The following is a 66,383-nucleotide window of genomic DNA, read 5'->3' as shown; positions in this document are numbered from 1 at the left end:
GAAGGGAGGGGTTGGGGGAAGATGTTTTAAAATTTACGAAGGGAGGGGTTGGGGGAAGATGTTTTAAAATTTACTTTTTATTTCTCATTACCCTACTCTGATTTGATTGGTAATAAATTAAACTGATTTCCCCAAGTCAAGTCTGTTTTGCCTGTGACAGTAATTGCTGAGTGATCTCTCCCTGCCCTTATCTCGACCCAGGAGCCTTTCGTTGTATTTTCTCTCCCCTGTCCCGCTGAGGAGGGCAGTGACAGAGCGGCTTTGGGGGGCACCTGGCCTCCAGCCAGGGTCACCCCACCACACTGCTAAACTTAGCCTGAGCTGTAAATCCTTGCTCTCCCACTACACCTTCTGATCTTTTTTCTTTCCCTTGATGTCCATGAAGAGAAATGGGCATGCAGTGAATGCCACAGGAATGGTTGGAGCAGATAGAGTACAGAAGCACATGCGGTCTTTTACAGCCAGATTCTGATCAGTTCAGGTGTAGATAAACAGCTCACTTTAAGCAAGTTTGCGGAGATGTTGCTGCCTTGCAGGAAGGCACATCTTTGAAGAAGAGGAAGGAAGTGTTTTAGAACTGTTCATACAAATAATGCTTAGAATTTATGTCTGTCAGCATAGTCTCTGGGCAATTTAGTAATAAATATATGCCAGGCAGATTATCAGAAATAAGAGCAAGGCAGATTGATTTCCTATGGCACCCAGAATAACAGAATGACGTTCCATCTCACAATTTACACTGAATATTCATGACAATGTGTTCTAGAGAGTCTTCTCCTGAGGGGTGCTCAGGGCATATTCTGAAGTCTGTGACAGATCAAAGGTAATCTGCTTTTGTTCATCCCAACAGCAAAAATACCCCAATCTTACACTCTTTGTAGCTTCACTATTGTGTTTAATCTTTAGCACCCAGATGTGTGTAGTATACAGTGTTCTTTGACAAAGAAGTAACCTAGCTGCAGTGGCAAAGCAGGGCACGGGGAAGCAGGGAATGTCTTGAACAGAGTTTCACAAGTAATTGCTGCTGATCTATCAAGTCAAAGTCAATGTTCAAGTTTTTAATGGAATAGAACATGAAGTTGATGTTTGCTGCTGAAACATTCCAGTCAAAAATGCCACAGATAATGAAGAAAAATAGGGTATTTTGTGTTAAGACAGTTTTCAAAATTCAGTAATACAAAATGCATTACTTGCATTGTAGGCCTAACTGTCACTCCTTGTGTGACGAGTTAATGTATTCTTTCAAAGAGGAGAGAGAATTTCAGAAAAAATATCAGGTAAAGACTATAAGCCCTCATGATGTACATTCACTTCTGGAGGCATATTAAATGGCCTGCATGGCAAATGCAAATTACAAGTGTTCTTGAGCTATAGACCTCTTTATGACAAATACATCTAGAAGTGAAAATAATCTCAAGATCTTATCCTGTCATGCTGATGAAGTGAAAAGAAAGCTTACTATATTAAGCAATGGGCATTGGAAGGAGCTCATTTGATGAGGCTGAAAGCTAAAGGCTGAAATGTATGGGATCTGAGGTAGGCAGCACCCCTTGCACATTGTTGGAAAGTGTCTGCAGGATTTTTAAATGCACAAAGTATTCTGTCACCTGTTTGCCTACTACAGGAGTAAGTACTGATGCTCTTAAAATATCAGATAAGATCTAGGAATATCTCTTAAAAACATATTTTTAAATACTGTAGCATGACTATAACCCATCCTGTTGCAATTAACAAGCAGTATCAAAGCAATAGTCATCATGATGTTTAAATGGCAGCTTACATCACCAAAGCTTTACACAAACACCAATTAACCTTCTCAACAATGCTGCAAAGTGTCATTATGTCTGTTTCAGAGATGAAGCAACAGAGAGGGAGAAAGATTTGCCCAAGATTGCACAGCAAGAGAAGAAAAAAGTTCAAGGGTTTAAGGGTTTCAAGTTGGTATTTCTTGGTCCATGTTGTGGCAGACTATACCCTTGTCTGTAGGTGGAGTTTCGAATTTATTGCCATTGCTTTTGCGGTTTTGGTGCATAGGGAAAATTGAGGGAAAATTGAATATCTTCTTGTTGCATTTGTTTTTCATTTTGGTTGGGACTTTTTTTTTTTTACTGTGCTAGAGGCTGAACAAAATCTCCTTGGCAAGCAGGGACCCTCCAGCAAACAGGACGTGGACTTTGAACAAACGGTTGTGAGGAGTTTGTAGACTTCAACCTTTATTTGGGTTTTATATAGTCCTGATGGGTAAATTCAGTAAGAAAACATCACTAGGCCAGTTTAGCTCCTTTTGGTTACAGACCATTCCTGGTCCAGCTTTTGGGGGTTACTTGGGGACTTCTGTGGAGGGTTTCTGTTAGTGTTGAAGAGATAGGTCAGACCGGGAATATTTGTGCTGTTCAGGTAGACTATTCACTCCTCATTACTCATGGTGAGGTACACGTTGTGGAAGTCACATGGCAGCATTTCTACCCTTTGACTGGCTAATAAAGCTTTCCTGGGCATGAAGAATATGAAAACCAAGTGATTAATAGCAAATCTTAGGGCTTACCAGCTAAGTACGGTGCTTTCTATGTAAATAAGCACATCCCAAACATCAGAGCAAACAGACCCAGGGCACAGGGACATTCATGGGTCTCCTGGATAATCTTCTGCAAGTTTGAATGAATCAAAAATCAGTTGTTGATGCAATCCTTACATTGGCCTAGCATTTTGGATCTCCTTTGGTATCATTTAAAGGTTACCAAACTATCTCTTTTTTAAAGCCAGGTCTTCTCTTCAGCCACAACACTTCCCTGAGGGTTTACCTGCATTCAGATGATTACCACTATGCTTTTTTAAGTTTTCAGCGCTGGTAACCTGTATAGAGCTGTTAGTGTGTTTGCCGTTGGGGCATCGGGACTATTACTTTGCAATTACCAACTCAGGCACGGATAGAGCTGTTCTACGAGAAGGTGAAGGAATCCTTTAGAGGATGCTGATGGAAAATATAGTATTGCACCTGAATTTAACCCAAAAAGCATCCATCTCAAGAGGCATGACAGCTGACACAGCCATTTATGTAATAGCTAGTTTCAGTTACTGATTTGCTAATGACTGTTTTGCCCTTGCGCAGTTTGTTCCCGGTTTCTTCATTCCCCTCCTTCCTAGTTGCCATACTGTAGTACCTCTTCCTCTTGTTGACATCTGTTCTAGTTCCCAATAGGAAAGCCTCAGGTTATTGGATTGATTAACCCCAGTGAATTACTACCAAGCATTGCATTGCAATCGCTCATTGCCAAAACCAGCACAGCTGGGTACCAAGAAGAGTGGGGATCACTGGGGGAGATCTGCTTGCCTATTGCCAGAAGACAGGAGCCAGAAGTACTATCTACTACTTTCTCCAGGAGCTTGGACAACTGCTTGAGGAGATTTGGGCTTCATTTATGATGGAGTTATGGTATCTGTGATTCCAGGATGGTTGCATCTTGCATGTCCACACAACAAGAAGCTTTTACTGATGTTCTCCAACCTCTGCCAGTCCTAATTGCATCAGCATTCCTACAGATACTGTGTCTGAGCTGGAATAGGATTAAAAAAAAAATAAATCCACTAGCAAGCAGGATTTCACCAGCCTGTGAATCTTTGAAATTGGCTGAGGAGTTGACAGGTCTGAACAGGTAGAACAGCATCTATGAAGGCCTGTGACTAAAGAGACAAGAACAGAGAACAGGAAGAGAAACAAAAAAAAGCAGGTGTTATCCCAGAGGGATGACAGGAGCAGCTACAGACGTCTTACTCAGAAAGGTGAGTGGAAATGAATGCTTGGTCATGCTGGGAGCAAGGAGGATTTTGCTACTGAGGTTGCATTTTTAACCCTATGCGCCTCTGGTGGAGCCTTAATGAAAAGCAGGGGTGACGTGGGGCCTCTTCATACCAAGGGGTGTAATTAAGGATTATTTAAATGGCTGGTGACTAGCAGAATATGCATGTGCTCATTGCTGTGATTTCTGGGTTTTGTAAGGATGTGCCAGCTAACTCTAGCCTTGCTAACTCAGGCACTGCTGATGATAAAACCAGAGCACCAGGGAGCTCAGCACAAGTTATAGAGTGTTTATCTACTTCCTTGAGCAGGTTTGGCAGCATTCGAAGCTGCTTTGGCTAGATGTAAACCAGTGCAAAAGGGATGCCAAGGTACACCGATGCTATCCTATTTCTGCAGGCATAGCTCACTGTGGTTTCAAGATATAGATCGCCTCAGATGGCTCAAAGCATCACACAAGCAATGAATGTTGGCATTCCCAGAAGAAATTTTGGTGGACAGAGCTTCAACATAGGGATTCCAGGAGATGACAAAAACGGTTGAAAACCAGAGTCAGTTCAGGAACATTTGGGGCAGGATCAAAAGGAGACGTTAAGCAATCTTTGGAGGCTCTCCAGGGCAGGGACTGCCTTTGTTCTGCCTTTTGCATAGGACTGAACAAGCTGTCAGCACTTCCATAATACCTCTGGGTACTGCTCCTTTCTCCAGTAGAACAGCAGAGAAACAATTTTGTGTTCTGCTTTGAAAAGACAACAAAGTGGAGCTGACTAGTAAGAGCTGGGAAAAAAAAATCCAGGAGGCAGAGCCTGATTCATGCCAGTTCAAGTCCATACGCAGCACAGCCAACCAACAAATGCAAAGAGGAAACACTGGGAGTTTCCTTTTTTCTATAGTTGCCCACAGAAGTTTGTCTGCCTTTGAGTGGGAGGAGGAATAGACTGGCTCATCCAGTGGCCATGAAGAAAGCCCTGCGAGAGAGTTTCCACAAAACCAAAGGAGACAAGTCACCCTGATTTCAGAGAGAGGAAAACTGGGGTGGTATGCTGTATCCTGGGTAATGAGAGAAAATGTTGGAAGATGGTTTGACAGAGTAACCTAGAGCATTCCAGGAGAATAAACGCCATTCATGCAGGAACAAGTGACGTGAGTAAAGCAAGATTTGCTAAAAATCAAGGTTAAACTGTAGATCTACAAAGCCTGCTGAAGCAGGAGGGTAGCAAACCTGTTCCATATCCCTTCCACTGCTAGAGGAAGTGGATGCCAAAAGCTGCTTTTCTCAGCTCACAGAATGAAGAACAACAGAGAAATAAGTGGGGAATCTCTGCAGGACACAGGCAAGTTGAGGAATAATAGAAAGTAATGAAACAAGCGTGAGAAAGCGTGATAATATGAAACAAATGCAACCGGGGAGAAAGTTAATAACTGAAAGACAGTTTTTGTGGTTAGTGGACAGCAAATTACAATGAAGTTTACAGTGTGGCATGGCAGCAGGGAAAGCTGCTGGAAGTGGGGGGATTTTGATGTTTTCAGTTTGCTAATTTGTTTTAGGCCTCTCAGCATGAGCAATTTTCAACCAACTGGGAAAGTCTTCAGGAATGAGTAGCTAAAGTGTCCTCTCTTGTTCCTGTGTAAGCCAAAAAGAGAGTGGTTTACAAGATTAGAATAAGCACTCTTATCTCTCTGGTCAGAATCACGTCACTGCAATTCAGCATTCTCAGAAGATGACCAGACACTGTGGCACCTCTTGTTTTGGACATTTAAAATTATATTGGACAAAATACTAATATTTCAGCTCTAGAGGACTAGCCAGTCACAGCAAGAGGGACTAGCTGGACATCGTCACTGAGCTTCTCCAATTCAATCTCTCTTTCACTCAAGCCTGTAACAACAGCAAATGTAATAAGGGGCAGGCACACCGAATGCTCTACACGCTGAACATTGTCTGTGCTGTTCATCTGCTTAATGCCTAATAATAGCCAAAGTCAGTGTTACGAGAGAGGTTTGCTCTGTAGAGAGTAAAACCTTTTGCACGTGCACCAGCTGTAAGGAAATATTCACGGATAAAAAAAAAAGATTGTCTGGTAGTAGATTTCCCTAAGCGCCTGAGTCCATTCGACAAGGAACATTAATTCATTGAGTAACTCTTTTGCCCATGTGAAGGAGCTAAAGTCTCTTCTCTCTGCATGCAGGATACTCTTTGTGCCTCTCTTCTGTTACTCTGAGCTGGCGCTGATACTAAGACAGGCACATATTCAAAGGCAGGTTTGTACAGTCGGATTTTCATTTCTGTTTCAGCAGTCTATCAAATAGGTGAGAATTGTGTCATCGTCCAAGCTGAATATGCACGATAATCAAGGCTAGCGTAGAGCCAAGGGTCAAAGAGTCGAGCTCGGACAGTTCCTTTAATATGTCACAGCAATGTAAGAGCTTAAAGGCAAAATGACATAATTCCTTTACTTTGTTTACCTGTACTGTCTTCATCAACTAAATGGGATGTGATTCCATTAATCTCAACTGGGGAACAAATTGCAGCTCAGGGAAAGGGGTTTGAAAAGTTCCAGTGTGGGAGGCAGCCTGTGTAAAGCATAACATGCCCAGAGGGTGTATTCAACTATTGATATTTGCTGCTGCTGTATGGGGCATGCAATATACTTACTCCTTCCCTCCATTACGATACTACAAGCACTAATAAACGTTTTCTGCCCGACTGAAACTAATTATAGCATAGCCTTTTTGCAACCCTAAAGGACTTTCTCATGAACGTTATCTCCATAATCTGTTTCTGTATTTTGAAAGAAACACCAACTTACTCTTTAACCGGCGAAAGAGTTCTCTCCTCTCCTCTCCTCCCAGTTCGGGATACAGGATGACAAATGAGCAAGTGCAAACAGAAATGGTATCTTGCTTGAGGGACGGTGTTGTCTGCATATCCAGTTCTTCTCCATTTCCTGCAGGAAAAATTCATGGCTGCCTCAGAAGGTATTGTTCTGATGTGTTGCCAGAGAATCTCTACACTGAGGCCTGCAGCCATAATGAAGCAACAGAATTTGTCTTGTGTATGTTCATTGTGCAATAATTCCATTGTCAAGGATTTATTGTTGCCATTTTCTATTGCACAATATAAAATGAAGAGAGAAAGAAGGGTGGGGGACAAATAAATGGACGTGACAGAATTAGGTTTTCAGTGTTCTAAGTTTCTTAATGAGAAGTTAACTATTTAGCTCTTCATCAGCCAGTGACGAGTCGCTCTGCTGTAGCTGTTCTTTCAAGAGCCGATTGGATATTTTTTTTTTAAATCAAAAGTTTAACTTTTACACCCCGAAATACCGGCTTTTTTAAAATTTAAAACATTTTCCAGATGTTTTTATGGCATTTCCTTTTAATACCAAAGAGGGGTAAAACACATTAATAGCAGCTGTGGAATAGGATTCGCATCTTTTAGAGTAATTGTTTTAAAATTTGATATGAACCTTCTACATGTTTTGTTTTTCTAAAAAAAAATTAAATCCAGCACAAAACAACTGTTAAAAATGTAAACAGGATTGAAATCAGTCAAAATCAGAAGACTATGTTTCCCCTGATCTTTGTCCTTTCTCCTTTCTTTTTGAATTCAATTTCACAAGAAATTTCCATTGTCTTTGCAAATGACAGTATTTCACAACTTCCAGTGTAATAGAAAATCCGGTTCCAGCCAATTTTAAAAGGCAGGAGCTCTGCTGGTCTGATTTGGAGCTCTAAACATTATCCATATCCAGAGTATTAATATTTTCGTGTAACAAGCTTCTTGCAAAGCCATTGCAGAGCTGTTTTCCAACTGGGCAGATGTCAGTACTAGTTATGCAAGTGATCTGAGGTGCTTGTGTTTTAGCAGGCTCAGAATTCTGAATCTACTTCTGCATCACTTCTGCAGACTTTTACAAGTCTTAACTAAGCAGTATGACAAAACCAGGGTGTTCTGATTTAAATAATCATTGTCGATTCAAGTCTCGACATCTGAAGAGTTAAATTCTTAATGGGTATGGAATAGCCCACTACGGATGAGCAATATTCTTGGGGAAGCAGGAGGAAATCCACTGCCACGTGTGCCTTAGACGGTGTAGTTGATCATTTCAGATTACACCGAGGTATGTAATTCCTCAAGCACACCTGTGGAAACCTTAATGGCTTCAATTACTAGTGATCATGTAAGCCTCTGGAAACCAGGGAAAGAAAGCAGAAAGCTAGTTCCTTGATGAGAAAGAGCAGAAGGAACCTTACAGGATCCCTGGTTACTTCCCTAGGATTTTGTGGAAATTATGGCTGAAAAGCTATTCTAGACATTGGGGGAAAAAAAAAAAAAAAGAAGACACCACCACTCAAACCAAATTTAACTCAAGCGTAACCTTAGTGTTAACTTGTTTGTCCAGTTCATTCACTTCCTATTATTCTCTGGATCATGCTTTGAATAATTTCCATGATCTGTTTCTTAAGTCCCGCCCCTTTTGATGTCATCAATTTGATCCATATAGGCTGGACAGCTCCCAAAGTGTCTTCAGTTAGAAAAGGAAATCTGAAAGCTTTGGACCAAGACTTGTCTTCTGCTCGGGATAAAGCCAAAGGCTGAGTTTAGTGGCTACTCCAAACGCTCAAAGATAGAGCCAAGGTACAGTGGGGTCTTTTGCAATTTGGTCTTAGTTGCTTTACTGTGTATTTCTGTATGTAGGTATCATGGATATGTAGATATAGACGCCTATACACATGGTTAAATACCTGACTACATGGTGTTCATGTGTAAGTGTTTAGTATGTGTTGAGCGTTGAGTTGCGAATACGTGAACATATACTTGTTTGTCACTGCTGTCTAACTTCCACTGACTTTCTTATAATCTGCAGCCTCTCTCCAGGCACTTACCACAGACAAGACAGGCAACTGGTCACCGTTGCAGTTACGTGTTTTCTCAAGTCCCTGACTGCAATTGCTATGTTAAGTAAATTAATGGTAGGCTGATCTGGGAAACCAGCGGAGAGAGGATGTTCTGTTGCCTGTACACGTGTGTGTTTTGAAAGATTCCCTCTGGGTTGTTTTTTTTTTTGCATTATCATATGCTTTTTTCATTCTAGTTCTTTTAAGAATGCGAATTCAAACGGTATGAGCTAACTAGCCAGGGCCTTAAAAGCTCAGTCAGAATGTCTGAAACCTGTGGATTGTCTCTGAAAGCTATGGTTTGAATGTTTACAGGTGGGTTTTTAAGATTCAAATTTATACATAGAAAAAGTGTGTTTAATAGAGTTGATTTAGCATTCATTTCTAGTAACTATTACCTTTTATTCTACTGATCATTAGAGCAAGGCTGACTAGTGAGGTTAATACAACAGTAACAAATTAAATTTTCCTGTTTTAGTCTGACAAAATTTTCATTTCTATCTTAAAATACCATAAATATTTAAGGATTCATTCAATATATTTCTTAACATACAGTGCAGGCTTATTTTAATTTATTCATATATATATAAAAAACGAGAAAGAAAGAACTGAATAGGATGAAGGTTGAACACACAATTTAGCATAAGAGTTTAATCTGAAAAATGTGTAACAGTGTGAGTAGCAAAACTACTGTGGATTCGTTTCTGGAGTTTGCCACAGAATGGTCCTTTTTGACTGAAGAAGCCCTCAGCGATAAGGTTGGCTGATAAAACGAGTAACCAGTGGTTCAGCGTGCTAGGGTTCCAGGTAGTCTCTGTGGGAGTAACAGTTTTACTAAATATGCACTGCAGAAAAACAGTGTTTCCTTGTAGCAAAAGTGGAATTGCCACTTCAAATCTTTATCACACGTGTTTTCTTGGAATTGTTCATGCCCTTTTTTTAATATTTCACTTTGCTTGGGCTTCCTGTACTTGTTCAATGATGAGTATATCCAAGAAATTCGAAAAATCATTTGTCATGTTTAATTATAAAAGTAAAAAGGAGGTATATATGCCTTTGAGTTAATTTCGTGTTATTGTTAAACAACATCTTAGAAAATACAAACGTGGGACGTGTTACGGTCTTTGGGGGAAAAAAACTTGCAACAAACTGGGTTTCCTTGTCAGATGATACGCTTTTGTGGGCTATTTTAAAGCTAACCTTTTATACAGCTTCTGGAGTGCCCTTCACTGTTTAAAGATTACTCCTAGTCTTTCTGACATGATTAGGTACACTTGTAACTCTAAGCTATCATGTCATACAAAGCGTCCTATTCCAAGGGCCTTTGAAATAAAGCTGTGTTTTAGAATGGAGAAGTCTTGGCGAGGATAAAGGCATTGCAGGTCAGGGCAGTCGTGTGTATCGGTTGAGCTGCCGTAACCGCGCTGGCACCACCGACTGAGCCACCACCAAACACTTCAAGGCCCATAACTCGGTAAAGGGCCTGAGCTTTCATTTTGTTATCATGTAGCCCCCTCTGCAACAATTCTTTAGTTGTTTGTGTGCACCTTGTCTTGTCTTCAAAATCTGTTCCTGTATTTATAGCTTTCATTTTGTTATCATGTAGCCCCCTCTGCAACAATTCTTTAGTTGTTTGTGTGCACCTTGTCTTCAAAATCTGTTCCCGTATTTATAAGATTTTTATTTGGAGTTAAGGTTGGACCAAAGTGGTGCACTCAGTAAACTTCTCTTAATAGCATAATAGGTTGGGTGATTCACCGAGTGCTGTAATGGTGGAAACTCACATATTACAGGACTTGATGTCATGTTCAGTACATGGAAGTATGTCAACATTAGTCCAATCTCCCAAACTGGTACTAAAACCTAGGAAGATGTCCTTGGTCTGAGCTGGCTAAAACATACGAGCGTAAATAACGTTCACACTTCCATCAGCTTAAAGTCTGAAATCATCTAGAGTAGCATAGCAGATGTTTTACTTACTGTGACAAAGGAGATATGGATTTTGATTTCCAGTTATGCCACTCTTCTTGGGTGATTTTCAGTTTCTGTACTTCCTTTTCACTTCTGTAAAATAGAGAAAAGGAGAAGATTTTTAGATTCCTGGAAGAAACTATTTATGTAAGAGATAGGTGGCAAAATTCCTGTTAATAGCAGTAATTAGTATTTCTGTGGTCTTCAGAAACAACCCAAAAGCATTTTATTTTGTGTCTGCAATGCTTTATCCACATCCTAATTTGGTTAATCCCCTCTGTGGTTTCAATTGAGGTGGTGTTTTTCTCCTTTTCCTTTCCTAAATACCTGATTCTGCTCGTCTGAACTATGAAATACCTACTATATGTCATCTTTGGAAATGGCTGTATTTCACAGATGCTAGAAATTAATCCAGTTTACCTCCATTCTGCAGAATGAGAGATCATACAGCAAAAATTAATCAAATGATCCTAATTTGTCCCTTTCATTTACTTGAAAGTGGGATTTATCCTGATTCCTTGACATAAGGATGAAGCCATATTTCTAGCTTTGAGACAGTTTTGTTTCAGGCCTATAGGCCAGCATGTTTCACTAGCAATATACTCATAATAACGAATTAGTTACAGATCTGTATTAATGCACAGCAACACAATATTTCAGAATTAAGTGTTGGTCCTTAGTGTTCTTAGAAAGAAGAAAACTACTCACCCCTTTGGCTGTAGGTTTCTCAGCAGCTTGTGTATTAGTCACTTTAACTTTGCGTATCCATACTAACGGAGAAGTCATAGCGTACGCGTGATAGAATGCCGCAAGTTACTTTGACAGCAGCACGCGGAACATTTGACCTCTTTGCTACTTCCTGATGTCCAAACTCTGGAAAGACAGACGAGTCTCCGCTCATGGTTATTTTCAGCTTCTGCCAATAACAAACTCACTGGCACCCTGTTTGAAAGAGTCTGTAGACTGGCCGCAGTCTTTCTAACACGCTAATAAGATTATTTTTTTTTCTTTTTTTTATTGAACAGAAACAGACTTAGAGGATGGAGCAGGAAGTGGCAAGAGAAGAAGAAAAGAAAGAAGGCTTGATTGAGTTTTATGATTCCTTTAAGGATATGTTTGAGTTCTTCTGCAAGAACACAACAATCCATGGCACCATCCGCCTTGTATGCTCAGACAGCAATCGGATGAAAACAGCTTTTTGGACTCTGCTTTTGCTTGCCAGCTTTGGCATGTTATACTGGCAATTTGCGCTTATGTTCAGCCAGTACTGGGCCTACCCTGTTGTCTTGACCATGTCAATGCATTCAGAGCCCAAGATGTTTCCAGCAATTACCATCTGCAATCTGGACCCATACAGGTAACCTGTGCTTTTGCCTTGGCTGTTATCATGTCTGTACAGTCACAAGGGTTCAGGAAGGGTCAGCAACCTTATGACTGCATCCTGGAGGAGGCTGAAGGCGGAGGAAGGCCAGTAGAAGGAGGTGCCAAGGAACCGTTGTTATTTCCAAACTGGGTTTAAGATAAGATCTTGTTGGGAGTTGTGCAACAGCGTGTAGCCGTTTATTTCATGCACTGAGTCAGGATAGAGGGAATTCTGCCTTGTGACTTGGTTCAAGCTGCTAACTGATTTTTGTGCTCTGATAAAAACAGTCTGACCCCTGAAAAACATGGCTATTGTGTGTATTCGTTCCTAACTAAACTACCAGTCTCTGGACTGATGCACGCTAGAGCTGATTCTGCTTGGTTTTTTGTACCACAGAATGGCTTTAAGGAAACAATAGAACTTCTGTGGAAGTCCGCGTGGCTCTGCTTGTCAAACAAGGCTCGCACAGTAGTGGCAAGTTATCGAGATGTTTCAAATTACATAGTAAAGGAATTGTGTAATTTCCTCGGAATAAATATCTAACTGGCTGACAGGAAGGCCAGTTTGTGCAGCTGATGCTGCATAGCTACAAGTTCTGAGTTTTTCAGTGGAGGATCCAGCAAATGGAAATTCAGCTACTGGAGCACCTAATAAATTAATATATTGAAGTTAGGTATGCTAAGCATAGTAATTAAGCATGCATAATTGCTGGCTTTTCTGACACAGACATCAAGGTCTGCAGAGACCAGAAGAGTAGCCTTTCCTTAGATACTGTGAAGGTAAATAAAGTGCTTTTGTCTAATAGAAATGTGGATAGTCACAAATAGCTAATATTTCTGTTCCTTGCAGATTTGAACTGGTTAGTGAACATTTGGTTCGATTGGATCGCATGGCAGAAGAATCAATCGCTTTTTTGTATGGCATCAACACATCAGCCAGCTTATTCCACGTGAACGAGAAAAACATCCACGTAAAAGACTTGTCAAGTGTAGGCAATATCAGCAGATCTAGCTTCAAGCTAAGCCAAAACTTCTCACTCTTGAGAATGCCTGACCACAATAACAGGTCAGGGAAGAAGCATTCCAGCGTTGGCTTCAGGCTGGTAAGTGCATGTGCTCTTTGAGATTTTAAACTGCCTGCAGACAGGAGCAGCAAGGACTGGCTGCTCCCTAAGGGAGAGGGGACCGAGGGGGATGGCAGGGCAGGATGGGGCCCATCGCACAGTACCTGAGCAAGTGAGCAGGGAAAGCTCACAGATGGTGGCCAGGTCCAACCAAGAGTCCAGATCATCAGGCAAGTTTGTGGTGATGAGGCAGGTTTAAGTTCAGGTCATGAAGTTAGCCCAGGGCATCAACAGGGTCCATGGTGAGGCAGGAGCACAGCAGCAGCCTAGCTGGGAAGGAGCAGATCTACACCTCAGCCCAAAGAGGGGCTGGAGGCCCTAGGCTGAGCTTAAATGACCTCCTGGGTCCACAATCAGAGGGTGTGAGTGGAGGCCCAGGTGAGGCTGTTTAGGGCCGTTAACTGCACTCAGGGCCCTGACAAAGATCTCACAATGAACGTTCAAAAAAATGAGTGAAAAAATAGATAGTTTCAGTGCTGTGTAATGACAGCTTGGACGGTGTTTCAGGAGAGTCCATCCCTGCGTCTTAACAGTTTATGCTGATTGCTAGGATTCTTGTGAAGTGAAACAACAGCAACATCAATGATCTTACACGGCTGACCCACTTGTGAAGTCCTTCTGGCAGTGACAAATTCAGTAGAGAATGATAGCAGCAGGCTATGGGATTCATTGTACCCCTGCCTAAAAATATACAAGACAGCTAGACTCAGCAGGGGAGCCTAGAAATAACAGAGAAACAACACGCAAGGATTCCCTAGTGTCTAAATGCTATGGTACTGGGGGCACTAAAAATGTTGCAGATAAACCAAAAAAGGGCAATAACAAATCAAGAGGATGAATACAATAAATCTGTATCTGTGACTTTGGAGAAGAATGCAGATGCTTCAGATTCTTCATATCAAAACCAGGGTTAGCGTAGATCTAAGAGCAGAAGCTATGAGAGAGAGATTGACGTGGCTTGAAAGGCCAGCAATTTTTGCCTGATTGTTATCATCCTGCCCTATCCTGAAGTCTTTCACCAGGCACACTTTCACCAGAATCTGTGGGTGTTCACCTGTCTAAGGCCTGAGTAAGAACAAAGAAAGCTTCTCAGGACTTGGTTCATGATTCATGGGTTGTAGAGAATTCCCACCAGCCCTGTCCTTCCTTCTCCCAAGGTACTTGAGTTTGCTTGTCTGCTCTCTTCTCCTGCCTCTTCTCCCTGCACTTATTCCCCTGAGATGAAGTAGCACACCTAATTCAGCTTCAAGGAGAGAAAGTGCTTAGCACATAACGAGATGACCTCCAGAGGTCCCTTCCAACCTCATCCAGTCTGTGATTCTATGATAATTAAAATGGTCAGAGACTTCACTTTCTGAAAAAATAGAGGTTCCCCTTGTCCCTGTATCCAGCATTGCCTTTACCTGCTGATCTCTGTTACCCTTAGGCTGTCATGTCCTGGCTGTGCTGAATGGCTTCCACTCTTCTTTTCTTCCAGTGCAATGCCACGGGTGGGAATTGCTTCTACAAGACCTATTCCTCTGGGATGGATGCAATTCTCGAATGGTACAGGTTTCACTACATGAATATCATGTCCCAGCTACCAGTTATAATCAACATTTCTGATCATGAGGAGCAAATAGAAGATATGGTCTACTCCTGTCAGTATGATGGGGAGCCCTGCAGACCCAGGTATGTTACTTCTTGAGGTGCTAATGGTGATTTTAGCAGAACTCAAGGACTTGGGAGACTGAAACCGAGCCTACAATTTCAGGCAGTGGAGGCACTGCACCTGATGGCATACTGCCAGGCTTAGCCCTTCTTGGAGATCTGATACTGAAAGAAAGAACAGCCTTTCATGATCAGAGCATGGGGATAGGAACCTAGAAATTAGCGTTCTGCCATGGCTTACCGCTATGACTGTGAGCTAGTGTCTTAGGGTGTCAAAGAAGCCTAAAAGATTTTATTAAACTTTTGCTGATAGAAAGATGCATTGACTGTACTGAATGGTAAATGATGAATGTCTATCTGCATGGGAGGAAAGGAGCAGGAATCCTCAGGTATCCAATGGATAATACTGGGATTTCTTTTTGCTGTAAGAATGAAAAGGGGGGAGAGAAGCGGAAGAAGGTTCTCACGACTCTTCTGTAGCACTTGGCCCCTGAGCACAAGGATTGCTCTCAACTATTATGCCAGGAGAACTTAGTTAATACCAAAAGGGTCAGATGGTCTTTTTGCATCCTTTTGTCCCTAGAGGCAAAAAAGTGAGCCTGCCGCACATGCCAAAGGCAAAGGTGTACCTTCTTTTTCTTGCTTGCCTGCGGTCTCCACTGTTGGAAGCTGTTCCAAATACAGTGGACATACAACCCAAGACAATGCTCTGCCTCAGGCACACATGAGCCATTTGCTGGCCTGCTTGTTTTCAGCTGATGACTTGAGCAATGCACTCATCTATGACACAAAATAAGCAGAAGGCAAATTTAAGTGTTTTTCTGAGAACTTTCAGCAAAGAGGAGAGGGGTCTACAAAGTTTGTTGTAGATTGTTTTATGAGATAAGGTCCTGATTTATCTTTCCTGGAGGCAATTGACTCTTGCATTCTTCTGCACTTAGTGTTTCTGATGCTTTCATGTAATATATCTCTGTCTGTGCACTTGGCGGTGAGCGTCGTCATTTTGTATGTGTGTTCACCCAGCTGTTATAACAAATTCCTAAAAACTGGTGGAATGTGAAGGCTGACTTGGCCAGAGAAGTTCAGCATGATTATAATAAGTGGTATAATTTTTAAGAAATAAGGAAAGAGAGACTCTATTTCTCCTGTTGATGAGAGCACAGAACTTCAACCTGCCTGGTTGTTGGAAAAAGCAGGGAAAAATTTAGTCTACTCAGTGGAAGGAAAAGCAAGTCAGAACTCTGAATTTGACTCCTGTGTTTGCCACTCTGGTCGTAACCTTGGGTGAGCAGTGGATCCCTGTACACCTGATTTGTTTGCCTTGTCTCCAGTCAGTTAACTTTTCCATAGGCACTCCTGTACATACACACACACACATATACACAAAACTCATCCTACATAGAAGTAAAGGTATTACTACACTGGTAATTAAAACCCATCAAAATCTCTCTGATTTCAGTGACTATGTGCACTTTCACCACCCAGTCTTTGGAAGCTGCTATACTTTTAACAGCAAGGGAACAGACTCTTTTTGGACAGCTACAAAACCAGGAATTCCTTACGGTATGTTATTTGGCAAAGGGTGGGAAGAAGAGCTAAAGTTAATATAATTTGGCTATGGATTAAATATGTCTTCTGTGCATGACTTACTGATACTGCCCTCTCTTCTAGTCTGGTGGCCCAAATTATATACTGTATTTGCTTGCTTCACTAGCCACATGTATATGCTGGCCATATCAGCCATATCTTAACTTATAGCAAGCAGAATATTATTTCAGTTTTGGAACAGGGTGGTGTAATTCCTACCTGACCACTCACCAGGTCTCTAAGGAAAGAGAATGGCTCTTCTGTGAGCTAAAGCAGCAATTTGATGAATGCTGAGCACTGAAGACATAGAGGTGTTCCTATTTTGGCCCAAAATAAGTTGTTACACGCTTCCCTTTTCTTTGGTTTACAGGACTTTCCCTTATCCTAAGAGCAGAGCAGAAGGATCACATTCCACTCTTGTCTACAGTAGCAGGTGTGAAAGTGATGATACACAACCACAATCAGACACCATTCCTCGAGCATGAAGGCTTTGACATCAGACCAGGCATTGCAACTACCATAGGCATTCAGCAGGTTAGCCACTTGCTCAAGAGCATTGTTTCTTTTCCTTCTGATTGCGGAAGGTTGTAAGGAGCTGAACACTGCGACTGACTCATACAATGGACTTGTGGGACTCTTGTGTTCACTTCTTGACTGTGCGTGTGTAATTATGCAAACTCCTTTTCTCTCTTCACCGTGCTCAGGTTTCCATGAGTAAACCAAAATTATTCCAAATGTGCAAGTGGCCTTTTGGTCCTCAGTACATTGGGGCCTGATTTGTTTTACACTGAGGCCCTTACACCTCTTACATCTCGTTCCAGCTCTATAGAGAGGGCTGCATGTGTAATTTTGGATGAGAACAAACATTCAGAAGTGATTTAGTTATTTTGACATGATGAGTTACTGCTTTGTCAGCTGAACCATAGTGATTGACCACATGCACTCTCCTACCTTTTGCCCTGTTACGGTGTATGTTTTATTAGCGTGGGATAGCTCACCTGCAAACATATATTACTACATTTCCTGTCCTTTGTATGATGCTCCATCCAGTTAAGTTTAAACGGTGATGTCTAGGTCCAATTAAAGCTCCTAATCACTCAGGCCTCTTTTCTGTGTCCACAGGATGAGGTGAATCGCCTGGGTGGCAATTACGGGAAATGCACGACTAATGGCAATGATGTGAATGTTAAACTCCTGTACAACAACTCCTACACCCTGCAGGTATTGTCAGAGTGACTGGCTGAGGCCTCAGCTTATTCAGAGTGGATGGATAGCAAACAAGTCGTGCCTTACTCGTCAGAGAGCTTTTACAAATCAGCAGGTTCATTGCTGGAGATAACAGAGAGGTTCATACCCCTCTGAAAAGAAGCTCACAGACAGGGTGCTATAACTTGGAATGTGTTTTACTGAGTGGGGGATACTCAGTCCCAGACTCTGGGGCTCTTCCCTCCTTGTAACACAAGAGAGATCAGACAGTGAGCCAGTCAAAGCAGCTGGACTGTTCTACTAGGACACTCTTGGGCCATCAGGTCTTTCTTTGCCTAAGTAGTTGCTCGTGGCTCTAGATGTTCAGGCTGTTTAACTGAAATGTTACCGGGCATAATGAAGAAGGGAGCTGGGGAAAGTTCTGTCTCACTGGGTTCAATACTGGTTTCAGAGGTAAAGACAAAGAATGAAAAGTGAAAACCTTTCGCATCATCATGCTCTAGTAATGGCTGGTGTCTTTTTGCAGTAACAAAATCTGTCTCCTAGCAGCTGCGTGCTACAGATTGAAGATTTGAGAACTTGAGAACTCCTGACTTATCTGATTTTTTATACCTTCTTTATTTTCCAGGCTTTTTCAGCACATCATGGTTCGAAAATGTGGCTGTGGCTATTACTACTACCCACTGCCTTCTGGTGCTGAATACTGTGACTACAATAAGCAGCCTGCCTGGGGTAAGAGCCAAAGACTGCTCCCTTGCCCTTGTCGGACGGGAACACCTTCCTACAATAGTCACTGCTTACACGACTCCTTAGATTACTGTCCTTCTACTTTGTGCCTATTTCCCGCGTAGACTATTTCCTCAGAGCCGTGAATCCAGACGGATGGCAGACACCTTTCTATGTATTTGCATGGATATCGAGTTAGTACATAAAAAATCTCAATACTATCAAGCATCCCTTTATTAAGGACGTTAATATAGGGTCGAGCTCTTTCATGTTACCCATATTGGTGGCTGTGCTGGTGCAAGACAAAGCTTTGAGTAACTTCTCTTGGTTTTCTGGTTGGCCTATCCTCAGCAGATCATTACAGGGAAGGCACCTGCGTTGCACATAGGCAATTAGCTCAGCCATCTGGAACCATCCCAAAGTGAGAGTGAGGCAAAACCAGGTCGCTCCGAGAAAGTGCTGTGTGCTTGGGAAGGCCAAGTGAGGGCAGAGGTTTTGGTAGCCTTTCATTTGGTAGCCTTCCATTTCCTGAGAAAGAATCTGAGTGCGTTCCTCCCATTTCTTTCACCAGGTCACTGCTTTTACCAGCTGTACAGCAGGCTTAGAAATCATCACCTGAATTGTTTTGACCAGTGCCCCAAGCCTTGCCGGTAGGTCACAAAAGCAGAGCACAATAAATGCCAGCTTGCAGAGAAAAATTAAATCAGTGGAGATGTAGGCAACTTAGTGGAAAATTTATGGACCAACTGACTGACTGGATTTTGGCATTTTCTGAACCAGAGATTTCAGTTTGATGTTTGAAGCCCAGTGCTGAGAAAGGAAAAAGATGACAGCAATAGACAAATTAAATAAGAACTTTGTGTGTGCATGACAGCAGAGAGGGGAAATTGTTTTAATCACACTGAAATGTTTTATTAAGCCCAAACTGTACTATTTGTGTCATTTTTCAATCTATATTACTTTTCTTGGTTCACCTTTTTTATTGTAGGTCAATTTCAAAATGGAAAGACATAATTTTAAAGCAAAATCGCAAATATTTTAGTTCTGAATGCCTCAAAGAAAAGTTGTCAGGATTTTGAAACCTTTTCTTCCTGGCCTGAACAGTTTTCAGGCAACCTCTGGTTCTATTTTCCAAGCTGACTTACAAAGCTTTTTCCAAGGTTCTCAAGAGCTGCCCCCAGAACTTCTGCTTTGGGCAAGGAGTTAGCATTGTTGAACTCCTTCATGTATTCACCTTTAAATGCCAAAAGTCATAGTGATCATAATCTCCATTTTTATCTTATCAGGGAATCACTGTACAAGGTGTCTGCTGGGACAGCTAAGTGGCCGTCAGCAAAGTCTCAGGTAGTTCATACAGACAACTGCTGTGGTCAGAGGGGATACTGTATTTACTGTGGCTGTTGGAACATTAAAGTTAAGGGTGAAGCAGCAGCAATGGAAGTGGCAAATAAAGTAAACGAGTCCAAAACCTGGGCCCAAGGGAATGACTCTGTAGTTAAGATGCCAGACTAAGATGCTAGAGAGTTACCTTCAATTCCCATTCTAATCCAAACTTCCTTCCTTGTGACCTTAAGCAATTCACCTCGCTGCCTTAGTTCCCACCTACAAAATGGTGTTAATGACTTTCTGCTCCCAGTGGGTGTTGTGGTGTGACAACTCACTTATTACTGTTTGTGAGGTGCTGCAGGGCTGCAAAGTTTGGAAGCTCTGTGAGTCAATAGATGACCTCTTGCTGTTTCTCATGTTCTAATGTTAAATGGGCATTCAGGCTGTATGAGCATGTTCCATAGCTGATAACGTAGATGCAAATACAACCAATACATTTTAAAAGAGGCAATTATTTGGTGGGATTGCCATTAAAGGCAGAATTTAAGAACTAGAATACTATACACACCTAAAATATCAGTGTGTATTTCCTTGCTATTCTGGCAAATAGAGCTACTACTTGATAGCTATCACTGTATGTTATAAACCAATCAATTACATCCTTTTTTATTACTTGCAATGGCCATTTTATTGCTTATGAAATCTACATTTACAAAATATTAAACATACAAAACCCCAGAAGGCAGGATTGCCGATAACATCCATATACTCTGCTGCAGGATTGGATCCGCCAAGCTCTAAGGCATCAGAATGGATATAACTCTACCAGCAACAGGTTAGTCCTGTGAGAAGGTACTCTTGTTAAAACTGCCCATTAACTCTTCATCCTTGCAGAATTTGTAGACGTTAGATTGGAAAGGGAGGACAAGAGAAAAATGTGCAGGGTCATCCAATAAATTTCCCGTCTTTCCTCACGACACTGTAAGACAGTCACTTCTGTAACCTTTTATGTTAAACATGTTAAACACCCTCAGGAAGAAAGCTCGAGTGAGTGGTGAAACCTATTGCCTAGCAATCAGCATATGAAATTGAAACCAGAATGCCAGCAGTACCTTCCACCAGGTGAGTGACGTGGACATCCCACCAGTGCTAACTGCTCCCTTTCTCCAATGCAGGAAGGATATTGCCAAGGTGACTATCTTCTACCAGCAGCTGAACTACCAGTCTGTGAACGAGTCTCCTTTGCTCTCAGTAGGTTGCACTACCTCAGCTCAACGCACATTGTTACCTGTCATTAGTTGTGGTGTGCTGTGTATGGTTGGAGAGAGGATTATTTCCAGCCCTCAAGATGGGATGGGATGATTCTTCTTAAGGAAGAGACTTGAAAATTTCATATTTTACACAGACACATAAAATTACCCCCCAAATAGCAAGCAGCTAACTGACCTGCTGGCAATATGCACTAATTTCATGTTCCCAGAGATCTGCTGTGTTTGATAAACACAACCCGTTGATTCTTTCCACAGGAGAATCTGCTGCTGTCCAGCATGGGAAGCCAATGGAGTCTCTGGTTTGGATCCTCCGTGCTGTCTGTAGTTGAAATGTTTGAGCTGCTTATAGACACACTAGTCTTGTCTCTCCTCTTCTGCTACCAAAGGTTCAGGTCAAAGAAGACGTTGAAAGTAGCTCACGCTCCTACCATCCCCAGTGTGAGTTTGACCCTAGAAAACTACCGAATTGTGCAAGAAGAAGCTGGAAAAGGTGATGATTCTGCTCGTCCTGACCCTTCTGGAGTGACTATTGCCATGGCCAACAGCAGTGACCTGCATCTTCAGCCACTCTCCAGCAAAGGAGAAATGCCAGAGCTTTGCCCAGATGTGGTGCTTAATGGATTTAGATACACGAAGGACAGCTCTTTGGAAGGGGAACGGAATAGCTAAGGTTATGTTTGTGTGCACAGAGAAGTGGGAGACTTAAAACTCCCCTCATGCTCAGGTGCTGTCCGAAAAGTTGCAAACAGAAATGTTCTGGATCTGCAATCTGCAAGCACCTGAACACCAAACTGCTGAGCTTGGCAATTCTCCTCCGGCTATTGCAAGTTCGTTACGAAACCACCCACGTGTCCTGGATTCAGGCATCATGCAATGTTCTTTTGTTCCTAATGAGTATCTGGAGAGGGGAGAACGGTGCTTCTACTCTCTGGGACAGTCGTCGAGTCCTCGTAAAAGCTTATTCATAGCTTCTAACTTTTAAACCCTTGTGAGGAAATCAGGCTGTGGCTTCAGACAGGCCCATCTACATTTCACAAATGTACTCACGAGAGAAGTCCGCCTGGCTGTCAATGGAAAGATTTCCGATGGAGGCTAAGGCGTGTGTGCTCGTATCGGTCAGCGTAGTCTTGACAGAGCGTGTGATAACAAGAGGTGGCTCTGGTTACAGCTTTGCTTCCAAGACACCTCTCTGTCCTTCACCTAATACCGTTGCATTTTGAAGACAATGCCCAGAATGCTGCTGCTGAGATGTTTTTAGACTTAACCCAGATTATTTCAAATGAGACTTACTATCTTAGAGGAAAGGAAAGAGAAGAAGTGGGGTTGATACCTTTTTTGTGCCACAGACGAAGCATCTGATTTATTTAGAAGATTAAAACAATGCTGCGGTTTTGTTGCAGTCCATTTATAAATAGAGATGTTTTAATGTTAATATTTGACAATAACTTATGTGTACATAAAATCAGACATTTATTTTTCATGATGATGTTTGCACAGGAGCATTTTACTCTTATAATCTTGTTTATGATTTTCTGTAGAAAACAAGAGACAACAAGAAATCAATGAGCTATGTTTTGTAACTTTTTTAAATAATAAAATGCTCTGAATACAGACTATGACGGGGGGGTTAATTTGACTTTGTCTTGCCTTCAACTGGTATTTGGGTTTGTTACTGCCTAATTGTTACTTCAAAGTGTTGGCTCTGGAAAAGTCTTTTCCGAAATGTCCCAACCCTACTTGCAGAACCCTAAATGCATAGGGCCAAATCATGAAAAGCGTTTTGGTTCCAGACACAGAGATGGGATCCTCATAGCCTTCAGTTTGCTGCTGGTATCATTGGAAGCCAAGCACCAAGATGCTTTTGAAAGTCTCACCTTTTTACTTGATTTGCTTGATTATTTTTTTTTTTTTCATTTACAAGGAGAATCTACAGAGATGTAGACCAAACCCAAATGAATTGCGCTGTAATACGCCAGCCGGGTTACAATGAATACAAACCTGTGGGCTCCATTGGAGTGAGTGACTCGGCTTTTTCTCTGGGTCTTCTGCACTGGGAAATACAGCTTCTTGGCTGACTGGCAAGGGTGATTTTATGCAGTACTGTAGTCCGAGTGACCCTCTTGAGAAAGGTTACCATGAAGAAAAGAAAGCACTAAGGACAAGAAAGAGAGAAAAGGAATCAGACTTCTAAGCAGAACATCTGGGCATGCCCTGCAAATGCAAAACTCGAGTGGATGCCATGCAGTCATTACTGAAAGACTACAAAGCCTTAGGTATGCACACATCTATATGTGTGCCTACACATACGCTTCGCTCTCAAAAGAAAGCCCATCTCAGAACTCCCAGAGTTGTTACCACTGGGACTAAATGGGAAGGCTAAAGGTTAGCTAAAAGGAAATTGGTGAAAGAATCTTTATATTGGTCCCAGTGCACACACAAAAAAATCACTGTGGAATTCTGCATCATGTAATACAATTTCCAGGAGGAGGCAATTTTGGGACAGAGGTGTGCAGGACCAAGGATCAAGTGGCAATGTCTTGTCTTATGGTCAGATTTGGAAGAAGAGGGATGTGGCAATACAGGACAGGGATCTGTTAGCAGGGGTGTGTCCTTCGGCTTATACATGTGCAGACCCAGAAGAGCGAGGGGTGTTGCAAGCCAGGAGGGTGATGCCTCGGCAGCTTGGCATGCGAGTGGGCAGGGAATGGCCATTGGTAGCACGAGACTTAAGACTGGAAGAGCAGAAGGGTGTGGGGTTCACTATGGGAGAGGGACACGGGGAAAATTTACTTTACACCTGTTTGTACCACCCTTAGTAGAATAAAATGATGGTTTCTAAGCTGGTGGAAGCTTAAGGAATAGGTATCCAGTTTGAAGGTACCTTAAAGCAATCTTCTCTGAGGGCGTGGACTAATTTTCAGCTTAGTAGCTACCTCTTCATTACAGAACATTCCTGTAGCCTGCTGTCGTTGAGAAATCAGCCGTACAAATTCTTCATTGGGGTCATACCTTCGTGCTTGTGATATCATCACTGAAATATCTGTCCGATTTGGAGCTCCTTATATCTGAGCTGGGCATTTCCAGTGTGGAGCAAAAAAATTGAGGCACAACCGGGAGTCACCGTTATACCCAGAATTGCACAGCAATGCCATAGAAAGGTATAAACCCAGAGTCCCAGCTCCCTACACTAACTGCCAGGCTATTGTCCTTCCCCGACGGAAGCCGTCACAGAAATTAAAGTCAAGCAGTAGGAAATGCAGTGGGTTGTTTCAAGTCCCTTTCCTGCTCCAAGCTCTTCTGGGAACGTGACCAGAGAGCTGCCAGCACCCCAAAAAGCAGCTGCTCTCCTGCGAGCCCATCGCCCTGAGCCACTGCCCCGCCAAGGGCAGGGGACCCCAGCCCTTTCGCCGAGCGCCCGTCCCCGCTCACCTCGCAGCATCTCTCCTTGGGTCCCTGGGTCTGTGACAGCTTGTGAAAGCTGCGTTCTGTCGTCGGGTTAGGGAGATGTTTGGAGGTTTGTCTCTTAGGAGAAACACCTTGTCAGAAGGGCTGAGATGTCTATTAAGCTGCCACATTGCTAATGTGTTTCATTAATAGCATTAATGAAATTAGAACGTGTCTTAATCAGATAAACCAAGAGAGTTAGAATCCCGTGTCTCTGGAGAAAAGTTCATTTAGCTTCCTCTTTTCAAGCCATAAACCTGTGCCAGGTAATCTTCATACTTTAAACCTTCTCATACTAAAGTGCTTCACTGGCTTGTAAAGATCTAGAATCAGAAAGAATGAGGAAATGTGTGTGGATTTTTAAAAAAATTCCCATCTTTATTCTCAGTTCGTAGATACCGTTTGCACGTGAGATTTTTTCACTCCCACCTTTTCAAAAAAATACATTTCTTGTGCCATAAGATATATTACATTTCAGCATGTCATAGTTTATATATATCATTCTGACAATGCAGTTTATTATGTCATGGTGCCTATACCTGTATAGTCCACACATAACCTTTTATTATTTTTGGTAACTATGACATACAATAATAATAAAAAAAAGACAAAAATAATACTGAAAGCCGTGCCTTACAGAAGAGTACAACTCTCCTAGCAGTGAGATGCACAATTACCAGGACACAGAGAGCCCCTGAGGGAAAGGCCTAGGTTCTGTTTTCAATATCGCTTGTAAAGTCTCCGTGGAATCGGTATTATATTTTGTGGGCTGTGCTAAACCAAACATCTCAAAGCCCTCAGTGGCAGAGGTACCTGAAGAGGTGAGTTACACAGCACAATGAAGTGTTTTGCCAAAGGTTTTGCAGCGGACTGGTTGGGACTGGGAAACCCTATGGCTTAGTGGTGGTCTGGTCCTGGGTGGCCTTTGTCCTTTGAGAGGACGGGAGGTCAGCGTGGGGAGGGCCCCACGCCACGGGGAATTGCATCCTCTCGCCGTTGCTGGAAGGTGGGAATACCTCCGAGCACGGCGAGTGGCCGGTGCTGCCTGTTAATAAACTGAGTGGTCTGGCTCCAGGGACACTGCCGCAAAGCAGCATAACTAGAAGTCCGCGACATTCATTTTTCCTCAGTTTTTGGAGCGCATGAGAGTTGATCTCCTCCTGGCATACTCAATGGTCAGGACCACTTACCTGGGCTTCATTTTAGGGCAGGCACTGTTGCGGTATCATAAATGCTAGTCTTTGCATACACCCAGAAAGGGGAGATTTTTCCCAGCAATAGCAATGTAGAAAGGGCATTGAGAGCTAAACGTCAGCTTAACTCATTTTAAACTGCATTCAGGTACTGCAAGGCATGGGACCTAAGCCTACAGCCCGAGCGCACACCCATTCTGGAATTACCCCTGGAAAGGCTCTCATCTTCCCGGTCAGGGCACAAAACCAGAGGTTTCTAGCAGAAGCACGTCTGAACAGAGAACATCTTTCTTCAGCAGCTGAGCTCAGCTTGCCTGTTAGACCTGCTCAGGCGTCTCCGCCGTTCTGCGCCCATGGGGCTCGGGCGGCTGAGAGCTCGACCTTCCAGCAGAAGGTCTGGGCAGGGGGAGGCAGGCAGGGAGGGGGCTATCGGCAGGAGTGGCTGAAGTGTAGGCTCCTCCTTTTGAGTTTCTCAGGGTTGTTCGAAGCCATGTGGGAGAACTCCCAGAAGATGTCCAGGTAGGTAGCATCTCCTGCAAAAAATACACAGGGAGAGGCATTAGTCCCAATATTTTTGCTTTGCTTTGCTTTGATACTTCCCACCTATGGAGACCACGGTGCATCAGGCCATTTTTCACTTGGAACTCCTGACTTTCATCTGGCTATAAGAGACAACTCTACCTGTGATAGCGAGACGGAGCCCAGCTCTTTAGCCTTGCGCTGCCTCAGAGGGTTCTGGTTTGGCTCTCCATTCTTTGTTAACAAGAACAGGATTACTCATGAACTTGCATATGTAAACATGCTCTCAGGATTCTTGCTTCACAATCAGATTTGGAATAATTCCTCCCTTTTTATATTATTGGTGGTTTTTTCCAAAGCCCAAGAGGCAGTAGAGAGACTTTCAAGCCTTGAAGGAGAGCGCTATTCTGGAAGCTGAGTGCTCCGAAACACAAAGGGCGTTCGTTGTGCGACAGCAGAGCTTCACGCAGTTGGGAACACAGGGCTTGATATCGGTTTGCTGGAGACAGTGTTCAGCCAGGACCAGAAAAAAGGTAATTTACTAGTTGTCTGGCTTTTCTCTTCTGGCAGCCAGACTTTTCAGAGCTTGTCGTGGCAGGTACGACATCAATCTACTTGTACTGGAACAAAACAACAACCTGTTGAAGGACACTATCAGATAATAACAATTCTCCCTGACAGCTGACTCAAGGCCCTGTTCAAACCGCAAGTGAAGGCAAAGAGTTCAGGTGTCCCAGCAGCGGCTCTATGATACAATCTCCCTTGATGCAGGAATGGTTTCAAATTTATGCCGCAATTCTAGAGATAATTAGGCACCCGCATCCCTTTAATGATATCTCTGCTTGTACGTTTGCTGCTTGATGTTCTAGGGCAATGTTTGCCACGGATTGGGCTACTGAGCTCATTCTTACCTGGTAATGAACCCATGTAGCCACAGGGGAAAAGATAAGCGAAGGATCCCAGGTATTCACCTATACAGGTGCAGCTACCTTTAGTCTTTCATACAGAGCTCCCGCGCCTTTGTTTGACAGAAGACATGTCCTGGAGAGTCACTGACAGCGTAGATCCACAGCTGCTGTGAGCTGCGTAGCTCCAAGTCATCTCCCAATATTGGTGCAGTGCTGAGAGGCGAGAAAAGCTCACACAAAAACTTGGTTCCACAAAGCCAAGTCGATAGCGGCATCCAGTGTAAACTCATATTGCCTCGCGAACCGGGCTGGAGAGAACGGTTTGGGTGTGAGTGTGTCCAGCTGGCTGAGAGTGGACAGAGAAGGTTTGCAGCTTCCCCTCCCTCGCCCGGCGGCGTTCCCTACCCCGGAGGTATCCATTCCTCCCACTGCTCCTTCGATGCAAGCTCGCAGGACAGGTCCCTTTGTGAACGTGGTGTCCTCTTCCACCCCAGCTCATGGGTGAGCACGCTGGGATGTGAGAATCATCGCTCTTCAGTATATGAAGAGCGTCCAGCCCAAAAGCTCTTGAGAAGAATAGTCTTCAGCATTATCCACACGCAGGTGGCAAAGGCTTATAACATGAGCCCTATCGTCAGGCAGGCTTTGATCAGGATCTGTTGATTTTCAGGCACGGCAACACTCAGGAAATGTACGGTTTTGTGTCTGCCGCAAAACCAACTTGACCTACCCGTCAGCTCCTGGTTATAGTCACCCGAGCCCGTCCCTAACTGCTGGGACTCAGCCTCAGTGCTGTCCTCTGCATACGAATAAATCCCAACACTACCGTGATTTCTGCCCTGCAGCCTGTTAGACCACTGTCCTCTCCCACCGGTGACAGACCCTCCACGACCCCCACTGCCTTCCATTCCCCGTGTGCATCACCCCAGCTTCCTCGCATTTCCACCGGCTCTCCCCCGTCCCAACCTATTCCTCCCCACCTTCCCTAAATAAAATGTCCTCCCTTTCTGGGAGAAGACACAACCAAACCCACCCTTATACGCTATACAGAAAACAGGTAGTTTGTCTATGAGGACAATAAAGACTCATCTCTCCAGGGTTGATTTAAAACGAGTCTGCTGTTGAATTGTCAAGCATACCTGGCAGCAACAGGTAAGGAAGCGCTGAACTGGCTGAGGTCTGGTGTAGAGACCAGGTCAGAGCCGCTACTTCTCTTTGATCCTGACTTAGTTTTGACACCAGCGGGATGGTGTCAAAGTGGCACTCTTGGGTAGCGGGACAGAGAATTGCTATTACCTCCTGCCAGTAGCCACACCACGTTGGTAAAATCATGAATATATCCCTGCTTAGGGAGATCAGTAATCCTCCTGCATAGTGGTAAAATATTTGTTCTGGCAACACTGAGATATAACTCCAATTACAAGAATCCTACTGTTGTAGTAAAGTATTAGTCCCAGATTTTTGAAGATATTTAAGCCTTTAATCCTCATTAACAAAAGAAAGAGAGAGAGAGTCTCCTGGAGATCTGTAATCGCATTTCAGTCTTCAGAGCATTTATTCTTGCGAGGGTGAGTGAGACCACAGCCTCCATTTTAGACAGAAAATAGAAAGGTGGGAAAATAAAGGGGTGGCAAGGGGAGCAAGCCATGTGTCTCCCAAGCTCCGTGCTTATAAATTCACTGTAAGACCACGCAGCTCCCCTTCCACAAACGCCTTAAATGACTGCAGCGCTCCTGATTTCAAAGTATTCTTCCTTTTGAACTCCTTCGCTGAGTTCAGGAGCCTACCCAGATTCATTAATTGGGATCTGTTTACCCCTCCAGGGGACAACAGAAGTTATTCCATAATTTTATTTTTCTGCATTTGTTTTCCATGCTAAGTATGATAGAAATCATGAGGCCAGGCCAGTCTTTCTTTTCTTCTTTTATTTTTCTGCCACAGACACACAGTATGAGAGAAACCAAGGGGGAAGGATTGCACTGTGATATGCGGGAAAGGGTGGTCCATGTGCAGAAGATTGGTATTTTCACGTAGTGCAAGGTCTCCTTTTACAGGACAGCCATCAGCAGCACTCGCAACACATCAAGCATTAACTGATTCAGGTGCTCTGAAGAAACATGAATGGGTGGGCTGGGGCAGGGGGGTGATCTGAGCCTGTCACCTTTATCCCAGCCTTCTTCCAAAGCACCCTGAAATCACATTATCACAAGACAACGTCACAGAAACCCAAACAGAAATGCAGAGTATTTATGTGGCATTCCAGTCTATTCACTGCTGTAAAATTCAAGCTGTGGGTTGCAGAGGAGAAGGAAAACAGGTTAAAAGGGGACGGGTTTCTAGATCCAGTTAATACAGGCAACAAGGCAAGAAACTCTACATAAATAAATCAAGCCAAAGAAGGAGGAGGGAAGGAGTTTATCTAGATTTTTATTAACAGTGTTTCAAGAGACAATAGAAGAGAAGGGAGGGGAAAAAAAGGCAGACACCACAGCAACAGTTTTAAAATTGTACAAAGATAATAACATACAGAATATCTGGTTCCATAGTTACAGTCAGTACAGGCTGTGTAGGGGAAGGGGGAATTAAAAAACGTGTTACAAAGTTGTACTGAAAGCAGGCAAGTGAAGGAGGTTAATAGGTTATAGCATATTTACAGCAAGTGTCAGCCCCTGGTACAGCAGCCCAGCCACTCCGTGTGTAACGGAGCCGCGTTAATCAACCACACTTAGCACCTTAGACTTGGCCTAAGAACTTCTTTCTCTCTGTGCTGTTTAGGTAGGAAGGTATGGGGGCCTTAGCCGGGAAGAGGCTGGCTGGGCTTTCTCATCTCAAAGGCTTTCACTCCAGGCTGCCAGCCTACGTAACCCTACAGTGAGAGGCTTACTCTGTTTCTGTGATTCAGCACCCACAGGTCTCACGTAGAGCGCTCCCAGGATGGGGAATCCACACTAACATTCGTGTGCTGTTGGAGGAACGCGATGGATGGAAGTCAACTGAGGTCTACAGATCCATTGACAACCTGAAGGCAACCACCTGCCCGCTCCCAACACGTCACCTACGGGAGCACAAGGACGTACACACTAACCGTGCTCCTTCGTGGCCCTGACTGCGAGGAAGGTGCTGAGATGTGTTTGTGGAGCAAATGCTCCAACCTCAGCTAGCCTCTCTAGCCATCTCAGCTGCTGTGCCAAAAACACATGGTCCTTCTCGTGCCTTGGAAACTATCTTGGCTACTACCCCACCTCTGTCCCTCATTCCCTCCCCATAACTATCCAGCTGCCCTAGCTTCCCACTAACACAGCGCTGGCTATACAGCTCAGAAGGGATGTACCCCAGCCCAAACTCCCTACAAGGCTGAGGAACCAGCAGGCAGACTGATATGAATCACATCGCTATGGAAACAGCACTCTATATTTTGGAATCTCAAAACAAAAACAAACAAAAAAAAATTTTGTTTCTTCAGAACTCCCACTCTCCCTTCTGCTCAGTCACTTCTTCCCCACACCCCCTTCTCTCTATAACAGCACCGCACGCTCTCGCACCCATCCGCGCTCACACAGACGTTTGTCATCAGCTAACCAATGGTTTCATATCACATTTAATCTCTCCGTCCTGTTTTGTCTTTGGTTGAAAGCAATAATGCTCGGGCAGCGAGGAGAGAGAAGTGGGTTCAGGGACAGTCGAGCAGCGCAGGAACAACACAGTAGTTTAGCAGTAGACAACAGCTGTGTTGTGGCCACCGGACAGTAAGTTAATCAGTGCATTTCTTTAGGAGGTCCTGTTTTTCTCTTGCATAAATAATGGCCTTTTTTGCTGGTCTGAGATGTTTCTGATCTATTTTATGCTGATCACAGTCTCCGCTTGTCAAATCTTTTTCTTTAAAGACATAAATTCTTCCAATTCTTGAGACCGCTCAAAGAAATTTCACGTTGCAGAGACCATCTCAGAGACAACAATATTAAAATAACCTGAGGCTTCCCTGGATGACACGTGGAGAGGGAACACAGAGGGTATCATTTCAACTTGCCAGCAACCTGAACTCATCGCATTTGGAATCAGAGACGTGTGGCAGACCCCAGGGATTCAAACCCAGACTACCTGTCCAGGCACTTGGTTACAGGGTTTGGGTCAAGTCAAACAAAAGCTAGGACAGGTATATAAATATTCACCCAGATCTCAAAAACTCAAAAGATGACACAATCTGCATGGCTGAGGCAATGGGTTGGGTCCATTTGTGTTTTGACAATGCCGGGCATGTTGCTTTCTAGACAAAGGCAAATCTCCTCATGTTAACTGTAGTTGCAACCAAGTTACTGTCATATAGATAACATACACACTCTTTGAAAAGAAAGGAAGAATGAAAAGAGAGTAGTTTTGGCATTAGGTATTTCAAAAAAGATTGTACAACACAAATACAGCTGTATTTGAAGAAAGAAAAAAAGAAAAGTGTTCAATATCCACTCTTCCCTGTAGCCTGGTTGGCCATTTACTTTGCTGAAAACCAATTTTCTGTACAACTTCCCCATTCTCCCCTCCAAACTTCTACGCGCACACACACACCCCAATCAAAAAATAATAAAAGAAATCAAATAAACACAGAAAACATTGAGAAGTGCCTCCTTAGCATTTTTTTCCTGGAGAACCTTTTTGTTTTAGGAACTGCAAGATGTAGTAAAGTGTTTGATTTCAAACTAAAGGCATTTAATGCCTCATGAACTGTGTAATGAAAATAGAAAGGGGGGGGGGGAGGAGAAAAAAGGAAAATTGTGGGAGGAAAAAAGGCAGGTTTTGAAAAATATTCCCTAACAATGCTACAAAAAAATCCTGACATTAAATACAGACAAACTGTATTGAATAAAAATTGCACTAGTCCTCTGGGCACATCAATAATAAATTAAATACTTAACAGTTACACTGATTAAAAAAGACAGCACAAAATCCATAACAAAAGAACATAAAACCCCCCAATACTGTATGTAGGAAAAGTGCACAAAGTTGCTTTATACATTGAATCTAAATAAAGTACCAATACATGTTTAAATAGATAAATTGTCTTGCAAGACACTGCTTTTTGCATCAGTATTTACATATGCTTTAACTTCATGTACTTCAGCAGTGAGGCTGAGCTTCAGTGGACCTAACTGTACATGATTTTTTTTTTAATATTGTTCTCACGAGCCACTAATGCCGACTGTGAAATAAAATGACCCAAAGTGGAAGCCACGTCTCCAGTTCTCACTGGCTTACAGAAAGGATCGGTCCTATTTCTAACTTCTCATAAAAAGCTGGAAAAACCACTTGGGGTGTTTGAAGTTGCTGTACATGTAAAAAACATCGCTAGACAATGACCGCGCTGAAATTCATTAACAGAGTAGGACCATGGCAGTGGTGAAACATCTATTTCACTTACAAGGTCTTTGAAGTACCCTGAAAGATGCCGGTTTTGATTCAGTGTGGCCTTTTTCTAGGAAAGGGCACAACCTGAGGGGACATCAGCACTGACAAATGTCTAAAGTGATGCAGCTCAGTATAAAAGTGGGATAGGATTATCCAAGAGAATTCATTACGGAGAATCTCTCAGTTCCTAACCCAGGAAGCAGAGGGAGGTCTTGGCTGGATATTGGTTCCTGCACTGAGCGCCCTTAGGTGCTGATCCAGATGCCGCCGGGTGATCTGCGTGATCTCACCGTAAGGATAGCAGAGCCCTGCTGAAGGCAGACGCAGGCTTCAGGGCTTCGCTGTATTGCTAGCAGGCTCAGCACCACAACTCATTTCACTGGGCAACAGCACCCAGCACCATCTGAACTCTGCACGGAGCAGTGAGTTTCGCAGGGCATTTCATACAGATGATTTGTAAGACTACAGATTTGCTCCTGACCCCGCTCAGACCGATAGTAACACTACCACCGGTTGCAGAGTAAGCAGGCTCAATTGACAAGGAAGGGGTGTCAAACAGGGCAGCAACACAGAGGTGAAGGCAGCACCCTGCTCAGTGGGGAAGCCCATGTAAATTTAGGGTGACTTGGACCAGAAAGAAGACAAAAGTCAAATGCAAAGCACCGAAAGATGAAGCTCTATGAGAATGTAAAGCGGTAACCTTCTGTGGTCCTGCACAAGAAACGCTGAGTGGGCAGTGATGCCGGCTATACCTTCACACAAGTATCAGGAAGAAAGAGATTTAACCCAGGGCATATTAAACCCAAACTGAAGGAGACCACATAGCAGCACTGCAGCAACAGCTGTGCACATCTGCCTACGTTTGGTATCACTTACACAGGTGAATGCCTGGCCTCAGCCCTCTTCCTTCAGTGATACGACTCCAGAGTCACACAGGGGAGCTACAATCAGAACACGGTCCCTACTCACAAAGAAATTGTCCTCCGAATTAAGGATTTATACATCCTAGCGTTCCTCTGAAATGGAATTGCAGCAACGATGGCCTTTTATGCCACACTGCTTCATCCCACGTGTAGTCCTCAATCACTCCTGAGGGTGCCACAGCTGAACAGAATACGAATACAGACCTGCCCTCTGCCAAGTGGTAAGGGCACGTCTTACAGCTTTTACTCAGAGAAGAGTTCAGAGGGAGTATTGCCTGATCAAAGACCACAGGATAGTTTCAGACCAGGCATTGAACACCTAAGAAGGGAGAATGCAAGTCTGCACGGTGCGCTCCCTCTCCAACCCATCAGCGTGCTGTGGATCAGCGGGTTCCTGCAAGCCCGGAGTTACAAAGCCCAGGTTCAGGAGCAGCATGGCCTCCTGGCACAGAAAGGCTGGGGTGATGGAGAAAATGCCAAGAAAGACATTGCCGGTGATAAAAAGGTTGAAGGGGCCAAGCTCTTTAAATTTTTATTTTCCAAGATTGGTGGAAGGAGATTGTTTATTATTTAAGGGAAGCGCAAAAGGCCCTGGGGCCAGATTTTGCACTGCCATCCATCTGCAGCAGTTTCAGCACAGTCACTAGGACCGTTTCAGATTCAGAACAGACAATTGGGACTGAGATCAGAACTCAGCGCTTGGTACTGTGCCTCCCAAAGCTCCAAAGGGAATAAGAATAAGAAAGCGACAAGGCAAAGAGGGACTTCAAGACCCAGATAGCACAGACGGAAACCTGTGGTCTGGTTGCAGCAAAACTTGGGTCAGCACTTTCCTAAGGAAGCGGGGACCCTCCCTTGAACTGAGAGGAGACCCAACTAGAGACTAAGTGGAGTTTCTTTATTGTTCCACTTCTAGATGTCTGGGTGGACACTGAATTCTGTTGGTTCAGTCTCTGAGGGCAGTATCTTGAGCGAAGAGCTGGATCATTGTTGCTTCAGTATCTAAGGACACACTTACATCAATAGAAACAAACCTGCAAAGGTTTAATCCACTAAGGGCTACAGGACAACAGCAGCCAGTAAACAAAAAAAAGTAAAGAAGCCAAGCACGTATTGGATGAAAAATAAGATGATTGTGTATCACTGCTGATGTAATGCAAGAGGATGGGAAACTCTGCCTGGTATTCTTGCGTTCCTTGCGAGATCTTGATCCCCTCAAGATCCCAGCACTATCTGTAAGGCACTATGGCCCAACCCCAGAGCCAGCAGCCGAGGTACCCAGGCAGGCTCAATACCGGTCGTGGACTGTCATCCACGAGTCCCGAAAAACTCTGATGTCAATTGCAGTTGAGGGCATTCGGAAGAGGCTCTTACAGGAGCACACCTCAGCTTGGCATCCAAACTCCCGGCCAGAGGATAATCTGCCCCCGGTACGTGTGCTCTGTAAGCCCTCCTGAGACAGGATTACATGGCTGCAGCATCTCTGCGGAGCTACTGTAGCATGATCCCCATAACACAGACCATAAACGTAGCAACGAAGTGCTCCAAGAAACACATTCCCCCATTCCAGCAACGAATAATACAAGAAAAAGGAAAGAAACCAGTCATTGGAATTGGGGAACTCAAAAGCCCCCGGGCCAGCTGCTGAGACGCCCTACTCACATGCTTCAGCATGCGGGGGGAGAGCACAAAGGGATACACATGCAAGTAGAAGTCTCCTTCACAGAGATGCTAAGTCAGAAATCTGAAGTGACCAGGAAACAAAGTCAATCAAAGTCAAATTGCGTCGTGCAGCCAGCCATTTAGGCAGTGGGAGCTGGACGTGGCTTTTCTTCCCTGACACAAAGCCCATCGCCAGCGACAAGCTTCTCCCAGCCTCCAAAAAATTAGCACTGCTGCTTCCCATAACACTGTGCAGATTGCATCTTGGCCCAGGAAGCAGGCGAGCTATGGCTTTGACCAGCTAACCACCAAGGGCAAAAAAAAGGGGAGCATGGCTGGTATAGTCCTGAGAGCAATTAAGGCGAGAGTAGCCATCGCTCTCAATCCTACCCCTTCTGTCGTGCCTTCTGGAGCAAAATATCCCTGCCCCACAAAACAGCCTGTTCCCGACTTAGAGGTCATCTTTTAGTTTTCTAAATTAGCCCCAGCAGTTCCCAGACCCTGCAGCAGACCCAGGAGAGAGGAGGCTGCCGGTCATGCTGCCAGGACAGAGGGCTCCATGTCAGAATCCCTTCCAAACAAATTGTTCAGACGAGAACTCCATGCACAGTAACTACACTGAAGCAGAGACAGGTTCCTCTGGTCGTATTGTTGGTGGGTTTCTCCTGGTGATAGAGGGTTTCTTTTTCTTCTCTTTCTTTTTTCCTTTTTCCTTTTTTTTTTTTTTTTTTTTAAAATGCTAAACTCGTCTCCCATACTTTTCACACACTCAAGTCCACACGCCATGGTCTGTGGTTATGCCCTAGGAGTCTCCTACACAAACCCAACCATCCAGTAGTCAAGCATGAGAACTTAACGCTAACAGGAAAGATCCCTTTTCCTTCCTGCGTGCATCTCAACCTATATGTGCAGGCATCAAAAACAGACCAATCTGCAAGAAACACCAATATACCAAGGATGGGGCTTCTCCGGGCATCTAGAAATTCCGCCCAACTTCAAGACAGCAAAGGGGAGGTGGGGGAGTTGTCACTAACACTCATCTATATTAAGGCTGATGAACTCCTGTATACACTTTCTGTACTGCAGTTCAGTAGGGCTGTTGCTGGGATATTGACCTGGTTGTCCAAAGGGACCCTCTGCTTCTCGCATCTCCTCATTCATTCGAGCCAGACGCAGCCTAGAGTGAAACAGAGAAAGCACAAGGGAGAGAGGTTTGGTTATTCTTTCCCTGATGGTTATTTTACAGGCAGCGTTCCCGTATACGTGGCACTGGAAAATCCTGGCTGCACTTACAAGGTAACTATGTCTGCATTGGCTGCCTGGACAGCAATGCTGAGCGGGTCCTGCCCGTCGCCGTCCACCGCATGCTGATTTGCTCCTCGCTTGAGGAACAAGCAGACCTGACTGCAGAAAGGAAAGAAAAGAGCATCAGAGTAGAAATCCCAGCTCCCCGACCCTACCCTGAAGCAGGCAGAGGGCACTGTCCTTCCATAGGCAGGCACAGCTGCCCTTATATTGGTCTAAATCGGGAAATGCTGCAGTGGCATGGAGAAAGGAATGGGTGTACAGGGGCCCAATTACCCCCTCTCTATCATCAGAGGGGCAGTTCTCCTTCAGACAATCACGTTGTTGATGCAATATAAAAAGGCGTGTTTTGCAAAGAACCAATTCACCAAAACCCAGCTCCCTCGTCCACCTCACCCCACGACTCTCAGTGTTAATGCTGAACCCCAACCCAAGGGGGATGGAGCACGGGACAGCAATGTCCAAAGAACTTACCCAGTATGTCCTAGGTATGTGGCATGATGCAAAGGAGCTCGGCCTCGGATATCTCTTTGGTTCACATCTGCCCCATCCTGCAGCCGGCATTCGCAGGCTATCAAGGAGCCCTGGCAAGGTAAAAAGGAATTTCTAAATAAATTCAGCCAGAAGTACCGAAGAGGATGCATGAGCCCGTAGCAGGCTAAGGTGCCTATTGTCAGTGCACTCTGAACTAGAGTCAAGACCTCACATTCCCAAATGTCGCCTCCCCGCCACTAGCACAACGTACCCCCATCACAGCTTGAATCAGAGGAGTTTTGTTTTCATCTTCATCATTCACCCAGTTGATCTCGGCACCGTGTGCGAGTGCTTCTGCCATGAGAGGCAGGTTTCGGGCTTGTGCTGCCTTGTAGATCAACAAGCCAGGGTGCAGCTCCCTCAGGTCCTCCAAATCTGATGCCTCCTGTTCAATCTCTGCTTCCCCGCTTGACTCCTCTGACACCTCGCACTCTAAGAGGCAGAAAAGGATGGAGACAGATGACCCAAAAGCTTCGCATTTCCAATTTTTCATGTTCCCTGTTGTTCCTGGCACCAGACGGCCCTGACCATCCACCCTGCCTTAGCACTAGCCACCTCCCCACGCCTCCATCGACAGCCTGTGACACCCACCTTCCTCCGTCACGCTGTCCACCACCGAGCCAAACACCAGGATATCCGTGCTGCCATCGGTGCTTCCTCCAAGGCCACTGTCACTGCTCAGACCTGCAGGGCCAACAGAAGACAAACCAAGGCCATTTTAATACACAGGCATTCCAGCACCAGGCACAGCTGAGACCACAGGGGAAAAGGACTGCGCAGAATGTCACACACACATTGCACCGGGCACTGCTGGCAAGGGAGAGGGGGATTCCTATCCCATTTAGCCCCACTCAATAAAACTGCCCAAGGAAAAATTGCAAAGCCTTATGGTGTCCATGTCCCCACGCTGCCCTTCATGCAGGGATGCTCCAACATTGCCATGGCACTTTGGACTGTTGAGGTCAGCCCTTGCTGCAATTCATGAGGGACGCCGTGACGTAGACTGGAGCAGAGCAGCAGCAGAGACAGCTTTGCAGCAGGTTATGCAAGCGTCATAAGCAAATAAAGACACCTCTCTGCTTTTATCACTAATAATTGGTTTCCAATCTATTCGGGCTCTCCCCAGAGTTTTTCAGTTGTCACTGGGACACTTGCCAACGCATTGGTCTTGTGACAGATTATTGACCATGACTGGGCCAAATAATATCAACGGTGTGTATCTCAAGCCAAACTCTTAAAACATTATCCATTGGCTCATTCACCTTCACAGACATCCCTTCCCTTTCCCCACAGTGCTTCCCACCTTCCCTGCTTAGCCGGTGAATGTTACAAGACAGCTGACTACATACAAGAAATGGAGTCATGAAGAGATGAAGCAACTTGTCCAAGGACACACAAATGTGTCAGTGGCAGAGAAACTTCCTACCTTTTCCAGCTTGCACCCAAAAGCAGTCAAGAAAATGACACAAAGGAAGGAAGAAGCGCATGCAGGAATGGCCCCTGCAGGAACAGGACATCACTTTGGTCCTGAGAGATGCCTGGCTCTTTGGGAACCCTGGCTGGATTCAGCCTCTTGCTGCTTTTAACTTCCCAAGGACTATAAGGGCTGAGGGTGTCTGTCTTCCCAGAACTCAAGAGGTTAAGTCCCCATGATCGACCCCAAGACCTACCCTCAAACCACTGTGATCAGAAAGAAACACAACCCAGACTGTAGGCTGACAAAATGTTACTAAAATATGAGCTGAGCAGTCTTTGCAAAGAATAATAGCAGGAAAGCCTTCAAGAACTAAAGGTCTAAGCCTTGAAAACCAAAGCAGAACAAGACATCTTTGCCTTAAAGGCTGTCTGTTGAAATCTCTACAGCAGCTACAGCTAGGTCCCAGATAAAGAACAGTCGCTAAATCGGTGGTCCTGAAATCACGGCTCACAAGTAATCCTTCAGCACTGTTCAACAGCCAAAGGAGATAATGAAGCTACAACAGGAAAGGTTTAAAGTGGCACGGATCATGCATGACTTTTTTTGGATTTGCTGTCAGAAAAATCATTGCTGTTTTTTGTAGAAAACAAACACACTGCTTGGTGAGATTGTGCTTTCCGTTACGTCAGTACAAGTCAAGAGTGGCTCCAATGAGGCCACAGGGCACTACTCTAGATTTATATCAAAGCAAGAAAGGAGTATCTGGCTCATATCACATAATATTAAAATGTCAAATTCCCAGTTCTGTTCCCACTGAATCAGTGATAAAATTCGTATTTTCTTCTACAGGAGCAAGATAAGGCTGTTGAGCAACTCTGAAGTCCTGCGTCTCCCAAGCATTGTTTCTGTTGACTAACAACGCTAAATTCCTTGAAACTGGAAAAGCCCTTAAGGCACCGATTCAAACAAGCACTAAAGCACCTTCCTCATTGATTTCAAGAGATAACAGGTACTCGTAGGAAAGCCTGTGATTTTCTGCTGTGCTGACTCAGGACTGTAAATATTTCTCATAAGTTCATACAATAACAAGCGGCTGAGCCAGTACGTTTTAAAAAGTTACCACTCCTCAGCTAAGTACGGCAATGGACCACACGACTAGTCTGCGACAGACGCGGGGCATTTGAAGTAAACGCTTCTTACTTCCTATCTGCCATGAGATCCCACCTGTACGGGATTGGATCCTTTATCTCATCTGAGGGACAGTTGTTCCTTTAAGATGTAGTCACTTGACTGTTGGAAACCCTAGGAGCTTTTTGCCTTTCGAAAGCCTCTCTCAGCCTGTCTTTCCCACAAAGGACTGGTAACGTATAGGTTCCAATCATTTGGCTGAAAGAAAATACATAACTGTCTCTGAAGTTTGGGTTGGAACAAGTAAAATTTGGGTGTCTCTTTTGCTGCTAGCTGCCAGAGCGTCACCTTACCTCCGTCCAGGAGGAACGGCGTACCGCTCCCACCGGGACCAATGCCACTGCCACTCCATGGGCCACCTGTTAGCGGATGCTGCATAGAGATGTGGCTGGCACCTAGAGGAAGGTGGACGGAATATGAGGGGAGTTCATCGTCACAAACACAAAAAGAAAAATTGTCCGCAGTAAGACTTGCTAAAAAAAGGAAAAAAAAAAAATTAAAAGCCAAAACTAAAACCAGAAAAAGGCCAATGGAATGCATAGTCTGGGAGTAAAAGATGTTGGGAAAAAAAAATCCCATCCACCAGAATGCAAACACCAGGGACTGACTGGATAGGATATCAAAATAGGAAGTGCAATAAAGGAGCAATGGATTGGAGTTTGTGCAACTAACTCCCCATCACTCTTCTGAAATATTTACCCTCTCTCCAGTGAGGCCGATACCTTGCCTTAGGTCTGGTGCAATGCACATGCCCTAGAAGAGCTGGGAGGTAAAGTGTGCCAGGAGCAGAAACGCTTTTCTTTCTTTGTACTTACTGCGTGGGCCGGAGCCAGCACCGGTGTCGAAGTAGGAGAAGAGAGAGTCCAGCTCATCGGGGCAGAAGAGGGAATCTCGACGGAACTTCCTCTCCAGTGTAGCTGCTATTTTACACAGAGAGATTTTGAAACACATAGTTAATAACATGCAAATGAACAAATGAGACACAGTTCTACAGCTGTATTTACACAGGCTGAGCTTGCACGTCCAATGCATCCCAGATGTGTCCAGTGCCATACTCATGCCCGTGTACACCATCGAAATATAACAAAGAGCTGACCATAGGTCGTGATACGCTGCAGATCGAGTCATCTCAGAGCATTTTGAGCAGCCAGAACCCTTCATAAGCGTGGCCTCTCTTACAGACCAGGCAGGTAAAAATAAAAGGATTTCAAACTTATCAAAAAGCAGGAAGCTGGAATACAAAAGAAAACGCACAAAGCAAGCTTAGAAGTTGCTGGATCACCGTAGTGTAACGATCTCCTCCTTTAGCCATAAGAACCTCCTGAAACAGATGGAAAATGTTAGGAAGACCTGGGTCAACATGGTTTGTGCAACCGCATTTTTGCTTATACCTCTGGCAGGCTCGCAGGTCATAGAGAAAGACAGGGCCACACATGTTATTAGGGCAGCTGCATACACACCTACAAAGAGGGGTGGGTGGGCCGACATAGCTCTGCATGGGGGGTGAGACAAGGGAGGTTCCCACCTGATGACAACATGGCTGGCGATGCATTGCCTGCTTCATGGCGGTACTTCCTCCGAGCCGTGGGTGCTTTCGTGGTGCTGTTGTGTCTCTGGCACTTCTTCACACACCAGCGTCGAGGTTTCCGCTCGTTCTCTGTTAGAGTTTCCCCATTTGGCAGCTTCTTCAGGAATTTCTTCTCCACATACTTCACCTTGATCCAGGCTTCCTTGTCCTGCCTAAGAGAAGAACAGCATAAAGCTGTGCACAGGGTCACAGGAATCGCCCAAAACAAACAGCCACAAGGAGATGAAGCTGCTCTGGGTCATTTAATCAACCTGGCTTTGAGTCCTAAAAATCACTGAGGCCTGTATTAAGAAGGGATTGTTTCTCAAACCTAGTATCTCTATGGTTGGACTTGATGATCTTTGAGGTCTCTTCCAACCATAATGATTCTATGATTCTATCTCCCATTTCAAAGCAAAACTAAGAAGCACAGGGTGTAGCGGAGAGTGGAATGAGATGTTCAGTCCCAGGTAACACTATGTGCTTCAGTTACCTGTATCTGAAAGGTCTCAGAGCAGGTGTAAACCCAGCAAGCCCTGGTTCCCAACCACGTTTCACCAGGTTGCTGGCTGGTAAATGCCCCGTTGACCTTTCTGAGAGTCAAGATCAGGCTAGCGTGGGTTGAGGTAGGTGTACCTGAGGTGTTTTGGGCCCTCAGCGAAGGGCCAGTCACACTCTTAATCTGACTTTCCAGAGAACTTAGTGTAGTGGGTTTGCTGTGTGGCTGGACAGCTTTCCACAGGACTGAGAAGACCAGCGTATGCACTCAGACTCACCTGGAGCTCCCTGCTGTTGGTTTCTTAAGTCCCAGCTCTTCACACTGTGCCTCGTAAATCTGATTCATGGTACTGTTCCCCAGCTCGCACATCAGCTGCAATACAACAGGGAACAAATGAAATCCTCAGGTGAGGAGCTACCTTCCCTCCAGTCTAGCCCACCACCAAGTAAGACTCCCTCCATGTCCACCATTTGTCTGTCTCTTGTCATTAAAAGCCAGCACTCACTTTCAGTAACTCTGGTTCCCAGGAGTCCAGTGTGAGAGATCGGACCTTGGAGCAGTGAACACCCAGACTCCTATTTAGCCAAAAGGAAGAAAACTGAAATGGTTACGTGCCTTCAAAACAGAACTTCTCACACATCAATCCAGTTCTTTTGCATTTATCTATACAGACGTAGCTATAGCAGAGAGTTGTATGCACGTGCATTCACAGAGGTACCTGCACACACAGGTACCGCAGCAAACAACTGCTTTGGAATCTATCTGTACAAACATTATAGTCAGTTGTAATTCAGGCTCCACCGTTTTTTTCCAGGAGCTTGCAATCCAGCCCTGGCTGGCAGCACAGAGCACTCATGCACACAATACCTGTGGATACCGGAGCACTCAATGCACAGCAGAATGCCCAGGTTGATACTGGCCCAGCGAGGATCTGGCTGACCACAGTCACAGCACTGGTCATTCCCAGGGATGCTCTGCACTCTCTGCAAGATGCTCTCTCCTTTCACACTGCGCTCCCGGGAGTCGGTAGCAGAATCAATGCTGCTAGTCGATGGGGAAGCAGTCCGGTCCAGTCTCTGTAGAGAAAAAAACGGTTCTAGGATTCTGCAAAGCACTGTGGAATGAACCAGAGCTTTTCATAGCAGAAGCGTTACCTGAAGAAGAATAAGCTTGGCCTAGCCCAAGAAGGGAACAGGTAAAGCCTCCGTAATCTCTGTGATTGCCACAAGACCACACTGCGACCCATCCCTGCTCTGGGAGTGTCGGCAGCACGCAGAGCACTGTCTGGCACAAACTGCTTGCTGTCACGGTGCCTTTGCTAGCATTTGTCCCAGCTAGACAGCAAGCTCTTCCCAGGGGAACATAATTCCTAGGGGAACATCAATCCAGGGTGATGGCAACTAAGCGAAGACGTCAGGACAACACTAATTTAAAGCCTTGCCTTTTCCCCAGCCTAGCTTTATAGGTGTGGCTTTGGTCGGTGAACAACCGTTGCCTTTGAGTTAGCACTGACAACAGCTCCCTTCCTTGAGGGCAGAAGAGTATTTCCAAACGGTTCGCCCTCACATACTGGACCTGCCACAGCCCAAACACCCACTGTCAGGGCTCTGACACAATGATGGACGTTTCAGGACCCCCTCACTCACTTCAATATAGTAGCTGTCAGGACTCTCCCGGTATGCAGAAGCAATGCTAGCTTGAACGGCCTGAATCCAGGCCTGACGCAGCTTCTCCGAGTCAGCCTGCAGCATGCAGCTCCTGCGAAGGAAGGAAATGAGTTGGAAAGAACAAAAGGACAGGGTGCAGGTTTTGGTCAAAATTTTTCCACTTCATCCTCAGCACAGACATTCCAATAGGGGCAGCACCTTCATTTGACAGGCAAAGGGGCAAAAATTAATCCTACAAGCTTGCACTGTCAGAAGCGCTCCCTCCTCAACAACTCCGGGCAGGTCTGCTAGCTGTTTTGAAAAGCTGACCACTGCCAGTTCACTGTCTATAGGTATAATAGGTATGGGTGGCCTAGATCTGGCTTAGGCGGATGTCTGACGAACTTCACAGGGACTCTGGAGTACAGGCAACAGTGTCTCCCAGTCAACGTTTAATAGCCCAGGACAGTATCTGCTCACATCTAATCTCTTGCAGTTCCACGCACAGTCCAGCTACCAGGAGGATGGCCTAGGGAAGCCACCAAACTTACTTGGTAGGTGAGACGACCTCAAAGCAAAACCTCCTCTCTATGTCTTCACATGGTTTGACGGTACAGAGCCGCAGGTCTTCCACCACTACCGTGAGGACGTCCTGAAAGGGTGAGAACAAGTGGCTTTGTTGACTCCCTGAATCAGTGTCATATCCCAAATCCTGCTGGTTAGCATATGCCAAGTCCAGAAAGAGCAGAGCCAGCCCACCACCGGAAAACTCTAGGGCAATAGGAAGGGGTTACACAGAATCAAAGCATGGGACAACATGCACATGAAGTTTCACCAACTTCCTCTGCTGAACAGGAATATTTAGATCACCACAAACACCATCTGCTGCCACTTTGTTCTCAGCACAGTCTAACTTTGGAGCACAATAATGCCTGAATGAGCTTGCTGTCCCTCTGATCCAATTCCCCTCCCCACTTCTTCCACCCCACTCCCCCACCATGGTGCATAAATCCCCAGCAAAGCAGGATACCAGACAAGTTGGCTAATCTGCCAGTGTCATCTGGGGTAGCCTCACTGACCTTTAGCTTCTTCTGGTACACCAGCTGGCTGTTCTGTATGGAGAACCACCTCCTGAGGGAAGACAGACAGACAGACATCAGAACAAGCGAAGAGCAGAGCTACAGAGAGGTAGTTTGTTCTGTGGCAGAGCAGGCTCTCTCTCCATTTAAAAAGAGTGTAATTTATTCCAAGAAGCTGGAAAGTAATGTCACAAGAAAAGCTCATGCTTCTCCAGTGCCCTCCCTTGGAGAGCAAAGAAAGGATTTCCATCCTTAGGGAATGACTCCTGGCATTGAGATGCTGTGATGGGAAGTGTTCTAGATATGCTGATGTATAGCAAGAAGGAAGGATGGACGAGAAGAAAAAAAAGGAGTAGGGCAATCCCATATTACTGCCTACAATTTCTGGGGCAGAAGTCTGTGTGCGCCCTGGCCCCAGGCAGTAAATCCAGTGCCCGTGGGATATGTGGCACTGGTTAGGGCATACTTGCACATGTGCACAGTGGGCATACTTGACATTTACTGGGGAAGCTGGGTTCCTTGCACATGCCATGCCAGATGCAGTGTGCCTCCTGCCTCTCCAAGTAGGTTGTCATAAGGCAAGCCAGAAATTCCTCGACATCATGAAGAAACTTTCAAGTGGGAAAAAGAAAAATCCATCTCAGAAAACCCTGCCAACTAGCAGCTCTGCAAATAGTGTTGGAAAAAATAGCAGGAGGGAGTTGCACATCTTGCTGTTTATACAGGCTAGGCTACCCACCAGGCTGATTTCTCTGAACCCATTACAGCCTATGGAAGGCCAAACAACGCCAAAGCTCCTGTTTCCTATGACTGGAGTATGGACAGGTGTGTGTGAAGCGAGTCTACCTTCTTAGGAGGCATCAAATCACCAGCTAGCAGCTTTCCTTAACATAAAAGTGACAGAAGGTCCACATGATGCTGATAGCAGAGGTAATTCCCTGGTGTCTTAATCTTCGGTGCTAAATCCAAACCCCCAAGTCAATTCCTCATTCCAAAATACAGCCTAAGATTTAGCAACCTGATCATCTTCATGGAGGGCAATGGAAGCCATGACCATCACTAAGCTTCAGGAGGAAGGTACCGGAATACCTGAGCATAAAGAGTCAGAGAGGCTTGCAGCAAGATGTTATTTAGAGCACGTATTACATACTCTGTTTTGCAAAAGAACTAGGTTCCCTGGGAAAATGAGATGAGACAGCATTCTCTTTCTTTTGTCATTGCTGAAATATTAAACAGATAAAAGACAACAAAAGGACTTGACATGTCTGTGGAGAAACGGGAAAATACAGGTAACTGGAGGCCATCCCATCTATGTGGGAGCCCATTTGGATGAGTTGATACAGTTCTGCATCATCCTGCGCTGCTGTGACCGTAGCAGTCTATGCTTAAGGAGCTCTGCTGTCACGCGAAGCTGAGCAGAAAGTTTGTCTCTTAGGTTCTGGTCTCTGCTCCTTGCAGCTGTGCTCTCCTGCTCCCCATCCCAGCGCACACATTTCTGCCTGGCGCTGGCTCCCAGCCCGATATCCCAAACTGTGGATTTTGTTGTTCTCTCTGCCGGTCCCCTCCCGCTCACACGAGGGGGAGGCAGTAGCAGTGAATAGCTGAGTGACAGCATGAAGGTGATGAGTAGGCTCCAGGAGCTGTGAATAGCTAAGATGTGGGTAGATATGGCTCAGAGTGGGTGGGATTGAGGAGACAGAGATGGCTGTGGGGAGGATACAGACTGTGGATGACTGGGATGTAGGAGGATACAGGGAGGATAGCTGGGATTTGGGGAACGGTGAAAACTTGGAGCCCTTGACACTAACATTACTTCAAACATCAGGAAGACAAAAAAGTCTCCGAGGGTCATGTTCCCTCCAGGATAAGTGCTCTTTGGTGCGACCCTTGAATTCATGGCCAGGGGAGCTACTAGGAGAAGGGAGTTGCCTGGAACCCTTCGTCTCTATCACAAGAGCCAAGCACGGTTCTTGACATTAACCTGACACACTTTGAATGCCCTTCTGCTCCACAAAAAGGTAGTGTCGGTGAAAGCAGCCATGCTATGGCCCAAGGCTATACTTTGCTGAGGAAACACCAAGCAGGAGATCCTAAGAGGTCGATAAAAATTCAGCCAAGATACCTTCCCAGTGCAACAGCTGGTGAGCACTGGGATCAAACACCACGACGCACTGTGTTGTAGCTGCTGTTACGGTTTCTGGTTCCTCCAAGTGCAAACTTAGTACTTAACTGTCAGGGGACCAGAGAGCCTGAGGGGTAATAAAATAATACTAAATTTGAATGGACTCTCCTTAGTACTAGGGGAAGCTTCAGAGAGAAGGAATCACTTATCTAATCAATTCAGAGATCTCTAATAATTTCAAGTCTTTTTTCCATGCAAATACAGGCAGTTTCTGCGCATACCACAAACTGTTCACTGAACCATTTAGTGTTTATTTCTTCCAAAGTCTAACAGCAGCACATTTCAGCCTTGCTGTGGTGTATACTTCGAATGTATCCCATAGCCAAGCAAAAGGTCTCTTAATATTGTCTCATTTCCCTGTTACGCGAGAGGAGGAAACGTAGGTCAAAAAGGCATTGATCTCGTGCATTAGAAACTCACTGGATGAGTCTGAATCCTTCTGCAGAACCATGTATGAAACCCATTGTCTATCCCAAGGGAAACTAAATGCACAAATATCGAGCAAGGCTAGAACATGAAACCTTTGCTTTCGCTTTCCCAAGGTCTCTGGCAGCTGCAGAGACTCCTGACTAGTGCAGGAGGCATATAAGCCTGGCATTCCCAGTGACCTATCAGATAAAATATTTATAAATTATTAAAAGCAGGGTCAGTGCACTGAAAGTCATTTCCCAGCTCCCGGCAGCACAGTTGATATTTCCACTCTCACATATCCCCCCACCCCAAAACAGACAGGTCTGATATTCATAGCATGTCCTGCTGTGTTAGGGTATTTCTCTTAATTGTTATAAATGTACAGCTTTCCTAGGGCAAGACTCAAGCTGCATTGTGCCCTACCTTCCCTGCGTGGAACCCGGTTGTTCTTCCATTGTGGAAGGCACTCTTTCTTTTTTTCCTGGCATTTACTAAGATGCCACAAAACACAAGCTAGCTCATTCTATGATGCAGCCTAAGAGGAATACACACCTTCACAGAAAGAAGCATACTTGTTTTTGAACAGGAAAATAATAGCCACTTATGTAAACTATGTAGCATCTAGCTCTTTTGCTGATTAATGTACATGTCTCCAACACACCAATATCAGAGACCTGCAAAGCAAATGGTTTTGCAAGCTCAGCACATGAGTTGTAACGTGCTGGCAGAAAATTTATGTGGTATTAAAACACCAGTGCAATGAAGCAGATGCTTACTCCTCTTTTGCTCTGAGCTGACTCGAAGCCACATAGCCAGGTTAGTGTGTTGATAAGGCTATGTTAATCTCTCTTGAGATACTGCTTCTCTAGGAGGACTTACTCAGATGCAGTTATACTAACATGGCTTCAGGTTCTGACTTTACTTGCAGCTGACAGGTTCTGAGCAGAATTAGAGTCACTTCAGTTGAAAGGGACCTCTCCAGATCATCTAGTCCAAGCCTCCTGCTCAGGCAGGCCCAGCTGGAGAAGGTTGCCCAGGACTGTGCCCAGGTGGTTTTTGACTATCTCCACAGATGGAGACTTCACAACCTCTCTGGGCAACCTGCTCCACTGCCTGACCATCCTCGCACTCAGCCCTACAGTATTCAACGTAGTAAAAAAAAAAAAAAAAAAGCAGCAGTTTTTGTGGTCAGATGAAATTTCACATTTTTAATATGTGCCCGCTGCCTCTTGTCCCGTCAATAGGCACGGCTGAGGAGTCTGGCACTCTCTTCTTTATTCCCTCCCATCAGGAATTTGTACATATTGATAAGATCCACCTCCTAACTCCCCAAGCCTTTTCTTCTCCAGGCTGAAGAGTTCCAGCTCTCTCAGCCTTTCCTCACATGGGAGATGTTCCAGCCCCTTAATCATCGTTGTGGCCCTTCACTGGACCCCCTCCAGTAAGTCCGTATCTTTCTTGTGCTGGGGAACCCAGAACTGGACACAGTACTCCAGATATGGCCTCACCTGTGCTCTACTCACCAGAGAGTAAGGACCATCTTCCTCAACCTGAATGCAAAATACTCCTAACAGAAAAGTCTCTGTATGCAAAAACTATCAAACCGACCTCATTTTAACTGTTTTAACTATGTAGCTTTAAACTACTTAGCTCAGAGTCCTTCCAGTGATGATAAGAGTTGCCAAGCTCTCACTAAAAGCAAAGTGTGTTCCTGTGCGGGCAGTATGAGCTATGTTCAGAGTCTTAGCTCAAATATCAAATGGAATATGAGTTGTTACTCACCGATTCCATGTTTTGAAAGCATTGCTAGCTCTCTTGAAGAGGTAGCCTTCCATCACCACTCCATTCGGGGCATCAACATTAAACTCCACCTTCGAGTCATCGTAGGAGAAGTCCTGCAAATAGAAAGAGACTGAGATTCTAACATGACTGCAGTCTCTAGGACCAAGATGGAGATGAGCCTAATCAAAATATCAAGAAGAGAAAAACACCTATATCAAAACCCTAAGGTTCAGGCAGAGCTGTCTGTCACAGCATATCCCTCTGCCTTAGTGGGCTGCAGCCATGAATAGCAGTCACGAATTATCCTCATTCCAGTAAGCTTATCTGTCCCAATTGTTTGCAGAAAAGTACTATCTATGCTGTATTTCCCTGCTCTGGTGGCCAATAATGAGAAAGGCAGGTAGCTTATCATCTTGAGAGCTAAAAATTCTCCAATATTTGGGGCAGTCTGCAATGGGAAATAAAACACTAAAGGTGTTTTTCACTGGCCAAGCGAGTTAGCAATGCTGCCGCCACCTCTCCGTTCTGCAAGAGGCCGGGAACAAAACAAACCCCAGCCTTTCCATGCAAGGAAAACAGGCATGATGATTTCTAGAGGGGAAGACTTATCAATTCCATTTTCATTAGCCATCATCATATGCCATCTCCAATCTGCACTCGCTCACTTCTCTATGCTATGCTACCAGCCAGAGCTGATTTGTCAGGTTTGGCACTGATTCAGCAGATAGATCTCATGGATTCTGACAGCTGGTGAGCAAGACACAGAGCAGAGAGAAGAGCAGCTGCTCTCCCAGAACACAGGATCCTTCTCCCTGGACAATGGTTTGCCTTCTTCCCAAGAGAAACTAGGTCAGGAAACCTAAATGACTTTCCCCTCTAACCTGGGGAACTAAGGCACATTGCCTCTTTGCACGCTGATTCCCCTTTAATGACACATTCTACCCACACCTCCCTCTCTCTTGAGCACCAATATTTCCCCCTGAAATACTTGGTTCAAAGACACAACAGCGCAGTGAAAACAGCCCCATTAAGTTAAGTGCCTTTCCTAGCTCGGCATATGAAGACCCTTGCGATGCTGTGTTGCTAAGCAACATGCACTTCACTCTCATTAAGATGAGTTATTTTCATGTTCAGAGATGCAAGCTTGCCTGGGAGGTGTCATAATAAGAATAATACTGATACAGAAGGAGGAGATATAATGGGACAGGACTGAGTCATTCCTTGGAAAGACAGCATGATGTCCAATTAGACACTAAAAACCGCTGTAAGGCACCCAATTAAGAGAGTTCTGCTCAGCCCCAAATTTTCTTGCCATAAGAGGGTGAATCCCATGGGGGTCCTCTTCTGCAGATGTCTTTCATGTACATATTGCAAACAAAGGCTAGAGGGAATTTTCCTCTAACTTGTAGATATTTGAATGTGTGATTTTTGTAGAGCTGCTCCAAAGTGACAATTCTATAAATCTGATGAGAATCCGCACCATTTTTTAATAAATAATGCAAACATCCAAAAATCTGGACCTTGTTGAAAAGTGCACAGCAAGCATAGAGCAAAACCATTCCAAGCACATCTTAAAAATGACCACTTAGCTGTGCCTCGCTTTGTGGAAGAGGTAAAAATAAGAGGGAGGGTCTAAATATAATCACCTGACTTCTTCAGTTGTCCTTATATAATCAAGCAGTGTGATGGTAAGAGGGATATATTGCTGATGAGTGCAAGAGGAACAGATGGGACATATGCGTCACTAGGGTAAATCCACTAAAAACCAGTGGAGTCAAGCCAGGTGTGAATTTAACCTCATTGAGTCTGTATTGTATTACACCTCTCTACCAATCGAATGGCTAAAGCAGAATAGCTGAGGGCCCACGGAGTTGTTCCTTGCCTTCGAAAGAACTCTTAACCTGCACCAAGCCCAGTTTTAGAAAAAGAAAATTATACACAAAACCACCAAGCCCACATACAGCTAAGATGACAGAGAGCCATCTGGATGATGTTCAAACATAGAAACGCATTGCTGAGAAGAGTGGCTTGTGTTTGCATTACTTTGGAGATATTTCTCGTCCTTGTTCTCTCATTGGTAAGGAAACATCCCCAGGCCAAATTCTGCTCATATTTCTGCTGGTGTAATTCCTGAGCAACTCCACTGCTATCAACAGAACTACTGAAGGGCAGCCGAGGGCGGACTACGTGGACCAGAGCTGTAAGCTGGATTTGTAAAGCAGGTACAAGTCAAGGGAGAGATCCGAGGGATAAGGACCAGTCTGTCTCTTATCCCCAGGGCATACGGCAGTCTGATCCTCAGGGGCACTTTGATCCATTCCACTGCACTCTGCTTGGAAGCACCTGACGTCTTTGCTACGGTGTTATTGACTGTCGAGAGACAAATGAAGTAAGGGAAAGAAGGGTAGAAAAAAAAAATCCACACCAAAAATTATCCCCTTGATCAGTATCATTTTTCCTTTCTCAGCCAGGCAAAGGCCAAAAGGGAGATGTACAGAAACGCCTTGGGTAGCTGAAAGGCAAAATCATGGCAAGTGCAACAGTGAAACTTCCAGCACACCAGAGTGAGCTTAAACAATGGATTCCTAGGCATATCATCTTCTTCTGGCCCATACAGGGAACTTTCTTACCACAGTCATTGAAAAAAAGAGAGGACAAATGTCTGGAAAATGAGTTACAAGAACATGTATTGAAACCTGATTTCAGGTCAAAGCTAGCTTAGAAACTGAGGAGATCATCTTGCCAACGGTGTTGAAACATCATGGTAGTGTGTGGCCACAGCTGGATACACACAGATGTGTGACAATGAATCTCCTTACCTGGCAGACCCGCCCTTAACGTGTCCCTCTATCTGTTCTATTCATTGACACAAAAACATTTTGATCGTGTTAGTTCTGGGAAATAAGTCGAAGGGTCCTGGCTGACAGACGCTGCTGCTGACCAAGCACATCTCAGCTATGCCATCAGTTAAGTCTCTCTGTGACCCTTACAGGGGATGCGGGGCATCAGGACTGCCTGACTCCATGCAGAACTAGGAAATAAAAACCTTCCAGCCTTGTAAGCCAAGGCACGATGTCTGCGAGGTGCTGGTGGAGAAGGAATGTGTCACCCATTCTACAACCTTCTTGATTCAAAGCTTACCCTTGACAAAGCAGAGTCCACGCGTCTGCTTTCTCTTTGCATTTCCTGCTGTACATGAGATTTTAATGCACCATTTTAATGAACTACCTTTTACTGAATTCTTCCCATCATTGCAATGCACACAGCAAGTAGGCAAGTCTGCTCGAAATTAGTTTGGACTGATTTATTAAGTCTGCATTCAGCACCTCATTGTCTCTGTAACATGAAAAAATGCTTGACACGGAAAAGGCTTCCTAGGATTGGGATCTGAATGGCTTTGGCTACAACTGCATGTGCAGTCATGATTAGCAACAGCAGTGACATGTTGGATCACACACCGGTAAAATAAATCGGACGTCTTCCAAAATAAGAAACCAGATCTCTCCCATCATCTGCTTCCCTTTCCTTCGCCGACTTTCAGTAAATCACAATCTCGCCTCGCTGTCCCCTCCCCTTCTCAGTCCTGTCACTCTGAGTTTACACACAAGGCTGCCTGGGAACTGATATTCTTTTAGAAATGACATCACAATGGTTTCCATGGGAGCACACTGAATGCTGCTGAAGCAACAATGAAGTAACACATTCCAAGAGACACATCCATAGGGATGTGAAAAAGGACATTAACGCGGACAACTTTCAAACCAGCAAATGGAAAGCAAAAACGCAGCATAGGCACAGACCCGTGAAAGAAGCAAAAAGAAAAATAAAAAAAAGCCCTATTTGAAGGCTGTCTCGTGGCCCACGCAGTTAAGAACTCCCCTGTCCATCTTCACACAGCACGCACACAGACTGCTTGCATTGCAGAGACCAGACAAGCTCTTCCAACGGCTCCTGTGAAGCGAACATTTTGTGCCGAGAAAATGGCTGATGAAATTAAATAAACCTCCAGCTTCAGTGAACAGACTTAATATGAGGGGTGAAGATGCCCCTCGAATCCTTGGGAGGTGGGGGGAGTCTCCTAAGTCCGCAGCCCTGCCTAGGAGCACACCCACTGAAGGAGGAAGGTCTTGTTTATAGGTCCATTCCTGTCCCAAAGGGCAGACAGAGCCTTTCTCTCAAATACCAAGACTTCCTTCAAATCCTTTAAAATACAATCACTATGGCAATGGCTCTCCCTGAAAAGCCATAGCATTCCTCCCTCAGCGCATCAATTCAATGTGGAAATAACAATAATGTGCTTTTCTGTACAATGTTTTGATTTCTGCTGATAGAAAACACTATCAAAACTAGGCAGTCACGACCAGTGAATCATTTCAGTGCAGGTGTTTTTAGATATTCAGAGAAACATATCTTACTACCAAGCCTCCATGCTATTTTATTTTCAATCAATACCACTTAGGATAAGCGACAACAGATGCAGTACATGCTTCCCCTCATAGAAGACAAAGGCTTTTATCCAAAAGTGCCCTCTCTACTTAAGTAACCAATGATACTGTGTATTTAACAATAATAACATGTACACTCTAACAACATTATGTATACATCTAGGCATTGAAAAGAACTTCTCCTGGAGGCGAGTTAAAAATTGTATGCGACTAGTTTGGCTATTTGATTCTAAAGAGAATATAATTCAGAGGAATATTGACATTTCCTAAAGATGCACACACATCCCCCTTCCACACAAACACTGGTGCACGCACGTTCTGTTCTCTTCTGGTGCCTGCATAGATGTCAAGCTTTTCTCTCTCCGGCTATTTTTACCCCCATGTACAACCCCCGACCCCCAGAGGCAGATGCAATTTGGAGGAGGGCTCTCCCACCTACACTCCCGTTCTGCGCAGACAGCTTGCTTTCATTCTGGCCAAATCCCATTTACAGACCTTTTGTTTCTCAAATTTCCTCACGCCAAACGATCTCCCTGCTCTGCAGCTTGCCAGCAGATGATGCACAGAGATCTGTGCCCTGCCCCAGAGCTTTTCCAACCTAGAAACAGAACCAAACACGGCTGCTCTCCCGCAGTAATAAAGCTGTACTTGCTTTTGAGTCACATTAGCAAGCAAGGTCCTACAGGCACAATCCTTGCTCCCCCAGGGAAAAGTACCCTCTAAACTTTCTCCCCAAGTCAAACCAACCCTGCAGGAGTCTCCTTACCAGGAGGTATTCAAGCCTGCCGAAAATCTTCATGATGCCAGCTGCAAGTGAGGTTTTTGCTGCTCTTGCCTAGAGAGCAGGGAGCAGCTCCGTGTGTCCTCTCTCTCTCTGTTCACTCTCTAGAGTAGCATCTCTGCTAAGCACCGTGGGCTGGCAGGGAAGGAGGGATTTCTTTTTCAGCCCCTTCTCTTTTACCCCTCCTACTCCTTTTTGGGAAGCTATAAGCTCTGCCGTTGGCTCCCGTCAAAGCAAGGGGCACTAAGTGAAGGAAGTCTGCTGGCCTCTGGGGACCACCTGCTTACCCCCTCCTCATGCCTCCTATTCACAGTCAATCAACTTGGAGCAAGGGCTAATTATCATACAGCTGTCACGGAGGCACAGAAAGGAGTGGGAGAAGCCAGGCAACACAGAGCAAAGTTGACAGGAAGATGCTCACCGAATGCCTCTGACCTTAACAGAGCCAGGCTTGTCTGCCTTTAGCAGGGTCTGCTTCCCCCAGTGTCCTGGAGCAGAGCCATCCTTTGGCCAGTAATTCCAGCCCTTTGGCCAGTAATTCCAACCCTGCTCCCACTGCAGCCACCGAAATCAGGGGGTTGAAGTGCCATATGGCCCCTAGTTTGTTATCTACCAGCTGGACTCAATGAGGCAGAGAGCTTTGCCTTGGCAGAATTACACCGTCCTCCCTTCCCGTGCAAACGGGTACCAGAAGCACAATCGCTTCCCCCACTGCTCCGGACTGGGGAACAGGTACGAGGCTGCAAAGGACCATTTATATAGCCCTGTATTCTTCCACTTTCAGAGACTGGCCTGTCAGTTTTGGTGCAGAAGGTCAGGATCTGCAAGAGAGGACTGGTTTAAATGACTGTTTCTTTACTCATTTGCCATTGGAAAAATTCCTAGGCCTGTGTGTTCCACTGCTACGTTCTCCAAAATTTTTCTCCTAAGTGGTCCACCATACACCAGGTCCTGTGTGTCTTTGTGCAGCCATCTGAAGGAACTGAGCCCACATAAAACCATACAAACTCATTACATGTGTGGTTTAAGACAGTTTAGTTCAACACACAAGAGAAATGTGGGAAGCTACAAGACTATCTCCTCAGCCTTAGCAGAAACGTATTCCATACCGCAGTCCTTGCACACCTGCATCCCACACCCAGTCAGAAGAAAGACCCTCCCCAGCCTTCATGCTGAAGCGCTCCCTTTGCACAACAGGAGGATAACTCAAATATTTATTGTAGCTCATAAAAAACTGAGACTTTTCCTTTCCTCTTGCTGATTTTACTGGAACCCTTTTTGTAGAAGTGAGCATTATTTTCATGTAAAGTGTGAAGCTGCAAATGGAGATCTTTAAGGTTTTGGAGCTGGGAAGGCAGAGAGGGCAGCGGTTAAAGTGGGAGCTTGAAATGATAGCTACCTGAGGAATGTGCCCCAAAGGTGGCAGATGTTCTGCAAGGGAAGATGGAGGAAGGGTAGCATAGGAAAAAGGCATCTAAATTACAGTATCAAAGAAAATAGTCAAGCTTTGTGTGGAGTTTTTCTCTAACCAATTTATTTTAATTAAAACAATAATGAAACAAAATGCCACAGACCATTTCCTTGTGAACATGGGTCTTAGAAGGCTGCCCTCCAAGTTTCACAAAGCTGCCCAAAGACAGTTCAATTCCCCGTCTTCAGAATCCGCACAGCTCCCACACCCCAAGAACACTTCAAAAATGTATTATTCAAACTGGATTCTCTCTCTTTCTGTCATGCCTTAGCAGGCTGTTTGGGAAAACACTGGGTTGAGGAAAAAAGGATACTTCTGCCACTATCCTCTAATTAACTGCCACTAAACCTCCAAATTTTTCAAGAGACCAGAGGGTATTCTGGGCTCAGCATGAAGACATACATTCAAATACATCCTGTGCTCCCTTTGGAGACAGCAAGATGCTCACCAGATGCAGAGTGCCATGCTCCATTGCAAAAGGAAGAGAAACACTGACTCAGAGTAGCTGAAAAGCAGTCTCAAAATATTTCCAGGCAGGAAGATTTAAATCCTAAGTTGCACTAGGGATGTCCAGCTCTGTTACAAGCTTATGCACACAGAAAGCCACAGCTCTGTGCATATGTATCCTGATGAAGAGTAATTGCTCATTTTCCCTCTTGGAACCTGACCTCTCCTTCATTCCCTGCTAGTCCAGTCAGCAAAGCCACGTAAAGAGATTTAACTGAAATGCACTGCACTAGAGAGATTTTCCATGTTGCCTGGAATGAAGTCATCACTCCAGCAGAGTCCCAGGGGAACTGAGAGTTCACAAATGGACTTACCCCTCCCTCAGAACACTTAACCAAAGGGAGCATATGCACAGGCCCATTCACAGGGAAAGACCTGTCATTAGCTTTCAAATCTGGTTACGTTTCCATTTCATGGGTTATGACATTTTTGAGAGAGACCATTAGAAAGAAAACAATGGCCACTTAGATTCCTCCTGTTGAGGAGTATTGATCCACACAAGTGCCTGCCAGATATGGGGCTCCTTAGCGATTCCTCCTCAGGGCTCAGTTGACGAATAGCTATTTCTCAGGGCTCTCCGAAATCCCCTCTTACTGTGCCCACAGAGCGTGAGACTCTGTGTATGTTGAACGTCCACCAACACCCTTTGTTATAAGCCTGTGCAGCCAACTGACCTCCCACCAGACCTGTGGTCCTCAAAGTCTCCTAGGCACCAAAGCAGCGTTCAGTGCCAGCCAAGTATTGCTGCCGCTGCAATACTGAACTCCGAGTCAAGACCGACCACCATATAGAATAGAGGGAACTGAAATCTTATTTTAACACAGCGCTGAAAACAACTTTGATGAGGGTGAAACCAAACTCACTTGAAACTGGGCTTTGACATTACATCTCCAGTGTTCAGGTTACACCACTAATGCTATGGCAAGGTTTCTTTATCTTGCTTTCAAATAAAGGCAGGGCTTAGTAAATACCCAGAGCAGCTAATTCTGAGAAATGAAGATGCCAGAAGGAGGAAATACATGTGTGTACTCACCTGCAGTAAGGTCTGCACGGGCAGGTCAGCAATCCATGAAGAAGAAAAGGAAAAGAAAAAAAAAATTAGTTGATGTTTCTGCAAGCCTCGGATTTGGAATCATTCCCAGATGAATAGTCTCAAAAATCAAGAGCTCAAGTTAACCAAAGATGCCTCCTCACTGAAGGCTCAGACTTGTTTGATAATAAATCCTATTAACTTGCCAGTTCATGGCGGTTACTCCCAATTACAGCAAGTGAGAAGACACACACAGGGGGTTCCCATAGCTCAGCTGAAAACAACAGCCTACTCAGCCATGGCAGCTCTATTGCTTGGGTCCCCATGGATCTTTCCAAAGCTACGCTGCTCAAGGCTGTAGCCATGTCATGTCACGGGAGCTAAGCAAGAATCATCTGAACTGCAGTTAGGAGCAGACTTGCATGAAAGAAGTTCACTGCAGCACATTCCCCTCTCAATAGCAGTACAGAGTCCTACTCTCTCTCCCCACCACCCATTAACATCACTTCAGTGCAGTGTGAACTCCCTAGGAACGAAGACAAGGCCCTGCAGCAAGTTCTGTCTCTGGGTACCAAAGGAACGCATCCACTCATTCGTCTGCTGGCTGCTTTAACAGGGACTCTGGCCATCTGGTTGGGTTGGGTACTCCGGCATGCTGCCTTACTGCTGCCTCACCACAGGGCAAGGCAGCGAGAGGCAGGGAGAAGGGTCAGAAGGGACACGTTAATACTGCAGTAGCTGGAGATCATAGGGGTTGCCAGATAAAAGCTAGCTTGCTCAGCCAGAGGAAGGATGCAGGACTAGGGGAGAGAAGAGAAGGTGGAAGAGAAGTGCTGTAACCTCTCCCCAAAAGCAGCTCTGCTATGCAGTCAAGTCGTTTTCACAGGCAATTACAACCAACTACATCTACTCCTCTATCTCAGAGCCATTTACAGAACATGAACCTTTAAATCTTCCCACATCCTCAGCAGCAAAGAGGGACACAGAGTGCAGAAAGAAGGCAGAGCTGGGAAAACAACCCAGGTGCCCTGACCCATAGGGTCCTGCCTGCATCCCTCTTCCCTTGTGTACTCGGATGTGTCAGCGGCTAAATGCCCTGCATTTGATCAGGCTAGACCTCCCAGTATCCACAAGGTTATTACTGTCATCTCAACAGCTTCTGCTGCTACTGCTCCAGGCTGTGAAGGACTAAGCCACAAGGCCCCTCATCAGATAGCAGTTGCCACTGTCATCCAGACAACCGCACAGATGGAGAAAACTGCTGCTTGCACCAAGCCACAGCCTCAAGACTCACCCTCTGCTGTATCAGCGCATGCTTGTGCTCCATCTCCCTCTTCTCCACCGCAGAATCAATCACCAGCTGGTCCAGCTAAAGGCAGGGAGGAGAACATCAGGTATAAAAGTCAGGAAGGAGGTTTATGAGCCACTGTCCACCTCTGCTTCCCCGCTCCGGAATTACACCAGCCCTTCTCATCATCCTAAGTCCCACAAGAGGGTAAAAAGGGCTGTGTTTGGGTGTGCACTAAGAGTAACTATAGCTCTTGGCTGCCACCCCATAGTGCAGAATGGCTCATCCAACAAGCATGATGCTCTGACCACTCCCCGATTGCCAAAGTATGGTAGCTGAATAGGACAGAGGATGTCCTTTCAGGGTGAAGGGGTACAAACAGGCAGATTGAGTCAACCGTATTCCCTGTCCCCTCACCTCTGTGGCTAGCTTCTTCATGTAGGGATCCAATTCATGGAGAAGACTGTAGCCTTGCTGGAAAAAGGTGTACTGGGCATGCATGAAGGACAGCATCTGGGGAGGAAAACAACAGCAAGGTCAGAACAGGTTCAGGGACAAAGTGTGTGTGAGAAGTCCTTATCCCTTATTACCCACAAACAAGCTTCTTCAAAGTCTAACCCTTCCCCAAGCAATCTATCCATTAGATGCCTCCCTCTTCTCCTCTCTTCCTCTCACAAATCCTTCCACACTGTCAGGTAACCCTGTTGTGAGCACAAAGCAGTAAAAGCCGTGTCTTTCACCCCTGAAAGTCCCCTTCAGTTCTGGCCCATGGAGTATCTTGCTGGTCCTTCATTCTCCCCTCTTGTTAGCATACCTGCAGCCCCCAGAGCAGTCCCAGACAGTATCTCCAGGGCAGACCGAGGAGTCGGTATGTCGACCCATGCAACCTGAAATGGAGAGGGCTGCCTTTCATTGAGTCACTGAGAGCAGCCACAGAAAACACAGAGAGCCCTTACCGCATCCAGTATTTCAAACTTCTTCTTGGCCTGCAGGACGTTGATCTGTGAAGGAATCAAGACAAGACTCTCAGCATCAGCAGCATTAAGCAGTCTGGCATGGAGATCTAAGCATGAACAACTTGCTGCAATGCCCCTAGCAGCAAACCACAAACAATTCAAGGACAGTTCCAGAAAGTTAATGTCTGAAAGGACAGTTCTGGTGAGTTCCAGATGGAATGAAAAGGGGAACAGCATAGATCCATTTTCTGACCTGGGCTGCTACTGATTACAGTCACAGTTGGTTGTGTGTCCATACATAGGCTGACAACAACCAGTGACCCCAGAGTGCAATTTGGTATCACACGAAGGAGATGTTTAATCTATGAGGTCACTGCTTCGTTTTCTCTTAGCAGGCTGAGGGGTACCAGCATAGTGTTATGGGTTTTTTCAGTAATCATAGTTAAGCCAGCCAGAAATTGTGGTACCTGCGTGGGGCCTATGTTCTCAGCATGCACACCCTTTGCACACCCATTTTTTTTGGAGAAAAGTGCATGGCTGACTGCCCCAGAGACCATCACATCCCTTCCACACAGAAGCAGCAGTAGCTCAGGATTTTCTGTGCCAGCCCTGATGTGCTTGGGCTCCTGGGATGGAAGGAAAGACTTACACCTCTTTCCTGCCCAGGGAAGAACTGCAGTACCTCTTGCAAGAGCAAGATAGCATTGCTTTGGCAATGCACCCTGCTACAGCAAAAGAACCAGTTTGGAGCATTTACTGGCAGGGCAGGAGAGTCTGGGCATTCCTTGAGTCCTCCAGCAGCTGCTTAGCAGAGTGGTAGTAGAAGCTCAGCTTTGACACCTCACAGTTCACTGCCTGCATCTGTGATCAGGAAAGTCCCAGCTAAAATCCCTACTGTAAAACCTTGGGCACAATACAGCAATACAACAATATGCCCCAATTCTTTCTCCCTCTCCAGTATTGTTTTATGCCACTGGGAAAATGAGCGCTAACCCCTACTCCACACAATTGCATAGTTACAGCACATTTTCGAGTGAACAGCAATCTTTATCTTGAAAGGAAAAACACGAACACTGGAATAACCCAGGACTATCAGGTATGTAGGAAGAACAAGAAAGGTAGTATGTGTTTCTAATGTTCAGCGCTCTACCAGTGAGACTACAACCATCAGCATCTCTTGGAAACGAAGATAAAACTATTGCAGATCTCCTTTAACTGGGGACGAACGCAAACTCTATGAGACCCAGTGTGTTTCTCTGATACTGGGCTATGGATCTGGAAGTGAAAAATATCCTTGAGATTTAAAAATAATTTAAAAAAATAAAGGTAAGAGGCTGAGAACTGACCCAGGAGAATACAATTTCAAAAGTAAAAAATGAATAGCACAGTTACCTAATAGCTTGCCCACAACCCCCAGGAGCTTCACTGGGAAGTCCTACAAGTGCTGCAATTAGCACCGAAGAAACTGTCAAACGCAGCAGAAGGTTTCAATAGGACGTCAGCTGTCAGTGCCACGAACAATGTGTCACCACGACAGAAAATTGGTTCCAGTGTGTTAATAACTCATTCATAAACGCAGCATCGGTTTGTTTAGAAGCACAACGCTAAAGGAACAGTATCCATGAGGCACACCACAATCAGCCTCCTTGTACTAGGCAACCTGGTCATCGGCTCCAGCAACACAGGAAGGGAGACAAAGTACTTCAGGTATATCCCCAGCCTCCTAGAGCCCTCCTTTCTGCACCCAGTATATTACGTTTAAAAAAAAAAAGGACTGGAACTAGTAATCCTGCTTTATACCAACAGACAGTTTCACTCCACAGCAGTAACCACTCCTGACCATTTATAGCCATAAACCAGCCACTACAATAATGGAAATGTGCAATGTATTACAGATATAAAAGAATAAAATGATAACTCTCCTCACTATATCCTTAATTAAATACCAAAGTATGGCTGGACAAGTTCATGTCTATGCATTTCAAAACTGATGGATTTAGACTGGTTCCATGCAGTGGACCAAGAGGGAAATCTCCTCGATATTGGATCAGCACAATCAAGGAACTCTTCCTCTTTGTTAGTGGGAGAAACGGAAAGAGCTTACTCTAGTGTGACTTTGCCAGCAAATACAGTTGCATTCATGTCTAAATCCTAGATGCAAAAAATTGCAGTCCTAAAGGAGGGTCGATGACATGCATGATTTATACTTTAAGAGGAAAGCACTGCCTTTCTACCCGCAGCTGCCAGAGCATGTAACATCAGAGGCTACTTCATGATCGGACAGAACGTGTCGGCAGATGGTCTTAGTTGAGCGCTGCAGGAGTGACAGCTAGTGGAGACACACATTGGATCAATATTAACACTGAATTTGTCTGCTTAATACACCCACTGCCTGCAAGGACAGACCTGATGGGAAGCCTATGAATGATTCAAAGAAAAATCCTTGACCATTCTGGGTACGGTAAGTGAGCGTTCCCACAGGAAATTTCCCACTGGGAAAAGAAATTCAGTCTAAGGCAGCGTATTTAATTTCTCTTACTGAAAACATGATGAAGATTTCCCTTCTCAGGTACACTATAGCATTTTTAGGATGGAGAACATCACGGACATGAAGAGTCACGTCAGCACCATGCAAAGATGTAAACACAGGTAAGCACACGTTCCCACACAGACATAATACAGGTTGGAATCTGCCCAATTGCCTGGGCAAAGCAAGACTAACTTCCAAGTTAGATGAAGTTGCTCAAAACCTGGTCCCGTCAACTGTGAATCTCTTCGGGTCCCTGTTCCAGTGCTCCATAGCTCTGAAAACTTTTTTGCCTTATATTCAACTGGAATTTCCACTGTTGCAACACAGGTAGGTAGGCACTGTGCACATACTTACATGTACACACATCCATCCATCCAGATGCATATTTGCACATGCACACACATCCATCTGTAGTTTCAGGCATGAACACAAGTACACACACATGGATGTTTACATGTGTACACAGATCTAGATGTTAGCCCTCAAGGACGTGTTCTACATGTAGGAGCAGACAACGATTTGCAGAGGACACTTGACAGTGGTGTGGTCGGTCCCTCACTTTCAGTAGTTTCATGACACTGTTTTGCCAGACTCTCTGGAGCATTACAAAGATCAAAGCAGCTATGGATTTGGGGAAGAGCCACCTCTCTCTCACACCACTTATACTGACATCCTATGACTATTTCAAGCAGATGTGACCAACTACAGTCCCACCAGTGAAGGCTCTCTCATCCCAGTACAGTCTACTCTTTCACATAGACAGGCTGGTTTACACCAAAAGGCAGCTCAAAGAACCCCAGGACCTACGGTAATACAGGGCTTTGCTAAGCCATACATGGGTTCATACTGGTACAGCTACACCGGTGCCTGGAACTAGAGCAAACCTTGGTGGCTTCATGCTCCATCACACACCAGTCCTAAGGACTCCCTGCCTCACAGGGCAAAATGTCCAATGGATTAGTAACTTTGAACTCATTGGTAAGGCCCTACTTGCCCTCTCTCATCCCTCAATTTCTTCATTCCCTACAGCAGATTATTTAGCAATTTGCCTGTGACATCTCGTTCTGCACTTGGAGATCCAGTCAGAGGTGGGGGCACAGACACCAACCTGCAACACATAGTCTAGGGCCAGATGCCGGAAACACTTTCTGGTTATGGTCAAGGTGCCTGTTGCCTCCTCCACTTCATGGGGTTTGTGCCGAGGCGCCTGGGCATTCTTCACCAGCGAAATCTCCATGTCCTCTCGCACCTTGTCAAACTGCTTCTTGGTTTCCTTGAACTTCCGGACATCACTGGAACCCAAAGAAGATGAGATGGTGAGCATCATTGTTACAAAGCAGCCAGAATATCACTGATACCGGCAGAGCACGGAGAGGTGCAACCAGGCACACTATGATCATTCAGAGATCCTGCTCCAGATGCCATTGGGATCCTAACCCACCCCACCAAGTCCAGCTGGTCTGACTCCAGGTTAACTCTAGACAGTCTTTCTTTAGAGACAGTTGGTAAGGAAAGATACTGGACCTTACACACTGCCTTCAAAGCTTTAAGGAAATTCTCCAAAGGCAGCATCCAGAAAGCCAGGCCAGATGGCATCCAGCCCTAAAGATAGTCCACAACTGCCCTCAGAACAAGTGATGAGCAGAACATTTCAGAACCTACCTGTGAAAACACATGCTTCATATTTCACTTTGTGAAAAGAGTAAAACCAGCCACTTCACAAGTTTAGGACAGGGCATTCAACTAGGGCAGCCAGGCCATTCATGTGCATCTCTAGCTGATTGTCTTGTCTGACCGTAAAATCCAGACATTTGACTATTCTTTTCTTCTTGTATAATAGGGGCATTTATTAACATCTACATTCAGAAATACACAATCCAAAGTATGAACTTTCAAAGTTCTATTTACTCCTAGAGACCTCAAACAGGAGCAGGGCTCTGCTTTGCAGGGGCAGGGGGGAGGCTATGAAGACCGTGATAGCAGATTTATTTTCTTTTGAGTTTGTTTGGGTTTTTTAATTAAATAGCAGGTACCACTTAGGCAGGACTTGATTTTAGTTGCACAACCACAAAGAAGAAGACAGCAACTTCTGAAGATCAGCTCTTAAAAGTGGCCGTGGTTCCTCAGGAGTTGAAAGCAGCAATGCTGACTTAGAGCAGCTGTAACAAACACTTACGTTCTGTCCAGGGGAGCTCCATTTACCTCAATCAAATTATTATAACTTAAAGTAGCTAAAAACTGCTAGCAAATAAGTAGCATTCATTTATTCTTTGCCCTAGGGAAGACGAAGAGCCTTGGTTGAACAAGACAGACAGACAGTAAATGCTGAACTCTGCCCTGTGGCAAACTGTTTGAAGTTGCATATACTCACATACGGATCCACCTCTGGCCAAGAGAATCTACTGGGGCAGGTACAGTAGGGATAAATGAACACAGAGGTGACTGGATTACAGTTCTGGTGGTTGTTGCTTCTTCACATTGCCCTCCATGCTCAGGGCTGCTGAGTTACATGGCCATCTAGCTCCATTCACAGGACAATACCAGAGTCACTTTTTGCGTGTCTTGGGTCACTTGCAGCCAAGGGCTGTGGGGATTTTATGCAGTTTTTGATCCAGCTTTGGAGAGAATGGCTTCCTCATCCGTGCTTATCCCCAGTGGAAAGGAGCAGGAGTTTGGAAGCATGTGATACTGCTGGAAATTCTCAGCTAGCCCCAAGCCAGGCTGCAGGAGCATGACTGCAACCTCAAGAATTGGCTAGTAAAAGCCTCCTACTGAGCAAGGCAGTCACAGAGCATTTGGCTACTGACAGCATGGGCAGGGCAAGCTGACATCTCTTGTGTGTATCATGTAAACAAACCAGGCAAAAACCTTCACAGCTTGGGGACAGGGAGGGCAAGTTAGAGAATAAATATTGCCCTCTCAGATATTTATGAATCACCATGCAAGGGCAGAGTTCCCGTCGTTCCTTTGTTCCCATCCTCAGCCAGGCAGTTGCAGATTGGCCTTAGGTGGATTACTCAAAATGGTCCCGACTGTAGAATTTATTTTTCCAACCATAGGCAGGAACAACGCAAATATCAAAGCACCAGGGCCTGCAAGCGCAGAGGTTGAGCAGCACAAGTGCAAAAAAAAAAAGAGTAAGTGGCAAAGAGGCTGAAAGGATGACAGACCCAAAATGAAGGTGAAATTCCCCCTTCTGACTGCCAGCCTTAAGCAGATTAAATCTGAGCTCATCAGAGAAATGATTATAGAGAAAGCGGCGGGTAGGCTGAGTGCTAGGCAAAAAGCTGGGGATGAAGAATGGGGGGGTCAGCTAGGGACCCCCTCCCTCTCTCCAACCCCACAGAAGCTGAGGGATTCACAGTCAATGACCCGTTCCCATGGCAACCAGCTCCTGCTTAGCTGAAGGCCTCGCTTGCCTCCCTGACCTACATTGAGCTGACGTGGGAGCCGGTGCTGCAGTGGGTACCTGCCCTGGGGAAAAGAGGCACTGGGAGGAGACCTGGTCATGCAGCCATGGCAGGGAGAGCCTGCTGAGAGCCCTGATCAAAGGTACCGACTGTTCCCATCCAATTAACCTCCTGGGCCCAGTTCTTCTGCACCTCAGGCCTGCCATGGGCGAGTTAACATCCTCAATATGCAACGTGCTGCATTGCTCACACCAGGGCATTGTAAGCTTGCTTTCCATTAGTAAATAACTCTGAACTTGTGGTCAAGCTCCAAGCTGAAGGCACAGTGATGATTAACTGCTCCCTCCACACAAAGAAGGGCCCTGCTGTCTATCATCTTCCAGACAGATGCTTAGGTTACTCCAGAAGTAATTTTGAATGACTAAGCATGATGCGTGGGGAGCTAAGAACACAATAATTCTGCTCGACCCCAAAGTCATTTGGCAGCAAAGTTCCTTCCTTCTGCAAGCATGCACTGGTTTAAACCACTAAAGAAACTCTGCATCGAACACAAGATAACATAAGACGTAGAGCTGGCCCTGCTCTGCAGGGATCTGAACTCTGGGTTGTGTTCAACCTAGAGGATCAACTCTGCAGACCTTTGGGATGATGCTCTGATCTGAAAGTATGCCTCATGTCCAGCTTTAGCTATGAGCTGGGAACAGGATGAAGACATCTGGTTGACAACAGAGCAACCAAATGATAGCATAGCAAGATGACAGCAACAGCCATCACACAAACCAGATCCTTTCCTCTGCCCTTCAGCATCTCTTCTGCTCCAAGCTTCAGTAGTTGTGCAAAGGCTGCAGTTCTGTTTCTAGTGCACACAGGACAGGTGCAATGGAAGTTCAAGAAGCTGAAGAAACTGGTAAGACAAGTACTCACTCTTTCACAAAATTGTGCAGCTGCTGCCGGACTGACCTCTGAGCCTGGTCAAACAGGATCTGAAAGAAAAGAGAGGGAAAAGACTATCAAATATTTTTGCAACATGGAAACAGAAAATCCATGAAGTCTCTCTAGGAGTTTCACTGTGAGGGACTCAGCATTACTCCAGGGCTTAGTGGTCTCCACTACTTGATGGCTGTCATAACAGATAATAACTTTTTTCCGTAGCTCTCCCTTACAAGTGCAGAACTGCAGGTTCCACAGCCTATGCCAGGGCTCTGAATATCAGAGACTTATGCCACCAACATACTTTCATAAAAGGAGTGTTTGTAGGAGCAGCTGCCTTCATTGTTCCCATTTTTTCCCAAGTCTCAAATTTCCCATGGTGCCAGAGGAGGGCACTGTCACCTCAGCACCGCTCGGGATGGGGATGGGAACAACTGCTGAATCACAAATCGGTTTGG

The 66,383-nt window shown here is 45.1% G+C and overlaps 2 protein-coding genes across 2 annotated transcripts; one reads left to right on the top strand and one right to left on the bottom strand.

Annotated features, from left to right (window-relative positions):
• Window positions 1-11,709: 11,709 nt before the first annotated feature.
• Window positions 11,710-21,590, top strand: SCNN1D (sodium channel, non-voltage-gated 1, delta subunit). The gene is made up of 12 exons (XM_009698549.1): window positions 11,710-12,026; window positions 12,882-13,134; window positions 14,633-14,826; window positions 16,265-16,368; window positions 16,763-16,926; window positions 17,515-17,613; window positions 18,237-18,330; window positions 18,896-18,974; window positions 19,611-19,668; window positions 20,430-20,485; window positions 20,826-20,901; window positions 21,177-21,590. Exons 1-12 carry the CDS (start codon window positions 11,710-11,712, stop codon window positions 21,588-21,590), a joined length of 1,908 nt encoding a protein of 635 aa, XP_009696851.1.
• Window positions 21,591-35,729: 14,139 nt separating this feature from the next.
• On the bottom strand, window positions 35,730-65,978 carry ACAP3 (ArfGAP with coiled-coil, ankyrin repeat and PH domains 3; the record flags this gene model as incomplete). The annotated part of the gene is made up of 21 exons (XM_009698547.1): window positions 35,730-36,144; window positions 36,261-36,371; window positions 36,747-36,856; window positions 37,018-37,238; window positions 37,398-37,490; window positions 39,705-39,806; window positions 40,227-40,331; window positions 40,937-41,151; window positions 41,755-41,849; window positions 41,983-42,052; window positions 42,345-42,553; window positions 43,124-43,235; window positions 43,675-43,775; window positions 44,203-44,254; window positions 48,578-48,690; window positions 56,815-56,826; window positions 58,106-58,180; window positions 58,517-58,612; window positions 59,056-59,100; window positions 62,694-62,877; window positions 65,920-65,978. Coding segments are annotated over 21 exons (2,328 nt in total), but the record flags the coding sequence as incomplete, so codon positions are not given.
• Window positions 65,979-66,383: the final 405 nt, after the last annotated feature.

Source organism: Cariama cristata, unplaced genomic scaffold (assembly GCF_000690535.1).
Source record: "Cariama cristata isolate BGI_N322 unplaced genomic scaffold, ASM69053v1 scaffold7194, whole genome shotgun sequence".
NCBI classification, from domain to species: domain Eukaryota; kingdom Metazoa; phylum Chordata; class Aves; order Cariamiformes; family Cariamidae; genus Cariama; species Cariama cristata.
This window is presented reverse-complemented; position numbering and strand designations above follow the sequence as displayed.

Excerpts from the sequence above, each read along its gene's own strand:
- SCNN1D (XM_009698549.1), top strand. The coding sequence starts at position 11,710 with ATGGAGCAGGAAGTGGCAAGAGAAGAAGAAAAGAAAGAAGGCTTGATT. Across the intron at positions 13,135-14,632 it reads CCAGCGTTGGCTTCAGGCTG|TGCAATGCCACGGGTGGGAA; the intron begins GTAAGTGCATGT and ends CTTTTCTTCCAG. Across the intron at positions 16,927-17,514 it reads CTACCATAGGCATTCAGCAG|GATGAGGTGAATCGCCTGGG; the intron begins GTTAGCCACTTG and ends CTGTGTCCACAG.